Consider the following 72089-nt stretch of genomic DNA (forward strand, 5'->3'; position numbering starts at 1 on the left):
CTTCGGGAAACACACGATGTGGGAGAGCGATTTCTTTATGGACACTTCTCCTGTGACATAAGCCCACGGCTCATTTATAATGCTGTACGTTTCTGACCAACCTCCGCTGCAATGATTTGTACTCGCATAATGCCGTCAGTACAAATCATTATAATGCCGTCAAAGTGGCTGAGTCCACTATAGGAACACACAAAGTGAACACACTCGTGTGAAACTGGCCATAAAGGGGTTGGTCAGTTTATATTACTAGCTGCATATGTCCTGGTAACAGTACATGCGTGCAGCTAGTAATAAGCATTACTAAACTATCTGCACTGATGTCCGATAGTTTAACCTGTAGGATCTCAGCACCGTACATATACAGTGCTCTGATCAGGCGCCCGCTCGATTAGCAGTAGGATTCTGTTTTTACTGACAGCTGAGCCCCTGCTGTATACGTCGGCATTGGTGCATACACCAATGCTTGGTATTAACCCTCTGTATGCTGTAGTCAGCGCTGATCGTGGCATGCACAGGGTTTGCAGAGGGTACGGGCACCCTCCCCGCCTCATCCGGTCCCCATGCTGCGCTGACGGGTACCCGATGGCAGGAACAGAAGCCCAATGCCCTAAGACAGGCATCGGGGCTTGCCTCCTATGGAAGCTTATGAGATCCAGCCCACCCACAAGATGTATTGTAGTGCATTGCATAGGGAATCAGGTCCCCAAAAGTAAAAAAAATGGTTTTTTCATAATTAAAAAAATAAAAGTATCAAGTAAAAAAAAAGCCCCTTTCCAGTAATAAAGACATACAAAAGTGCAAACAAAAGGAAAGAAAAACAGACAGATTAGCCATCACTGCGCCCGTATTGACCAGCTCTATAAAAAGAGAGCTGGTTGTTACGGACGCAGTGATAACTAATATGTCTGTTTTTCTTTCTTTAAAAATATAACATGATCTACCCCTTCAGGTGAACGCTGTAAAAAAAAAAAATACAACCTGTGCCAAAACAGCCATTTTTTGGTCACCTTGCCTCACAAAAAGTGTAATACCAAGCGATCAAAAAGTTGTATGTAACCAAAATGGTACCAATCAAACCGACACCTCATCCTGCAAAAAAACAAGCTCTTAAATAAAACAATCGCCACAAAAATGAAAAAAATACGGCTTTCAGAAAATGGCAACACAAAAACAATTTTTTTTCTTTTTAAAAATGCTTTTTCTGTGTAAAACTTAACAAAAATAAAAAAGTAGACACATTAGGTATTCCTGAATCCATAACGACCAGCTCTATCACATGATGTACCTCCTCAGATGATTGCCGTAAAAAAAAAAATCTGTGCCAAAACCTTGCCCCAAAAATTGTAATATTGAACGATCAATAAACCATATGTAATCAAAAATTGTACCAATAAAAAAAAATGGCTTTTAGAAAATGGAGACAAAAAAACATCATTTATTATGTAAAACTGGAACAAAAAAATAAATAAAAAATACACATTTGGTATTGTCATGTCCGTAACGACCTGTTCTATGAAAATAACACATGATCTAACCCGTCAGGTGAACACTATAAAAAAAAAAAAACTGTGCCATAACAGCCATTTTTTGGTTACCTTGTCTCACAAAAAGCATAATATTGAGCGATCAAAAATCATATGTACTCCAAAATAGTACCAATAAAACTGTCACCTTATCCTGTAGTTTCCAACACGGGGTTACTTTTTGAGAGTTTCTACTGTAGGGGTGCCTCAGCGGGTCTTCAAATGTGACGTGGCAACTCAAAATTATTTTAATATTGATGACCTATCTTCAGGATAGGTCATCAATATCAGATCGGCGGGGGTCCGACACCCGGCACCCCTGCCGATCAGCTGGTTGAAGAGAAGGCCGGGCTCCGTGCGAGCGCATCCTTCCCTTCATTGTTTACCTGCTCACCGTCGACATTGCAGCTGTGAGCATGTGTAATTACATCTAAGCCATCCTATTCACTTCTATGGGACGGCTCCTTCCTATTCAAGTGTATAAGAACGAGCTGCGATGTTCACGGTGATGAGGTAAACAATGAAGGGAAGGCTGCGCTCACATGGAGTGTGGTCTTCTCTTCAACCAGCTGATGGGCAGGGGTGTCGGTCGTCGGACCCCGGTTGATCTGATGTTGGTGACCTATCCTGAGTATAGTAGTAGTAAAAGCAGTGTGAAAGCAGCACCAGTATACCTTCCAGACCTCCTCAGGAATGCCCAGCCAGTCCATAACCCCTGATCCTCTACGGTTGCTTCTTAGATAAGCCAAACATAGTCGACGGCTGCTTGTCCTACAAAGATTTCTTTAATATTCAAATCGAGTCCATAGAAATGTACAAAAAGTGCCTGCTTGAAAAAGACTATGTTATAGTCGAAACGTTGCTTTTTTTTTAGTACATTTCTATGGACTCGGTTTGAATATTAAAGAAATCCCTGTAGGACATGCTGCCGTCAACTATGTTTCGACTATCCTGAGGGTAGGTCATCAGTATTAAAATCCCGGAGAACCCCTTTAACTACTGAATGTCTAAAGTTCTGCCAGATTTATCCTCCTACATCAGCAACTGTGATAAATTTGCTTTGTCTTTATACTCTCCAGTCTATGTATACACTGTTTATTGGACTGGTATAGTAAATCTTAGAAACATAGAATGTGTCGGCAGATAAGAACCATTTGGCCCATCTAGTCTGCCCAATCTTACCCAAGGAGTTCCAAGAAATGATAACCCAGAACTTTTATTTCATGGGGAATACAAGTATTTACTAAGGCTCCATTCACACGTCCGCAAATGGGTCCGCATTCGTGCGGACCCATTCATTTTCTATGGGGACGGAATGGATGCGGACAGCACACAGTGTGCTGTCAGCATCCGCATTTGCGGAGCGCGGCCCCGATCTTCAGGTCCGCAGCTCCGCAAAAGATAGAACATGTCCTATTCTTGTCCGCAGCTTGCAGACAAGAATAGGCATTTCTATAGGGGAGCCGGGCGGGTGTGTTGCGGATCCGCAATTTGCGGGTCCGCAACACACCACGGACGTGTGAATGGAGCCTAAAACAGATATGTCAGGAGGGGTGAAGGGTTTAAAGGCCTCATGCACACGACCGTATTTTTTCTTCTGCATCCGATCCGATTTTTTGCAAGTTGCTGCATTAATTTCAATTCCCTTGTCCATCCTGCAAAAAAATAGAACATGTCCTACTTCTGTCCGTTTTGCAGTAAGCATTTTGAAAATGGGCTCACGGAAATTGTGGGATGCACATGGTCGATATCCATATTTTGCGGATCCGCAGTTTGTGGACCACAAACTACATAGTCGTGTGCATGAGGCCTTAACCTGAAGACATGGATTGCTTTGTGTTGCCAGACTTTACAGAAGTATTTATTCTTTTCCTCTTTCAACCCTAATTTTTATAATAGCTGCCTGTTCAGGTGCTTGTTCTGTATTCTTAGGCCACGTTCACATCACCACTAGTTATTTCCACTGTTCTGCTCCATCATAGGAGCAAAACAACAAAAATAACGGAAGTGCCAGATCCAGCACATAACCGAAAGCAACAGAGCTGAACAGACCCCACTGACTATAATGGGGTCCGTTCTGTTGTCCACTTTTTTACCATAAAAAATAGTCCTGCACGCAAACTTTCTGTGCTGCTGTTTTGGCAGAATCTGCTATCTGCAGATATTATTAAGCCTTTACAATTTAATAAAACGCATAAAATGTACTGCACAAAAATAAAATCTAAACATGCATATCCAAGGTAGTAATGTGAAGAATCCCAAATTTGTGTTCTCCTTGCAAACAGTCTAACACAGCGGCCTTTGAATGTGATCATGTATTTGGCTTTAAAAAGAAAATTTAGTAAGTACTAAAGATGATCGCTCGGCCTGACTCCTCCGGAGAATGGCTCCACCACTATGACTCCTACCATCTAATTCCATCTGTTAAATTGTTTTCATTATGCAAAAAGAGCCATGGGATCGTCCTAATACATCTAGTGCATCAGTTGTGATGGCGGATGTCAAATAATGGCGGACAGAAAACCGCTGCATGCTCAGTCTTTCTGTCTGGCGCTATCAGTGTGCAGACGCCAGATCTGTGCAGTGAAGTGCGGTGCACATTTATCAGTTGTGTGCGGCTCCCGACCTAAAATAGCTGGCCGGACACAACTGATATATATTAAGTGGGCCTAAAAATCCCAGACCTAAGTGTCAATTCACACTGAGTATAATTGCGTAAGGCTGTAAACCTCAACAGTATTTCTGAGACGAAAATTTTTTTGATGCAAATGATTTGCCACAGCATTCCACCCATTACCTTTCACCAATTTACTAAGCTGCACAAAACATAGGCCTAAAAATGATTCAAGTATCTAAATCTATTTCAATACCGAAATAAATTATTTTGGACGTTTCTGTGGTATGTTATCTTCTTGTCCCACATTATAACTGAACGTCTGCAACCAGCATGAAAAAGTAAGGAAATGAGTATCATTCTTCACATTCCCCACACATTCTATAAAATTAACCCACAGACAAGGCTATTTTGACATCATTCAGCAAAATAATAAGGAGAAAGCCAACGGCGACCATGTTCTCGTAGTGCAGGATCCCTGCAATATGGGCGGGCAGACCAAGGCAATATGGCTCCCACAGGAGACAAAGACGTAAAATACAACTCCGCCTCTACAGTCCGACCCTGCTCAGCGGCCAGCCAGGACCGAGACGTGACGTCATGAGATTGGACACGCCCTTCTTGGTATAGCTTGGGTTGGCGCTCCGTATGATGGGCGGGGCTTGTTAGTGTCGTCATTTTGTGGGCGGAGACTGCGGTCAGTCTTCCCTCAGACCACTCTGGAAGGGGCCCCAGGTATGCGGCTCGGTGCAGGGCCACCGGGGTTCATAGTATGTGATGGGTATTAGGCACAGCCCGGTGCAGAATGAGGGGCTGCAGGCGCACACTAGCCCTCCCTGCAGGGTGACCCGGGGGACATGTGCACATCTGGCAGGCTGTTAATATGTAAGAGGCTGGAGTGCAGCAGCCATATATTAATCTGACCCCATTACATATTAACATGCTTGGAGGTGGAATTACTCATTAATGCAGTGACTTGAGTCTGTCTTAATATTGTCCTTTCTGTCCTCTTGCAGGGACTTGAGAATGGACCCTCGACAATGCTAGGGTTACCATGGGCAGCGCCGCGCTCCGCTGTTTCTGCTATGGGTGCCTCTTCACCTCTGTGACCTGGACACTTCTGCTCTTTATTTATTTCAACTTCAGCGAGGAGAGCCAAGGCGTCAGACATGTGTCCGTCAAGGGGCTGGAGCCGTACAAGCCCTTCCCCAAGAAAATGTACCCCCGCTTGTCCCGGGAGTCGGTCGGGATGGATTGGGATGGATCCAACAAGGGGCGTGCGGGAGATCAGCTAGGAAATCGCATAGGAAACATTATGGAAACCAATGGGAATTTCTCCCCGGAAATGGGTAAGAACTGGCAACAATGTATCGGGGGGTTTACAGAGTCTTCTTTGTTGCAAGTGATTATCAAGCATTTCAATAGAGGGTTAATAGTTCCTGCATCAGTAGTAATGTAGTCTTTGTCAAAATGTGGTCCCCAAGGGCTTATCCTGGGGACAGGTTGAGGGACCAGAGGTAGGTACTTATGCACGTGGCTCACATGGCCACTTATATGCTTGTGGACATGTCCCAGTGCCCCCTGTCTAGGGATGAGCCAACTTGTGGTATCATAAGTTATGGTCCATGGTAGCGGAGTCCAGAACGGAGTTCTTAGATAACCCGAACACAAGTTCGCTCATCCCTACCCCTCACCATCTCGTTATTTTTATTGACTGAATTAGAAATTTGGAGCACGACGGGGGCGTCTTTCACTCGCTTCTGCTTTTTGAATTCCTCTTTATTGGATATACAGTAAAGACGCCTTCACACAGTCAGTGTCTGATCAGCGGGTCAAAGACCCATCTTTCCAATACACCTCATCTCTATGTAGAATTCACTCCTGGTTTTGGCTCACAATCACTGAACAAACACTGACCCTGTGAAATCGGCCTTACTAGGGACGAAGCGTGGGAATCCTGTAGCCCACTATTCGTGCACCTATGCTGATGAATCCTTACCAGATCTGTATTATGTTCGGTCTCTGTAGCCACTTTACATCACAATATTAGTGAATTCCCTGTGTAGCTGAAGTTACATACAAGGGCATCCGGAAGGGAAGTTTAAAGGGGCTGTGCACCTTTTGCAGGGGGTTTTGGTACCCCCAATCCCCCCACCAATCGATGGTTGCAGTGGTGACATGCTTTCCTTGCGTCTCATGACCATTTGATGTGGGGGGAGCAGGTCACGATTGGTTGCTGTACAGCGGCGGCGGCACGAAGCGCACAGCGTCATAGCAACCAATGACACCGTGCGCTTCTGCACTCAAGCAGGATGCCAGTCCTGTATCTCACGGACCATGTTCCACGGACGTCTGCATGAGGCTTAAAGAGGACCTTTCATCGGTCCAAACATTGTGAACTAAGTGTCATGATCTGTACAGCGGCTCCGCTCCGTTCTCCTGCTATGCCCTCCGGTATGTTCGCACACTTGGTTATAGTAAGCGGAGACTTAGGGGACTTGGTTATAGTAGGAGGAGACTGCCCTTGTTCTCCTGGGCGTCTCCTTATCCCAGGCTGTGAGCTCTGCGCTGCGATTGGCCAGCGCTACAGCCTGGGAGAAGGAGACGCCCAGGAGAACAAGGGCAGACTCCGCCTACTATAACCAAGTGACCGAACATAACGGAGGGCATAGCAGGAGAACGGAGCGGCGCCCAGGGATAATAGTAAGTGCAGTGAGATCCCTGGGCGCTGCTGTACAGATCATGACACTTGGTTCACAATGTTTGGACCGATGAAAGGTCCTCTTTAAGATATCTAAGAATTTCGTTATGGATTCTGCTACCATGGACCATAAGTTACGGTCTGTAGTATTGGAATCCACAACGGAGTTCTTAGATAACCCGAACCTTGTCTGCCGAACTTGAAAACAGAAGTTCGCTCATCCCTAGTGGTGGTGTCTGCAAGGACTGGTGAGGTTGGTTTGGGGTTCCTCGGATTCAGCTGAATGGTATAAGGCAGGTTTAGATGAGATATTTGCACTCTGGCGATGAGCAGCTTGTGATAATCTGGGATATATGGAAGTAAAATCAGTTAGCGTTGCCTGTGTTGTGGGGAGATTAGAAGCCGTCAGCACAGCTGGCAGTCGTCCTAGTCACAGCTAATCTGCCACCGAGAAATTGGCAAGACATAAATTAGTTCAGTCATACCTGGGTTGTAGCTCCGGAAATACTCTGCCTGCGTCCGTGCCAGCTACTGTTACCTGAGCTTCTAGTATGAATTTCACATCTCTGCACTTGATTAAGAACTACTACATTTACTGTGTATTTGCTGTTTATGGTTTTTCACACACTTCTTCCTTCATGGGGTACATTGGTGCTTTATGGGGGCAATGTATTATAAGACCAAGAAATCCTGTTTCTCTGTTATTTTTGGTGGTGGTCTCATGTTGAGTCCACCAGGGTGGAGGCGTTCTTTGCATTGTTTCTCTGCTCTGGCTCATTTAGGGAAGTCCTGATTGAAGAGGTATTCCCTTTCTGGACTGATGGATGTCTGATAGATACCGGTCCTGTCTCTGGTATCTTTCTTTAGAATGGGGCGCTGTTTGCCGGCTGCAGTGTATGGAGAGGTGACCGCGTAGGCGCAGCTTTCTCCATTCACTTCTGTGGGAGTTCTAAGGATGGCTCAAAAACTCTGATATCAATGGAGAGAGCCGAGCGTGTGCCACCACCACGCCATACGCTGCAGATGGCAAACAGGGTCCCATTCTACCGACAGATGCTGAGACCCGCATCTGTGGGACTTTTATAGCATATCTTGTGAAGAAGGGAATGACTCTTTCAGTCTGTTGACTCAGTTTGGATGCATGGAAAGGGATATCCAGGTGGGACCACCCCTTTAAGCCGCATTAAGTCAGTATTGCACTCTAGCTATAGTTGGCTAAGGCTACTTTCACACTAGCATTTTTAATGGATCCGCCAGGGTTCATCAAAAACACTTCCGTTACTGATAATACAACCATCTGCATCAGTTAAGAACGGATCCGGTTGTATTATCTGTAACATGGCCAAGACGGATCGGTCATGAACTCCATTAAAAGTTAATGGGAGACGGATCCGTTTTCTATTGTCAGAGAAAACTGATCCATCCCTATTGACTTGCATTGTGGGTCATGACTGATCCGTCTTGCTCCGCATCCCAGGACAGAAAGCAAACCGCAACATGCTGCCGTTTGCTCTCCGGTATGAGAACGGTACAGAATGCATTTTGGAGCACTCCATTCTGTTCAGTTATGTTTTGTCCCCATTGACAATAAATGCGGACAAAACTAAAGCGTTTTTTTCCGGTATTGAGACCCTATGATGGATCTCAATAGCGGAAAATAGAAACGCTAGTGTGAAAGTAACCTAAAAAATGAAATGATTGGCTGCGCCCTATGCAGTGCTGGCAACTTTTATAGATGAAGCTATATCAGTGGCGTAACTACCGGGGAAGCGACTGCTTCGGGGCCCGGGCTGACAGGGGGCCCGGCACCCGACAGCGTGTCCTGTCTATCCCTGCAGAGCTGACAGGCTGAGGCACACGCTCTGAGCTACGAGACCCTTGTATTTAAATCTCATTTAACATGTCTTTCAGAAAAGTTTCTCCTGGGATTCGAACTCTCGATCTTTCACATCAGAGGCAAGGCATTTACCCGCACAGCTATGAAAGCTGTATTACCAGTTACTTAAAAAATAAATAAATAAAGATTTCTACTGTAGGTAACTTTGATACCTAGTGTACATACACATGACAGCTGCCCCAGCACACTGTATGGATGTAGCAGAGCTAACTAGCTGTAAAGCTGTCATAGCTGTGTGGTTAGGTGCTTTGCCTCTGATACAGAAGGTCATGGGTTCGAATCCCATCTTAAACTTTTCTGAAAGACAGGCTAAATAGGAACACGAAGCACCAAATCTTCAACACTAGAGGCTGCTGGGAACACAGGAAGAGGAAGAGGCCTGCATCGCATCGCTGACATGGAGGTAAGTAGAAGAGTGTTTTTTTTTTTTTTAAATACCAGACTGTTACTTTACTGCCACGGGGGGGGGGGGGGGGGGGGGGGGCTATTGGTGCCATGATACTGGCACATGGAGGGGGGAGGAGAGAGGCACTTGATACTGGCAAATTAGGGGGCAGGGGGAGAGGATGGCACTATGATATTGGCACATGGGGGGCAAGAAATGGACGAATCATGAGGGGCAGAAATGTTAAATTTGCCCAAATGTAGATTCGCTACCGGCCCTGGATAGGTGTATAGTGTGAATCCAGCACAGTAGTGTGTGTGGTGTATGTAGCAGAACTGTATGCAACACAGTGATATATAATGTGCCACTCAGAGCTGTGTGTGTAGCAGAGCTGTGTATGTAAAATGTGCAAAAACCCTGATGCTCTCAAAAAGAGCAAGCAATATAAAACATTGTAGTTTGATACCTTTTACCCCTTAAAGACCGGGCCCATTTTCATTTTTACATTAGCCATAACCTTTTTATTTTTCCATTCACATAGTCATATGAGGGCTTTTTTTGTGTGGGACAAGATGCATTTTTTATATGTTGCCACTTAATTTACCATGTCTTGTATCAGAAAGCAGGAAAAAAATAAATTCTTTGTGGGTTAAAAAAAATAAAACAAAAAACACACAAAATTCCGCCAAGGTTTTTGAGGTTTTGACATCACGGCGTTCACTAAAAATGACGTCTTTATTCTGCGGCTCAATACGATACAAAACTTGTATAGTTTTTATTTGGTTTAATTACTTTAAAAAATTACTTTTCTATATTTCGGTCTATGTGAGGGCTTGTTTTTGTGTAATGATCAGTAGTTTTCTTGGGGGGGGGGGGGGGGGGGGGGGGCTTATAATACAAGAAAGAAGCGCCATACAAAAATTTGCTGTGAGGCCCAGTCACTTCTAGTTACGCCCCTGAGCTATAGCCTGGCTGGCCTTTCAGGACCCGGGGCCAGGAACAGAGGACCTGCTAAGGGAAGTTGTACAGAGAGTGTAACATTTCCCACAGCCTTTTATGAGCTGTATGGGGTCACTCCTAAGGCCCCTTTCACACGAGCAAGTGAACGCATAGCACCCGCACTGAATCCGGACCCATTCATTTCAGTGGGTCTGTGTACATGAGCGTTGTTTTTCCCGTATCATTTCTGCGTTGCGTGAGAATCGCAGCATGTTCTATATTCTGTGTTTTTCACCCAGTCCTGGCCCCATAGAAGTGAATCGGGCTTCAGTGAAAAACGCATTGCATCTGGATCAGACGTTCTGTGGGTTTACAGCATATTTCGGTCTGGCTCTACCCCAGGGAGCAGTTTCCACAATATCATTATAGTGAATTGTTATCTCTGCAGTTCTCTCATACATTTTTTATAAGCTGCTTGGTCCTTGCATGTACCATTGTCTCAATCTGTTTACTACTACTAAGAGCCTTAAAGAGGACCTTTCACTAGAATAGAAAATCTAAACTAACTATACAGACATGGAGAGCGGCGCTCAGGGATCTCCCTGCACTTACTATTATCCCTGGGCGCCGCTCCGTTCTCCCGGTATAGGCTCCGGTATCTTCATAGTTAGGCTCCACCCAGGGGAACCTGCCGGCGTCTCCTTCTCCCAGGCTGTAGCGCTGGCCAATCGCAGCGCTCAGCTCATAGCCTGAGTTTTTTTTTCTCTCAGGCTATGAGCTGAGCGCTGCGATTGGCCACCGCTACAGCATGGGAGAAGGAGACGCCGGCAGGTTCCCCTGGGTGGAGCCGAACATAGGATAGGGTCATCAATCAGACCGCCAATGTTAATAAGACCCTCAATCAGACCTCAGATCAGAACCCATGCCATTTATCAACCCCCATTATGAGCCCCCATGCTATCTATGTGCTCCAGTGCCATTTATGAGCCCCAATGCCACAGATCAAATAAAATAAAAAAAACACTTACCTCTCCTGCTCCTGGTCGCCGCCACTCCTCACCGCTGGCGATCTTTTTCCTCCTGCTGTCGGCTGTGCTGTGAACTAGGGATCGGCCGATATTCAGGATTTTGACAGTTATCGGTATCGGCATCTATTTTGCCGATATACCGATAACGTATTGGGAACACAAAACGCGCTGCTGTCAGCGCTCTCTGTGTTCCCTCAGCAGCACAGGGGAGAAGGAAGCAGTGTCTCCCTCCCCCTGTGCTGCTGCTGCCGCCAATTAGAGGAGAGAGGACAAAAGAAGGGGAGGGACTGTGGCTACCGCTCCACCAATGAAGATAAGTCTTTCATTAATTCATATACAGGAGGCGGGAGCTGGCTGCAGAATCACAAAGCCGGCTCCCGACCTCTATGAGCTGTAGCTGCGATCTGCGGTAGTTAACCCCTTAAGTGTCGCGGATCACAGCTACCGCTCATAGAGGTCGGGAGCCGGCTATATGATTCTGCAGCCAGTTCCCGCCTCCTGTATATGAATTAATGAGAGATTTCTCTTCATTGGTGGCGCAGTGCGCCCCCCACCCCCATCCCAGTATTAATCATTGGTGGCAGTGGCCACAGGGTCCCCTCTCCCCTCCTCTTCCAATCGGAGCCCCAGCTGTGTAATCCTGGGGCTCCGATCGGTTACCATGGCAGCCAGGACGCTACTGAAGCCCTGGATGCCATGGTTAAGCTTCATGCTGCTGTGTGCACATAGCACAGAGCAGCAGGGACAGTGTGAGATCCTATTCACCCTGATAGAGATCTATCAGGGTGAATAGGACAAGGGTTCTAGTCCCTAAGGGGGCTAAAGGTTAGTAAAAAAAAAACCACAAAAATATTAAGTATAAATGAAAAAGATTTACAAAAAAAAAAAAATACACGTTAACAATAAACATATATTAATTTTTCAGCAGATTTGTTTAGGAAATTTTTATTATTTTTTTCAAAAATGAAAATTCCCAGAATATCGGTACAAATTATCGGTATCGGCCCTAAAAAATCAATATCGGTCGATCCCTATTAATAAGGGACGGTTCTGTTTTCTATTGTGCCTCCGCATAGTCAGGCGGACACCAAAAAGCTGCAAGCAGCGTTTTGGTGTCCGCCTCCAGAGCGGAATGGAGGCGGAACGGAGCCAAACTGATGCATGGATCCGTATCTATGCAGAATGCATTAAGGCAAAACTGATCCGTTTTGGACCGCTTGTGAGAGCCCTGAAAAGGATCTTGCAAACTGAAACCAAAACGCTAGTGTGAAAGTAGCCTCAGATGCCATGGTCAGGATTGACCACGGCATCTGAGGGGTTAAATTTCCGCGATCAGCATTACTGCTGGTTGCGGACATTAGCCGTGGGTGTATTCTAAAAGAAGCAGGTGGCCACCCGCGGCTATGGTGCCCGCAGTGGGCAAGAGCGGGAGCCATCTTTAAACACACGTCCAATTAATATTTTGGTGTTTTTTTTTTTTTTTACTAACTTTTAGCCCCCTTAGGGACTAGAACCCTTGTCCTATTCACCCTGATAGATCTCTATCAGGGTGAATAGGATCTCACATTGTCCCTGCTGCTCTGTGCTATGTGCACACAGCAGCATGAAGCTTAACCATGGCATCCAGGGCTTCAGTAGCGTCCTGGCTGCCATGGTAACCGATCGGAGCACTGGTGGAGCATTGGTGGCGCAGCGGCCACAGCCCCTCCCCTTCTCTTGTCCTACTTCCTCTCATTGGCGGCAGCAGCATCACAGGGGGGAGGGAGATACTGCTTCCTTCTCCCCTGTGCTGCTGAGGGAACACAGAGAGCGCTGACAGCAGCGCGATCTGTGTTCCCAATACGTTATCGGAATATCTGCAAAATAGATGCCGATACCGATAACTGTCAAAATCCTGAATATCGGCTGATAATATCGGTAAAACCGATAATCGGTCGATCCCTACTTATTAACTTTCAGTGGCGTTCAAGACTGATCCTTTTTGGCTATGTTAAAGATAATACAAACGGATCCGTTCTGAACGGATTCATGCGGTTGTATTATCGGTGCGGATCTGTCTGTGCAGATCCATGACTAATTCGCACCAAACGGGAGTGTGAAAGTAGCCTGAGCGCGCTGAAAACCGAAAGCTTTCGGTTGTGCTCCGGCTCCCCCGTGTGGTGGTTGGAGGAGCCGAGCGTGTATGCAGCAGCCCCTGTCTTTATGAATGACGGGAGGCTGCTGCATAGTATTTCCTATCAAGCCCTTGCCTGTAATAGGGCTCCATAAGAAAGTAGTGAAATAATCATAGATTCCAATGCAAGTGCATTGGCATCTGATAATAGCAATCACCCTCCCTTTTCCCAAAATAAAAAATGCCCATAGTACAATAATATAAAAATATATTCCCCATACGGCACACAGCAAAGCGTAAAAAAGCGTCCAAATGGCCGATTTCAGTTTTTGGTCGCTTCATTTTCTGCAAAAAAATTTATAAAAAGTGATCAAAAAGTCATACACACCCCAGAATGGTATCAATGAAAAGTTCAGATCGCCTCGCAAAAAATGAGCCCCCATACAGCTCCATATACATAATTACAAAACAGTTATAGGGGTAAAAATATGGCGACAAAAACATAAAACTGATCAAAACGCAAGAAAAACGATACATATAAGCTATTGCCAGAGTCGTACTGACCTGTAGAATAAAAGTAAGTGGTCAGTTTTATCAAACGTCGTAAATAAAAAATAAAAAACTTAAATGCGTTTTTTTTTTTTTTTTTGCAATTTAACCCCACTGTGGAGCGCTTCCATATCATTTCAGTCTGTGCCTCTTCACCGCAAAAAAAAAAACCACATGCTCTATATCTTTGCCATGCGGACGGATCATGGGACCCATTCCAGTCTGCATTTGTCAGCGTCGGCGACACGGATGGTGCCTGTGCATTGGGGACTGCGATTTTTGGTCCCCGATGCACGGCAGGGGCTGTTCACGTGTATGAGCTCTTACAATGACTGATTACTCAGGATGTTGGGAGGACTCCGGTTGTCACCCGCTGCCTGCATGGACTTCTATGCGATGACCTGTGGAAAAACTGCACAAAGCCAGAACAAGAGCTCTGCTATTAGACATGGTAAATTCTAACGTGTAAAACTCCCTATTAAATGAAGAGGAATCGGATTCTTACTGCGGGAGACGCCCAGCTTTCCAGTTGCATTCAGCATCCTACTGCAAGTAAGATATAATGATGTAGGGCGATGAATTACTCCCAGTGATTCTGAGCGGTCTCCGTTCTCGCTCACAATCTGCCTACGTGTCTCTGAAATGGAGTTTTGCAATAATTAATTCTAGTGTAAATTCTCAGCATGGGATTTTCATGTGGTTTGCTTATAGTCTTATAGGATTGCCTAATGTGAATCACTCTATATCGACAACTATATGCTGGGTCTATACAAATGTACTCTATTATTCCCTCTAAGTAGTTGCTTTAAAGAAGGAAATTACTTTTTAAACTACTGTGCAGAAAAAAGCCCATCACATGCACACAAACGTATTTTCTTTCCATGTCCGTTCTTTTTTGTGGCCCGTATGTGGAACCATTAATTTTTGTGAGCCCACAAAAAAACACGGTTACTGTGCGTTCCATTTCCGTATCTCCGTTCTGCAAAAAAATAAGACAGGACTCTTCTATTAGGGGCTAGTTGTTCCGTTCCGCAAAATACGGAATGCACACAGATGTCGTCTGTATTTTTTGCGGACTGCAAAATACATACGGTTGTGTGCATGAGCACTTAAAGGGGTTTCCAAGAATAAATAACGTTTAAATGATGCCGGACATGGTCACCTGCTCCACTGCAGCCAATGACTGGCTTCAGCTGTGACATGTCCACAAGAGACACATCACTGCTGAAGCCAGAGGTTGGCTGCAGTGGAGCAGGGGAACTGGCGTGTGCTGGTCACATGGAACTCTAGCCACGTCATTTTGGGACCACAGCACCAGCAGGCAGGTGAGAGGACCTGCTAATAAACATGAATTGGGCATACTAAACTGTCAGGCATTGTCTCTGATGGTTTATGTGTATTGCTAACTACATGTATGTGCTGTTCCCAGCACACGTGCAGCTGGTAATATACAGTAACCAGAACTTAAAGGCTTGCTCATAGCACATAAATAAGCAAGGCTGTCCTACCAGAAAGAAACAGTTAAAGAGGACCTTTCTCCTCTCCTGACATGTCTGCTTTAGTAACTGCTTGCATTCCCCATGTCGTAACAAATCCGGATCATCTTTTCCTTTAACTCTGTATTGTGTCATTGCTCCTACTAAAACAATTTGAGTCATTTGCCATTTGGGTGTTATACTGTATTTTTCGCCCTATAAGACGCAGACTCTAGGTTTTAGAGGATGACAATAGTAAAAAAAAAAAATATTATAGTGATTTGTTATCTCTGCAGTTCTCTCATACATTTTTAATAAGCTGTTAGGTCCTTGGATGTACCATTGTCTCAATCGGTTTACCACTACTAAGAGCCTTAGGGCTTATTCACATGGTCTAGTAAGTACCGCATTTTTCGCCCATAAGACGCACCTAGGTTTTAGCGGAGGACAATAGGAAAAAATATTTTTCATCAGACCTCAGATCAGGACCCCAGCCTCGTGTTATCAGCCCCATGTATGCAGCCTGTAGCCCCAGCGTCATTTATGCAGCCTGCAGCCCCCAGCCTCAGATCAGATGAAATAAAAAAATTACTTGCCTCTCCTGCTCCGGACGCTGCCGCTCCACACCGCCCGTGCTCTTTATCCTTCTTCTCATTCGACAGTGCTGTGAACCGGCGCGCACAGTGTGAGGTCACAGAGCGCCCTCGTGCTGTGCGCATCCACTGCACAGCCGAAGACCAGGAGGTGGTGAGTACAGAGCCTTCGCCGCTTCCTGGTCCTCCAGTACTAATAAACGCTTCCATAATGGAAGCGCTCATTAGTATTCACACCATAAGACGCAGGGACATTTATCCCCTACTCTGGGGGGGAACAAAAAGTGTCTTATGGGGCAAAAAATACGGTAATTCCTCTTGTCAAAGGGGTGTGTCTCTGCACAGTCTGCCGCTGGCAGCACTGGTTGAACAGTAGCAGACTGTGCAGAGACACACCCCAACTGGTAACGCCCTATTTTTAATTTACTCATAATCTACTAGTAGGAATAATAGAGGAATGGCACTACGTTGTTATCAGATACTTCAATAGTTTCATGTAGAATACAATTATTTGCTAAACAGTCCTTTTTAAAACTAAAGCTGGCTTGCCGAACATTGTGTGTGAGGACCTCATGACTCTCCCCCAACGGTGGATGTCAGGGGAGAGAAGGGACAGGCATATTAAACTTCAACGTACGTAATCCTTTTCTTCTCGTGGAAATAAGCCATCACCATAGGATTCTGGCAGCAGCTTTGTCCCCTGTCCATGTTGAAAACACATGCATGCTCAGACGAGTTTGCATGTGTATAGGATAGTCGGGAGAGAGAGCAGCTATCTAATGTGTATGGTCAGCCGAAGAAATGACTGGAACAGAAAAAAATATCACTGATACTTGGTGAAAGTGTTAAAGGGGTTGTCTTTCAGCCAATGGCATTTATTATGTAGAGAAAGTTATTACAAGGCACTTACTACTGTGTTGTGATTGTCCATATTGCTTCCTTCCCTGGCTTGATTCCTCCTTCCATCACATTATACACTGCTTGCAATCCAGGGGTTACGACCACCAGCAGCGGTGGTTGTTCTTGCACACTACAGGAAAAAGCAGCGGCCTCTCTGGTGGCTGGAGCGGCCATAGTGCTCCTGGTCACCTGGTATCTGCCCCTGGATACAAGCAGTGTATAATGTGATGGGAAAAGTGAATCCAGCCAGCAAAGGAGGCAATATGGAGAATCACAATACATTAGTAAGTGCCTTGAAGTAACTTTCTCTACATGATAAATGCCATTGGCTGAAGTGAGACAACCCCTTTTAATGCAGATGCTCCTTTTTGCCCTTGCAAGAGTCCAGGTTAGCATTGTTTGCTTTGGAGTAAACATCTAGTATCTAAGGCTAGAAATTATAAACTGACTTGTCACAAAATGGGAACCTTGCCTAAAACCACAAATCTGTGTCTCGTTTCCCTTTCGAGGAGTTTAGCTTTTTTTTCATTTCTGCTTAACCAGGACTGCTATTTCTTCACGTGTCCGTGTGTATATGGCTCGCCCTCTGTGCACACTCCGTACCACGTGCGTCTGTTCTCCCTTCATCTTTAGTCTGTCATTGATGCTACAAATTGAGTATCTTGTTATTTCTGCCGGTTGTAATTATTGGTGTTTTGACATGATTTTAATCTTCTGACCTGGATGACTGGTCCTCTCTAAGGCCCCTTTCACACGAGCGTGACGGATTGGCTCAGGGTGCGTTCAGTATAACTCGCACCATTTTGCAAGTTCAGTTTAGTCTGCGATTGCGTTCAGTTTTTTTCCGCGAGACTGCAAAACGTTTTGATGCGTTTTTCACGCGTGTTATAAAAAAACTGAAGGTTTTAAAAACAACATCTCCTAGCAACCATCAGTGAAAAACCCATTGCATCTGCACTTGCATCTGGATGCAATGCGTTTTTCATGCAGCCCCATTCACTTCTATGGGGCCAGGGCTGCGTGAAAAACACAGAATATAGTTTTTCACGCAACGCAGAGAACTGATGCGTGAAAAAAAAATGCTCATGCACACAGACATATTGAAATGAATGGCTCAGGATTCAGTGCGGCTGCTATGTGTTCACTTCACGCATTGCAGAAAACTCGCTCGTGTGAAAGGGGCCTAATGGATCACAGGGGCGTTAAAGGATGGATTTTGCAAACTGGGCCATTGCTTTTGCAGGTGACAGATTCTCTCTTTCAGTAGTGAATGGACTGATATTTTATATGCTTTCTTATAGGTATGATCTTCAATGAACAAGACCAAAACGTGCGGGATGTCGGCTATCAGAAACATGCCTTCAACATGCTGATCAGCAATAGACTGGGATATCACAGAGACGTTCCTGATACCAGAGATCCAAAGTATGTCCCTAGAGCTAGCTTCTGTTATTAGTGGGATAAAAGAATTCACAAAGTAATGTTCCCATACGTGTAACATAAAGCCCTGGACCCCTCTCATTACTGGTATAATTGTTGAGCAATTGGGAAGATTTTTTTAATTTTTTTTGGTAGGTCAATAGGTGAAATAAAATGTAAATTTCATGATTCTGATTTTAAAAATGTGTCATTCCAGATTTACTAGGCCGGTTTAACACAAATAGGGTGCCATGGAGGGGCCATGTTTAGAGCCAAGGATGGGATTGGATCTTGTTCTGGGAGATCAGAAAAGCCATTACCAATGAGGATTTTCAGAAAGACTTTCCTGATCTCATAGTTTCGGACCTGATACTGCATGAAGCCATAATATTCTCAGTTACTGCTACTAGAAGTTTAAAGGGAATCTGTCACCTAGTTTTACCCTATAGAGCTGCGGACATGCACGGATAGATCTCCGCTAGCATGTCCGCAATATACCTGCCCCATATCTCTGTGTGGTTTTACTTGGTTTAAAAAATTATTTTACAGATATGTAAATTAGCAGAGTAAGGTACCCAAGACGTGGTTACTTACGGTTAAGGAGCCCAGCCACGCCCCTGTGAAGGAGCCCAGCACCGCCTGCATCCAGGAATCTCCTCCTTGCTCACAAAGTTACAGTGTTGAGTGCTGTAATCCCGCGATAAATGAGCTAGCGCATGCGCAGTTCGTTCACTGAGGCTGATGCCAGCAAAGGGAACGAACACTTTGCCGACACTGTGCATGCGCTAGCTCGCGCATCGCAAGATTACGGCACTGTAACTTTGTGAGCAAGGAGGAGATTCCTGGATGCAGGAGGTGCTGGGCTCCTTCACAGGGGCGTGGCTGGGCTCCTTAACCGTAAGTAACCACGTCTTGGGTACCTTACTCGGCTAATTTACATATCTATAAAATCATTTTTTAAGCAAAATAAAACCACACAGAGCTATGGGACAGGTATATTGCGGAGATCTATCCGTGCATGTCCGCAGCTCTATAGGGTAAAACTAGGTGACAGATTCCCTTTAATTTTCAACTGGACATTTTCAGTTGGGAGGGTGTCCCTGCACAGTCTGATACTGGCAGGACTGATTGGATACTGTCAGACTGTGTAGGGACACTCACCCCCCCTCAACTGGTAACACCCATCTGAACCTTCACTGCAAACTATTCATTCATAAACTTCTAGTAGGAATAACTAAGGAATGGACAACATAGATTTATATAAAAATATGATCCAGGATTGTTACATGGGGGTTGCAAGTAGTTACCAAAACAGACCTGTCCGGAGAGTGAGAGGTCCTCTTTAAAGGAATGGTACTATAAATTTATGAAAAAATTGACAACCAGGTGATACGGGGTTTCCATACAAACTGCCAGTGTCCAGTTGTTGCTGACGGTGCCAGGCTGTGCAGGGACGCCCCTTTTGGCAAGGGGAATGGTAGCAACAAGGTGTCAATATATTCCTAAGTATTCAGTAGGGAAAATGGAAAAAGCATAACAGTTATGAGATGGGATGCTCCACTATGGGGATGCAAGCATTTACTAAAACTGACATGTCGGAAAGGGTGACTGGACCTCTGAAGCCATTTTTTCCACTTTACCTGACGGCAATATATCATGGACGGCTTGAAGTTGAGCTTTGTGATATGTAGTTTTTTTTTCTCTGATCAAGGCACTGTGTAATAGGGTCATTTAAAAAGCAGTGTCACAAAAAAATGTTGCCAAGGTTATTTTGGTAGTCCCAAAAAAAAAAACATTGGCGCGGTTAGAACAACATGTGCAAAATTGCTAAAAAGTGTCTGGATATTTATGACCAAAATACTCTGGCCGATACGGGGCTAACGCGATCCAGATGGTAGTTCACCGACTGATAGGAAGAGCCAGCGCTGTCAGCTTTAAAACATGCTGTATAATGACTGATCTTTTCTTCTGGAATTATCATGAGGCGGGCAGATGAGCTTCTACTGATGTCACCCGCAGAGACTATCTCTTACCTCTAAATGGTTTTGTCTCACGTACAATAGTTATGCAGCTGCACTGCTTATACAGTTATACTGATGTTAATAGGCTTTGAGGCTTAAAGTTGGCAGCAGCATTTCACCTCTTTTAAAGGGGAACTATCTGCTGGCTTGATTTTGGGGCCACTAAACAATCAACAGCTGGGGAGTAAGGGGGTTGTTCAAGATTACCTCCTTTTCTGCACCTTTTAAAGGGAAGCTTACCTGCCTGCTCCCCATCACTCTTTTCTGGCTCCCTGGGTCCGCCACTGTCTTCCCTGTGCTTCAATCCCCACATGTAAATTTCTGCTTGGGGACACATTACCACTGTGGCCCATTCTTGGCTGCAGTGGTGCCGTGACTCTCTCCATGCCGGAAGTTTACATTCAGGGATCAAAGCACAGTCGAGGCAGCAGTGGAGCCAGAACTGAGCAGTGGGGGGCAGGTAAGTATGTATCTCTTCACAGGTAGGGAATATAAAAAAAAAGACAACCCCTCTAAATGGGTTCTCTGTGAATTATTTCAAATGGCCTAGAATGTGAGCAGGACTGATTGCTGCCACTTGCAGAGCTGTCTAGGGTTGGGGGCCTCACTACACACTACGCTGCTCTACAATACAATGTCATGATGTGGTCCTGCCTATGAAATGCCATCATGGCTGAGCAGCCTGACAAACACTTACCAACTTGTAGTATATGCAAATGCCAGAGTGTATTGTGTAGCGAGGCCTGGCTCCTCATCCCCTAGACGGCCTGCGCACATTCTAGGACATATTAAATCCTGGAGAACCCTGTTAAGGTCTCAAACCTGCCCGTAGCAAGCCCCTTAGAGTTCCGGACTCTTCCCCAGTGATATCGGTGGTCCATGCGTTGCACTGATGAGTATGATGAGTACACCTCACTTCACTGTGCATGTGCCCAATTGCCTATCAAAAAAATATGCGATAAATAAATGATTGCTGGGAGCCCCACTATTGGGATGCCCAATGATCACTCTCATGGGGATTGTTCCCCCCCCCCCGTTGAGGTTTGAATGGAGCAGTGGTCATTCATATGCACTACTGCTCCATTCAGTGTCTATGGGACTGATGGAAGAAGTCTAGTGCTGTAGTTGGCTATCTCCACCAGTCCTAGAGCCCTCTTCAATTATACAGTTATCAGCCATCCCCTGGATCGGTGGGAGCACGGTGGCTCGGTGGTTACCTGGCAGCAGGGGAGGGTCAATGATGCAATTCCGACCAAGGGCAACATCTGCATGGAGTTTATATGTTCTCCTTGTGTTTGCGTGGGTTTTCTCCCACAGTCCTCAAATATATACCAAGTGGTATTAAGAAACTTACCCCAAAGGGTGTTGGGAATGAGCACCTATAAGGCAGCCGCTGACTTCCCAACTCCACAACCATCCTGCCCTTTGAGTCCCTTGTGTGAGAAGAGCGCACTTCAAATATGTTATGGGATTACACCATGTACGGTATTTACCCGAAACAATACTGCACTTGTGTTATGTAGTGTATCATGTGCTACAAATCGGCTCTTAGTATAATAACATATTTGGAGTGAAAAAGGATATTTGTGTATTGGGTTCCTTCACCATTCCTCCATAGAGCAACAGCTGAGGGTCACACGGCAGCCGGCACATTCCTTCCATATATTCTGACCGCTCTTCAGTATATAATCTATACATCCAGTACAGCAGCTGCGTCTCAAACAGCTAACAAGTACTGGGATTTGTCTATTGCATTTTATGCAGCTGTATGAGGTTTTAATAAACCCCCATGTACATAAAGTGTAAATAAAATCTGGAGACTTTCAGATCCCTGGCTGGCTGTGTCTCAGATATGTTTGCTGGTTCAAATTACAGACTTTATATGTCTATTCACACGTCCGCAGAATGGGTCCGCAATTTGCGGAATGGGTGTGGACCCATTCATTCTCTATGGTGCAGGAATGGATGCGGAGAGCACACAGTGTGCTGTCTGCATCCGCATTTCCAAGAGCGCGCCCCCCATCTTCACGGTCCCACGGCTTCGGGGAAAATAGAACATGTCTACTTTCTTGTCCGCAATTGTGGACCAGAATAGGCAAGTTCTATAGGGGGTGCCGGTCCTGGGTGTATTGCGGATCCCCAATACACTATGGACGTGTGAATGGACCCTTAGAAGCCCCAAGTGTTTTGTTTTTTTTGTGATTTTTGACATGTCTGATTTAGCATTATCATGTTACATTGGCAGGTGTGCTAAAAAGATTTACCCCACGGATTTGCCCCTTGCCAGCATTGTAATTTTGTTTCTACAATGAAGCCTTTTCTGCTCTTCTGAGAACCGTTTATAGCGTGTTGGACCGCACACCGCCTAATCTTCTACAGGAAATCGTACTGGTAGATGATAGCAGTGATCTAGGTGAGAACTACCAAAGTCAGGTGAAATTTAGTTGGAAACACTCACTTTCAATGATATATTTACTTATTGATAATGTGTGTATGTATATATCGACCCGAAATACACCTCCAAGATGACCACTGCCTTGCTAAAGAAACTGAGGGTAAAGGTGATGGACTGGCCAAGCATGTCTCCAGACCTAAACCCTATTGAGCATCTGTGGGGCCTCCTCAGACGGAAGGTGGAGGAGTTCAATGTCTCTAACATCCACCAGCTCCGTTATGTCGTCCTGGAGGAGTGGAAGAGGATTCCAGTGGCAACCTGTGACGCTCCAGTGAGCTCCATGCCCAAGAGAGTTAAGGCAGTGCTGGAAAATAATGGTGGCCACACAATATATTGACACTTCGGGCACAATTTGACCATTTTCACTTAGGGGTGTACTCACTTTTGTTGCCAGCAGTTTAGACATTAATGGCCGTGTGTTATTTTGAGGCACACCAAATTTACACTGTTATATAAGCTGTACACTGTCAGTCTCAGATCTTCAGTGCTGTCCCATGAAAAGATATAATAAAATAGTTACTAAAATGTGAGGGGTGTACTCACTTTTGTGAGATACTGTATATGTGTGTGTGTATGTATGTGTATGTGTGTGTGTATATATATATATATATATATATATATATATATATATATATATATATATATATATATAAGATTTACACAGTTGCAAGAAAAAGTATGTGAACCCTTTGGAATGATATGGATTTCTGCACAAATTGGTCATAAAATGTGATCTGATCTTCATCTAAGTCACAACAATAGACAATCACAGTCTGCTTAAACTAATAACACACAAAGAATTAAATGTTACCATGTTTTTATTGAACACATCATGTAAACATACACAGTGCAGGTGGAAAAAGTATGTGAACCCTTGGATTTAATAACTGGTTGAACCTCCTTTGGCAGCAATAACTTCAACCAAACGTTTCCTGTAGTTGCAGATTAGACGTGCACAACGGTCAGGAGTAATTCTTGACCATTCCTCTTTACAGAACTGTTTCAGTTCTGTAAAGAGCAATATTCAGCAATATTCTTGGGATATCTGGTGTGAATCGCTTTCTTGAGGTCATGCCACAGCATCTCAATCGGGTTGAGGTCAGGACTCTGACTGGGCCACTCCAGAAGGCGTATTTTCTTCTGTTTAAGCCATTCTGTTGTTGATTTACTTCTATGCTTTTAGTCGTTGTCCTGATGCAACACTCATCTTCTGTTGAGCTTCAGCTGGTGGACAGATGGCCTTAAAGGGCTTCTGTCACCCCACTAAACCATTTTTTTTTTTTTTTGTTTACTAATAATCCCTATACTGCGATCTCTGCATACATAAGTTAAATAATAATTTTGGTTCAGTAGAATTTGATAAAAAGCTATTTTTATAATATGTAAATTACCTTGCTACCAGCAAGTAGGGCGGCTACTTGCTGGTAGCAGCCGCATCCTCCGATCCTAATGACGCCCCCTCCGCATTGTGATTGACAGGGCCAGGGAACGGAATCGTTCTCTGCTGGCCCTGCCTGTTTTCATTCAATATCTGGCGTCTGCGCCACGGCCGTACCTATCTTCAATCTGCGCAGACGCACTGAGAGGCGGCCACTCGCTCGGCCGCTCCATCCTCAATGCGCCTGCGCCGATGACGTCACATCTACACCCGGCGCAGGCGCATTGAGGAGCGAGCGGCCGCCTCTCAGTGCGCCTGCGCAGATTGAAGATGGGTACGGCCGCGGCGCAGGCGCCAGATATTGAATGAAAACAGGCAGGGCCAGCAGAGAACGATTCCGTTTCCTGGCCCTGTCAATCACAATGCGGAGGGGGCGTCATTAGAATCGGAGGATGCGGCTGCTACCAGCAAGTAGCCGCCCTACTTGCTGGTAGCAAGGTAATTTACATATTATAAAAATAGCTTTTTATCAAATTCTACTGAACCAAAATTATTATTTAACTTATGTATGCAGAGCTCGCAGTATAGGGATTATTAGTAAACAAAAAAAATAAAAAATGGTTTAGTGGGGTGACAGAAGCCCTTTAAGTTCTCCTGCAAAATGTCTTGATAAACTTGGGAATTCCTTTTTCCTTCGATGATAGCAATCCGTCCAGGCCCTGACGCAGCAAAGCAGCCCCAAACCATGATGCCCCCACCACCATACTTCACAGTTGGGAAGAGGTTTTGATGTTGGTGTGGTGTGCCTCTTTTTCTCCACACATAGTGTTGTGTGTTTCTTCCAAACAACTCAACTTTGGTTTCATCTGTCCACAGAATATTTTGCCAGTACTGCTGTGGAACATCCAGGTGCTCTTGTGCAAACTGTAAACGTGCAGCAATGTTTTTTTTGGACAGCAGTGGCTTCCTCTGTGGTATCCTCCCATGAAATCCATTCTTGTTTAGTGTTTTACGTATCGTAGATTCGCTAACAGAGATGTTAGCATATGCCAGAGACTTTTGTAAGTCTTTAGCTGACACTCTAGGATTCTTCTTCACCTCATTGAGCAGTCTGCACTGTGCTCTTGCAGTCATCTTTACAGGATGGCCACTCCTAGGGAGAGTAGCAGCAGTGCTGAACTTTCTCCATTTATAGACAATTTGTCTTACTATGGACTGATGAACAGCAAGGCTTTTGGAGATACTTTTATAACCCTTTCCAGCTTTATGCAAGTCAACAATTCTTAATCGTAGGTCTTCTGAGAGCTCTTTTGTGTGAGGCATCATTCACATCAGGCAATGCTTCTTGTGAAAAGCAAACCCAGAACTGGTGTGTGTTTTTTATAGGGCAGGGCAGCAGTAACCAACACCTCTAATCTCATCTCATTGATTGGACTCCAGTTGGCTGACACCTCACTCCAATTAGCTCTTGGAGATGTCATTAGTCTAGGGCAGTGGTGGCGAACCTATGGCACGGGTGCCAGAGGCGGCACTCAGAGCCCTCTCTGTGAGCACCCGCGCCCTGGGAAAAGTCTATGGTGTACCAATATGCTTTAGACTTTTCCTGCCATTCATCAGCGCAGGGCGTACTATGAATGGCACAGGCAGCCCATTGAATGTAGGCAGGTTATTATAGATAAATTACATTGAAGACATACTATATTGGTATTCATTGCCATTGCAGTGTTGGCTCTTTGCGATAAATAAGTGGGTGGTAGGGTTGCAGTTTGGGCACTCGGTCCGGGTCTCTAAAAGGTTCACCATCACTGGTCTAGGGGTTCACATACTTTTTCCACCTGCACTGTGAATGTTTACATGGTGTGTTTAATAAAAACATGGTAACATTTAATTATTTGTGTGTTATTAGTTTAAGAAAACTGTGATTGTCTATTGTTGTGATTTAGATGAAGATCAGATCATATTTTATGACCAATTTGTGCAGAAATCCATATCATTCCAAAGGGTTCACATAATTTTTATTGCAACTGTGTATCTATCCAAAAGATGGCAGGGCAGCACTCCTTTCACTTCAGGTGATGCAAATGTTTCAGGTGCCAGCGTTTCCCCTGGGCCCTGGGGTCCAAACACAATCCAAATAAATGTAACGCAGCACTCCTTAGATAAAAAGTGAAAAAATACAAAATGTATTCAACACATGTTGATGCAGGCAACGTTTCAGCTCTCACAGAGCCATTATGGCTTGATAATGGCTCTGTGAGAGAGCTGAAACGTTGCCTGCATCAACATGTGTTGAATAAATTTTGTTTTTTTCACTTTTTATCTAAGGAGTGCTGCGTTACATTTATTTGGAATATATATATATATATATATTTTTATATATATATATTTTTTTTATACACTTTAATGTGACCTCCTTTTATATTAAACATTATTGTATATTAAATCTTTTTAGGTCGGTATAGATGGTGTAATAGTGGCCCTACATTGCGGTGTCATCTGACAATCCTTCAGTGTAATCTTGTTGTCTGGCTTGAAGTCCAGTCCTTGCTGATGATCTTGTTGGAATCTTCTGTATAATTATTAAAAGAAGTGACGTAATCCTGCCTTTTTTTTTTTGGGCCGCTGTGTGTGCTTGTTTTCCAGCTGCACAGGCCCCAGAGACACTCGAAGAGAAGCAGCTGCTCAATAGGTGGAGGTCAGTTTTGATGACCACCAATGCGTATGGGAAAGTGATTTTGTAGGATCTGGAATGCATTTACATTTAGAGGTCAAGAAAATGGAGCTGTAATAGGGCTGCCATAGAGGCATAGTTCTCTGCATCTGTATGATTCAGGCATACACATACACAGTACCAAAACTCGATTAGTAGAATCAAAATTGTGGCGTGCCTCATTGGACTCCCGATGTGCAGTGCATTCAGAAAGTCTTCAGACCGTTTCACTTTTTTCACATTTTGTTATGTTGTGGCCTTGTGTTAAAATAATAAAAAAATAAAATTACGTTTTTCCCCATCAGTCTGCACTCAGTGCCCTCTAATGACAAAGTGAAAAGAGAATGTTCAAAATCTTTGCTAATTTATTACATTGACATAAGTATTCAGACAATTTACTCCAGACTTGCCGTAGTTGAAGCACCTTTGGTAACGATTACAGTCTCCAGTCTTCTTGAGTATGAAGCCACAAAGTTTGCACACTTAGGCCTCTTTCATGTTTTTGGCCCGGATAAGGCTACTTTCACACTTGCGGCAGAGAGATCCGGCAAGCAGTTCCGTCGCCGGAACTGCCTGCCGGATCAGGCAAAATGTATGCTAACTGATGGCATTAGTAAGACTGATCAGGATCCTGATCAGTCTTAAAAATGCCTGATCAGTCGAAAAAATGCATTGAAATGCCGGATCCGTCTTTCCGGTGTCATCCGGCAAAAACGGATCCGGCATTTATTTTTTCACCTTTTTTTCAGTCTGCGCATGCGCATACCGGAAGGACGGATCCGGCATTCCGGTATTCTGAATGCCGGATCCGGCACTAATACATTCCTATGGGAAAAAATGCCTGATCCGGCATTCAGGCAAGTCTTCAGTTTTTTTAGCCGGAGATAAAACCGTAGCATGCTACGGTTTTCTCTTTTGCCTGATCAGTCAAAACGACTGAACTGAAGACATCCTGATGCAAACTGAACGGATTACTCTCCATTCAGAATGCATGGGGACATACCTGATCAGTTCTTTTCCGGTATAGAGCCCCTGTGACGGAACTCTATGCCGGAAAAGAACAACGCAAGTGTGAAAGTAGCCTAAGATGCGCGTGCGTCACTGGAAAATGCACGATTTTTCCACGCGAGTGCATAACATTGTAATGCGTTTTGCACGCACGTGAGAAAAATCGGCATGTTTGGTACCCGAACTTTACAGAAGTTCGGGTTTGGGTTAGGTGTTCTGTAGATTGTATTATTTTCCCTTTATAACCTGTATAAGGGAAAATAATAGCATTCTTGATACAGAATGCATAGTACAATAGGGCTGGAGGGGTTAAAAAAAAATTAATAATAATAATTTAACTCCCCTTAATCCGGCTTCTCTTCTGTCTTCTTCTTTGAGGAATAGGACCTTTGATGATGTCACTGCGCTCATCACATGGTCCATCACATGATCTTTTACCATGGTGATGGATCATGTGATGAGCGCAGTGACTTCATGAAAGGTCCTGTTCCTCGAAGAAGACAGAAGAGAAACCAGGCTGCGCGAACAAGTGGATTAAGGTGAGTTAAATTATTATTATAAATTTTTTTTTTTAACCCCTCCAGCCCTATTGTACTATGCATTCTGTATTCAGAATGCTATCATTTTCCCTTTATAACCATGTTATAAGGGAAAATAATAATGATCGGGTCTCCATCCCGATCGTCTCCTAGCAACCGTGCATGAAAATCGCACTGCATCCGCACTTGCTTGTGGATGCTTGCGATTTTCACGCAGCCCCACTCACTTCTATGGGGCCTGCGTTGCGTGGAAAACGCACAAAGCGGAGCATGCTGAAATTTTCACGCAACACACAAGTGATGCGGGAAAATCACCGCTCATCTGCACAGCCCCATAGAAATGAATGGGTCCGGATTCAGTGCGGGTGCAATGCGTTCACCTCGCGCATTGCACCCGCCTGTGTGAAAGGGGCCTTAGAGTTGGAAGTTTTTTGCCATTTTACTCTGCAGATCCTTTCAAGCGCTGTTGGTAGGATGGGGACTGTTGGTGGTCAGCAATTTTTTTTGGTCTTTCCGGAAATATTCGATTGAGTTCAAGTCGGGGATCTGGTTAGTCCACCCAAGGATATTCAGAGTTGTCCCTAAGCCACTCCTTTGTCTTGGCTGTGCATGTAGGATCATTGTCTTGTTGGAAAGTAAATCGTTGGCCCAGTCTGAGGTCCAGAGCACACTGGATCAGGTTTCCAAAGAATATCTCTACACTTTGCTTTACTCAGCTTTCCCTCAACTCTGACCTGACTCCCTGTCCCAGCCACTGAAAAACACCCCCCAGCGTGATGCTGCCACCACCATGCTTCACTGTAGGGCTGGTATTGCACAGTGCCTGGTTTCCTCCAAAACATGACACTTATTATTGAGGCCAAAAAGTTAAATCTTTCATCAGACCAGAGAATCTCGTTTCTCACAGTCTGAGCGTCCTTTAGGTCCTTATTTTATTTTATAAAGTTTCATGTGTCTTTTACTGAGGATCTTTTTTCTGGCCACTCTGCCATAAAGCCCTTATTGGTGGAGTGCTACAGTGATGGTAGACCTTGAAGTTTCTCCCACAGAGGAGAGGGACCTTTCGGTTTTTGGTCACCTCTCTTACCAAAGCAGTTTTTCTCTGACCGCCTAGTCTAGTGGGGTGGCGAGCACTAGGAAGATTCGTGGTTGTTTCAAACGTCTTCCATTTAAGAATTATACAGGCTACTGTGCTCTCAGAAACTTTGTGTGGAATGGAAATTTTTTGTGTACCCTTCCTCCTTATGGTTCAAATTATTATAATTTTTTTTGCTGTGATATGCATTATCTGCTGTGGAACCGTTTATAGACAGGGGTTTGTTTTTCCAAATAATTTACAGTCAAATGAATTTGCCACAGGTGCGCTCCAGTCAAGAAGTAGAAACATCTCAAAGACGATAAAGATAAATGGGAGGCATCAGAGCCAAATTTATAGTAATGGGTCTGAATACGTATGCCCAGGCAAAATTTCACTTTTTTTTCTTTTTTTAATAAATTTGCTAAAAAATTTAAGATTCTGTTTTCACTTTCTCATTCTGGGTTATTGAATGCAGATTGATGGGGGAAAAACTTGATTTTATTTTTTATTTTAGCACAAGACTGCAACCTATCAAAATGTGAGAAAAGTGAAAGGGTCTGAACGCACTGTACTCACTCCTTAGGGGGTCCGATGGAGCCTGTACAACTCTATGTACTGCCGTATAAGCTGTTTTCCAGTGTGCATGAGGCCTTGGAGTGAACTATCTGAAGTCCTGTTGGCTCTTGAATTTTTAATATGCTTTTCAGCCATAAAGAGCACCTTTCAGCAGGAACAACTCTATTAAACCAGGCATACTGGAGACAAACTCTGTAATAGCTGTAAAAGAAGCCAGGGGATTGTTTCCTGGGATTGCTGTCGGATGCTGGGAAATGTATCGCATTCAGGCAAAATCCTGCCGTCTACATTTGTACCTCTTTTTGCCAGGTGATTTGAAGGAGTCGTTAGATGATTACATTAAGGAAAACCTACCCGACAAGGTGAAACTGGTGAGAAACAAAGAGAGGGAAGGACTTATCCGTGGAAGAATGGTTGGAGCTTCTCATGCTACTGGTAAGGATCTTGGACCAACCCCTTTTCATTGCCACCGGGAAACCTGTTGCTGGCCATTTATTTCCTCTTGGTGAACAGGCTTCCATATTAATGGTTATCCATGTAATACATGGATGTGATGGGTCTGCCAGAATGAAAGCTGCTTTTTGCTCTGGTTAATATGGGGAAGTAGAATTGAAACTAGAATTGAGCTAGAGCAGAAATCTAGGTCTTGTTTTAGACTAATTTGGCTTTAGATACATATTCCATATTTGCAACTGTCCCTTAAAGGGGTTATCCGACCCATGAAATCCCCCCCCGTCCCCTTCATATGCCCAGGCCCCTCGCACACACTGTACTTGCCTCACTCCCCAGCACACGCGTCACTTGTGAAGTCGATGAAAAGGTTGTTTGGACGGCACTCCTATAGCGATGGTCCGGTGCTCAGCGGTATGACAGTCAATATGTAAAATATATAGAACCGCGGCACTCGAATTAAGTAGTTAATTATTTATTTATTTATCCATCCACAAGATTAGGACTTAAGGCCAACGTTTCGGTCTCATCCCGAGACCTTGTTCACGGCCTGTAGGAAAGAAACGTCTGGTGTGGAGGATGGCCATCCTCCACACCAGACGTTTCTTTCCTACAGGCCGTGAACAAGGTCTCGGGATGAGACCGAAACGTTGGCCTTAAGTCCTAATCTTGTGGATGGATAAATAAATAAATAATTAACTACTTAATTCGAGTGCCGCGGTTCTATATATTTTTCACTTGTGAAGTCCACCCGGCTGCTGCTGCATCTCCCTGTCGTGCGGATGAAAACGTTGTGGAGGGCGCAAGCCAATGGCAGGTGGTGACGGGGACAAGCCTTCTTAGGGTCACCCGTGCGATGATGGGGAGGCTAGTCCCTGTCACCGCCTGCAGCAGAAAGGACACACCACCTGATCTGGCGGTCTAAAGAGAATCTAGCAGATCCATGTATGTGGAGATCTCTGGATCCACGTGAGGTACAGGGCTGGTTGTAGCTTTGTTAGAAAGAAATTGTTATGTATTATATGATGTATGATTTTAATTTCTTACATGAGCCATGACTTAACTCTTTTAAGTCACCCAGACTCAAAAATCTACATTAAAAAGTGACATTTTGGGGAGGATAATGTGACTATTAGGGGGTTAATTGAGCTACTGCGCTGTGTGACTATGTACTGTCTGTGGTTCTGGATAGGTGGTAAATGTTTATGACTTTAGTTGCTTCTAATGTTCTCCTCCCTTTGTTGATACTTAATATTCCATCTTCTGTCCTTTCAGGGGACGTCCTGGTGTTCCTGGACAGTCACTGTGAGGTTAATGAGATGTGGTTACAGCCTCTGCTCACCCCCATCAAGGAAAATCCCAAGACGGTGGTGTGTCCAGTCATCGACATCATCAGCGCGGACACCTTAATGTACAGCTCGTCCCCTGTTGTGCGTGGCGGATTTAATTGGGGTCTCCACTTTAAGTGGGACACGGTGCCTCTGTCTGAACTCGGAGGTCCTAACGGATTTACTGCTCCGTTTCGGTAAGTTTTTACATTTGTATGGTCACATTTCGCACACTACATATTGCATAGAAATTAGGATATGTTGATGCCATTCAACCCTGACTACCGTTGGCGGCATCTGATCTGACACCCAGCCTACAGATTGGAGAATGTTACTTTGTAGAGGAGCTGGACGAGTAAGTAAGAATGCAGCGAGGCGTGCCCCTAGTAGTCATTGTTCCGTTTTGAGAAGCCGCACAACATAAGAAGCATTATTGTCGGTTTCTTGTTGTTGCTGTCTTTTGTCCTCGGTGTCCCAGATCGGAGCAGCCTGGAAGCGCACAGGCCCCGCTCCCACAGGCTGCCAGTTCTGGCAGAGACGCTTAGTAATGGGAGTGCTTGACCTGGCTCTCTCTGTATCTGGAATCTGTAGGAATAATTTTACCAAGAAATGGATAGGACTTGATTCCATTAGCTGGATTGTTTATTGGAAAATGTTATGTGGTTTTGTTGGCGGCATATCTGAAGCGCTATAAATTTACTGCTGCAGTATGGAAGTGATTTATATTTTTTTTAACTTTTCAGAAATGAGCTGCACAAAAAATACTTCCCAGAAGTCATCAAACACTGGGGACCGTTCTGTATCCACCTCACAAATATCAATTACGCTAATAATGATCAGTAAAAGCTACAGGCAGGATAAACAGTTGGCACACAGATATTTTCCATCACCCGGGTTTTACAGCTGTGCATGCCATGGAATCATACCTATACTTTACACACAGGGATTGAGGCAAACCCACACTGTCCCTTTTAAAGGACATCTGTCAGCAGATTTGTACCTATGACCCTGGCTGACCTGTTACATGTGCGCTTGGCAGCTGAAGGCATCTGTGTTGGTCCCATGTACATATGTGCCCGCATTGCTGAGAAAAATGAAGTTTTAATATATGCAAATGAGCCTCTAGGAGCAACGAGGGTGTTGCCGTTACACCTAGAGGCTCCTCTTTTTCAGTAATTGCCGCGCCCTCTCCACTTTGATTGACAGGGCCAGACAGGTGTGGTGATGTTTGATTGACAGGTCCAGGCAGTCTAAAGTGAAGAGGGCTCAGCAGCTGCAGGGAGAGCAGAGCCTCTAGGAGTAACGACAACGCCCCCGTTGCTCCTAGAGGCTCATTTACATATCTTAAACATCACTTTTCTCAGCAATGCGGGCACATATGAACATGGGACCAACACAGATTACTTCAGCTGCCAAGGGCACTTGTAAGGCTACTTTCAATAAATAAATAAACGTAAGCTAGTTTTTCTATGGTGGTCAAGGAGTTAATTTGGAAGTGGCTAGTATTCCTCTTATGCCAATCACACCCATTGGGTGTGTCCTCTCCCTCCTTTTCACCACAAAACCTGACTGGTGTAGTCATCTAGTGACTCTGACTAAGGGTGCTACAAGTGTGTACCCGAAACGCGTTAGAGAGATGTGAGGCCTGTTTTGTATTTATCTTTTGTAACTGCTTTTAATGGAGAAAAAATAAAATTGAATGGATTTTACCAATACCGGTGGCTGGAAATCGCTTACATTTATCGCTGTGGGAGTGCAGTCCTGCACCATCCGTGCCCCGGAGGTCCGAGCAGAAGCTGGCGTTCGTTATTATACTAAGGCTACTTTAACACTCGCGTTTGGTGCGGATCCGTCATGGATCTGCACAGACGGATCCGTTCAGATAATACAACCGCATGCATCCGTTCAGAACAGATCCGTTTGTATTATCTGTAACATAGCCAATTCGGATCCGTCTTGAACACCATTAAAAGTCAATGGAGGACGGATCCGTTTTCTATTGTGCCAGTGAAAAACTGATCCGTCCCCATTGACTTACATTGATTCGTTTTTCATTGTGCCAGATTGTGTCCCCATTGACTTACATTGTGTGTCAGAACGGATCCATTTGGCTCAGTTTTGTCAGACGGACACCAAAACGCTGCAAGCAGTGTTTTGGTGTCCGCCTCCAAAGCGGAAATGGAGACGGAACTGAGGCAAACTGATGCATTCTGAGCGGATCCTTTTCCATTCAGAATGCATTAGGGCAAAACTGATCCGGATCTCAGAGACAGAAAGCCAAAACGCCAGTGTAAAAGTAGCCTGACAGGTCAGACCGTGTCATTGGTACAAATCTGCTAACAGATGTTCTTTTGGGCCTCATGCACATGACCATATGTATTTTGCGGTCCGCAAAAAAAGGATCTGCAAAAAATACGGATGACATCCGTGTGCATTCCGTATTTTAGGGAACAGCTGGCCCCTAATAAAACAGTACTATCCTTGTCCGTACTGCGGACAATAATAGGACCTGTTCTATTTTTTTGCAGAACGGACATACGGAAACGGAATGCACACGGAGTAACTTCCGTTTTTTTTGCGGACCCATTGAAATGAATTGCTCCGTATACAGTCCGCAAAAAAACCCGAACGGACACGGAAAGAATATACGTTCATGTGCATGAGGCCGAAAAAAGACATCTGTCCATCCAGTTCGGCCTGTTATCCTGCAAGTTGATCCAGAGGAAGGAAAAAAAACCCTGTGAGGTAGAAGCCAAGTTTCCCCACTTTAGGGGAATAAAAAAATCCTTCCCGACTCCAATCAGGCAATCAGAATAACTCCCTGGATCAACGACCCCTCTCTAGTAGCAATAGCCTGTAATATTATTACACTCCAGAAATACATCCAGGCCCCTCTTGAATTCCTTTATCGTACTCACCATCACCACCTCCTCAGGCAGAGAGCTCCATAGTCTCACTGCTCTTACCGTAAAGAATCCTCTTCTATGTTTGTGTACAAACCTTCTTTCCTCCAGACGCAGAGGATGTCCCCTCGTCACAGTCACAGTCCTGGGGATAAATAGATGATGGGAGAGATCTCTGTACTGACCCCTGATATATTTATACATATTAAAGGGGCTGTCTGAGTTCTGAAAAAATAATATATAGCACTGAAAATCTGATGGGCAGCAATATATAACTAAGCTAAGAAAATTTTATGCAAAAAAAAAATATATATTTCCTCATTTCCCTGGTTCTTTTCTGGCCCTTTGTTTACATGCAATAAAAACATTCTCTGCCCCTCCCCCTGCTCTGCTAAGAGAGTGGATACAAGAGCCGCCCTGAGTGACATGTCTGCCTGCTGGGAGACTCAGCAGCATGTTGTATGTGTAGAACTACAAGTCCCACCTGTATAATGACACTGCTAATACACACAGGATCTTCCCCCTACCTTCTTGTGCTATGCTCTCTAGTCCTTCAGCTTCTGTGCACAGAATTGTCACTGCTGCATATACCCAGTGTGTGCAGCTGAAGGGGTTAAGAATCCTAAGAGAGAGAGCAGACGGTAGTGAAGGGGGCGTGGCCAGCACAGTGACTTCTCGTTTACAGGCTTTGTAAACAATGTTTATCAGAGCAGGGAGAGAAGTGGACATCACAGGTCATGTGACCCTCAGTGAACTCTGAGAAACCAGCCACTGGAGATAAAGTGAGTTAATTGGAAAGCTGTTATATTTGCCCAGTTAGGAACATAGAAAGAACAAAAAAATAACTCTGACAACCCCTTTAATTAAATCTCCCCTCAGTCGTGTTTTTTTCTAAAGTGAATAACCCTAATTTTGATAATCTTTCAGGGTACTGTAGTTGCCCCATTCCAGTTATTACTTTAGTTGCCCTCCTCTGGACCCTCTCCAGCTCTGCTATGTCTACAGGAGCCCAGAACTGTACACAGTACTCCATGTGTGGTCTGACTAGCGATTTTGTAAAGTGGTAGGACTATGTTCTTATCACGGGCATCTATGTCCCTTCTGATGAAACCCATTATCTTATTGGCCTTGGCAGCAGCTGCCTGACACTGGTTTTTGCAGCTTAGTTTGCTGTTTATTATAATTCCTAGATCCTTTTCCATGTCAGTGTTACTGAGTGTTTTACCATTTAGTATGTACGGGTGACTTGCATTATTCCTACCCATGTGCATAACCTTACATTTGTCAGTGTTAAACCTCATCTGCCACTTATCTGCCCAAGCCTCCAATCTATCCAGATCCCTCTGTAGTAGTATACTGTCCTCTTCAGTGTTAATTACTTTACACAGTTTAGTGTCATCTGCGAAAATTGATACTTTTCTATGCAAGTCTTCTACAAGATCATTAATAAATATATTGAAGAGAATAGGGCCCAATACTGACCCCTGAGGTACCCCACTAGTGACAGTGACCCAATCTGAGTGTGTACCGTTAATAACCACCCTCTGTTTTCTATCACTCAGCCAGTTACTTACCCACATACAGACGTTTTCTCCGAGTCCGAGCATTCTCATTTTATATACTAACCTTTTATGTGGTACAGTGTCAGATGCTTTGGAGAAGTCCAGATACACGACATCCATTGATTCGCTGCTGTCAAGTCTAGAACTTACCTTCTCATAGAAACTGATTAAATTAGTTTGGCATGACCGATCCCTCACAAAGCCATGCTGATATGGCGTTATTTGCTTATTTCCGTTGAGATGCTCCAAGATAGCATCTCTCAGAAAACCTTCAAACCGTTTACCCACAACAGATGTTAAACTTACCGGCCTATAGTTTCCAGGCTCTGTTTTTGGACCCTTTTTGAATATTGGCACCACATTTGCCATGCGCCAATCCTGCGGGACATTCCCTGTCAGTATAGAGTCCGCAAAAGGGTCTGGCTATGACATTACTTAATACCCTTAGGATACGGGGGTGTATGCCATCCGGTCCTGGCGATTTTGTCTATTTTAATTTTTTTAAGTCGCTGTTGTACTTCTTCCTGGGTCAGACAGGACACTTTTAATGGGGAATTTATTTTTACATTCTGCATGTCATCTGACAGTTTATTTTCCTCAGTGAATACATTGGAGAAAAAAATATTTAACAGCTTTGCTTTCTCCTCGTCGCTCTCTGCGACTCCTCCCTCATTACTCTTTAACTGCTTACCGACCGCCTAACGCACGGATGCGTCCTGGCGGCGATCGATTCATTCCTCCTGGACGCATCCGTGCGTCATCCCGCGAGACGCAAGATTTCCTGTGAACGCGCGCACACAGGAACTGCAGGTAAGCAAGTGGATCTACAGCCTGCCAGCGGCGATCGTTCGCTGGCATTCTGTAGATGCGATTTTTTTAACCCCTAACAGGTATATTAGACGCTGTTTTGATAACGGCGTCTAATATACCTGCTACCTGGTCCTCTGGTGGTCCCTTTTGCTTGGATCGACCACCAGAGGACACAGGCAGCTCTGTAATAAGTAGCACCAAGCACCACACTACACTTACCCCTCCCTGTCACTTATTAACCCCTGATCACCCCATATAGACTCCCTGATCACCCCCCTGTCATTGATCACCCCCCTGTAAGGCTCCATTCAGATGTCCGTATGTGTTTTACGGATCCACGGATACATGGATCGGATCCGCAAAACACATACGGACGTCTGAATGGAGCCTTACAGGGGGGTGATCAATGACAGGGTGGTGATCACCCCATATAGACTCCCTGATCACCCCCCTGTAAGGCTCCATTCAGAATTTTTTTGGGCACAAGTTAGCGGAAATTGATATTTTTTTATTTTTTAGTTTTTTCTTACAAAGTCTCATATTCCACTTACTTGTGACAAAAAAAAAAATCTCATATGAACTCGCCATACCCCTCACAGAATCCAAATGCGTAAAAAATTTTAGACATTTATATTCCAGACTTCTTCTCACGCTTTAGGGCCCCTAAAATGCCAGGGCAGTATAAATATCCCACATGTGACCCCATTTTTGAAAGAAGACGCCTCAAGGTATTTTGTGAAGGGCATGGCGAGTTCATGTAAAATTTTATTTTTTGTCACAAGTTAGCGGAAAGGTAGACTTTGTGAGAAAAAAACAAAAAAAAATCAATTTCCGCTAACTTGTGCCAAAAAAAAATAATTCTATGAACTCGCCATGCCCCTCATTGAATACCTTGGGGTGTCTTCTTTCCAAAATGGGGTCACATGTGGGATATTTATACTGCCCTGGCATTTTAGGGGCCCTAAAGCGTGAGAAGAAGTCTGGGATCCCAATGTCAAAAAATGCCCTCCTAAAAGGAATTTGGTCCCCTTTGCGCATCTAGGCTGCAAAAAAGTGTCACACATCTGGTATCGCCGTACTCAGGAGAAGTTGGGCAATGTGTTTTGGGGTGTCATTTTACATATACCCATGCTGGGTGAGATAAATATCTTGGTCAAATGCCAACTTTGTATAAAAAAATGGGAAAAGTTGTCTTTTGCCGAGATATTTCTCTCACCCAGCATGGGTATATGTAAAATGACAACCTAAAACACATTGCCCAACTTCTCCTGAGTACGGCGAAACCACATGTGTGACACTTTTTTGCAGCCTAGGTGGGCAAAGGGGCCCAAATTCCAAAGAGCACCTTTAGGATTTCACAGGGAATTTTTTACACATTTTGATTTCAAACTACTTCTCATGCATTAGGGCCCCTAAAATGCCAGGGCAGTATAACTACCCCACAAGTGACCCCATTTTGGAAAGAAGACACCCCAAGGTATTTCGTGATGGGCATAGTGAGTTCATGGAAGTTTTTATTTTTTGTCACAAGTTAGTGGAATATAAGACTTTGTAAGAAAAAAAAAATCATCATTTTCCGCTAACTTGTGACAAAAAATAAAAAGTTCTATGAACTCACTATGCCCATCAGCGAATACCTTAGGTACCATTGTAGAACCTGATGAAACATGACAGGTGCTCAGAAAGTCAGAGCTGCTTCAAAAAGCGGAAATTCACATTTTTGTACCATAGTTTGTAAACGCTATAACTTTTACCCAAACCATTTTTTTTTATCAAAGACCTGTAGAACAATAAATTTAGAGAAAAATTTATATATGGATGTCGTTTTTTTTTTTAAACATTTTACAACAGAAAGTAAAAAATGTCATTTTTTTGCAAAAATTTCGTTAAATTTCGATTAATAACAAAAAAAGTAAAAATGTCAGCAGCAATGAAATACCACCAAATAAAAGCTCTATTAGTGAGAAGAAAAGGAGGTAAAATTCATTTGGGTGGTAAGTTGCATGACCGAGCAATAAACTGTGAAAGTAGTGTAGTGCAGAATTGTAAAAAGTGGCCTGGTCATTAAAGGGCTTCTGTCACCCCATTAAACAGTTTTTTTTTTTTTTTTTTTCCTTTACTAATAATCCCTACACTGCGATCTCAGCATACATAAGCTAATTAATGATTTTCGTTCAGTAGAATTTGCTAAAAATCGATTTTTGAAATATGCAAATTACCTTGCTACCAGCAAGTAGGGAGGCTACTTGCTGGTAGCAGCTGCATCCTCCGATCCTAATGACGCCCCCTCCGCTTGTTGATTGACAGGGCCAGGGAACGGAATCGTTCTCTGCTAGCCCTGCCTGTTTTCATTCAATATCTGGTGCCTGCGCCGCGGCCGTACCTATCTTCAATCTGCGCAGGCGCACTGAGAGGCGGCCACTCACTCGGCCGCTCGCTCCTCAATGCTCCTGCGCCGGGTGTAGATGTGACGTCATCGGCGCAGGCGCATTGAGGATGGTGCGGCCGAGTGAGTGGCCGCCTCTCAGTGCGCCTGCGCAGATTGAAGATGGGTACGGCCGCGGCACAGGCGCCAGATATTGAATGAAAACAGTGATTAAATGGCCAAAGAAAAAAGGGGAGAAGGCGCTCATAGGTGGTGGTTGACAAGATATGTTGTTATTTGTTCCTAGCCAGGGTGAGTGGTTGCTACTCACCTTGGTTAGGTTGTACTTTTGGTAGTGCAGTTCTGGTGGAGGTAAAATCGTGGGGTGATGTGGGTTGGTGCAGCTGATTAACGTCCAAGTTGGATGTTTGGCCACACGTGCAGAAGCGCTACCACTGGAGGACACTCACCGGCCGCATCACCAAGCAGTGCGGAACGCAGTACACCCCCCAAATAAGGGATCTCCAACAAGAGTGACCTCCAATTAGCCTACGGTGACAAGGATACAGACTTGATAAAGGGGTCTGCATACCCCGAATCGCGTCGTCTTTGCTAATCAAAAAATAAAAAATACTTTGTTTCCTCAACTGGGTTGTGAATTGCGCCTTGTGTCCACCCGCTCACTGCATGAACCCAGTGCAGACGAGCCCCCTCCCCATACACCACAATTCGCACCAAAGTGGCGGCTTGGCTCCTGCCCATGGTCAACTTGGACGTTATTCGGCTGCACCAACCCACATCACCCCACGATTTTACCTCCACCAGAACTGCACTACCAAAAGTACAACCTAACCAAGGTGAGTAGCAACCACTCACCCTGGCTAGGAACAAATAACAACATATCTTGTCAACCACCACCTATGAGCGCCTTCTCCCCTTTTTTCTTTGGCCATTTAATCACTGTTTTCATTCAATATCTGGCGCCTGTGCCGCGGCCGTACTTATCTTCAATCTGCGCAGGCGCACTGAGAGGCGGCCACTCACTCGGCCGCACCATCCTCAATGCGCCTGCGCCGATGACGTCACATCTACACCCGGCGCAGGCGCATTAAGGAGCGAGCGGCCGAGTGAGTGGCCGCCTCTCAGTGCGCCTGCGCAGATTGAAGATAGGTACGGCCGCGGCGCAGGCGCCAGATATTGAATGAAAACAGGCAGGGCTAGCAGAGAACGATTCCGTTCCCTGGCCCTGTCAATCAACAAGCGGAGGGGGCGTCATTAGGATCGGAGGATGCGGCTGCTACCAGCAAGTAGCCGCCCTACTTGCTGGTAGCAAGGTAATTTGCATATTTCAAAAATCGATTTTTAGCAAATTCTACTCAACGAAAATCATTAATTAGCTTATGTATGCTGAGATCGCAGTGTAGGGATTATTAGTAAAGAAAAAAAAAAACGGTTTAATGGGGTGACAGAAGCCCTTTAAGGGTGTATAAGCTAGGGGAGCTGAGGTGGTTAAAGGGCCGACACCTTCAGATTTATACTTTTTAACATTTATATAATTAAAGAACATTTTAGGGTTAGTTTTACTCTCTTTGGCAATTAATCTCTCTGTCTCTAGTTTGACCGCTTTTATTTGTTTTTTTACATGTTCTATTTTTTTCTTTGTAGTTTATCAGTGCTTCCGTGCCACCCTCCTGTTTTAGTGATTTATATGCTTTCTTTTTGTCATTTATTGCTTTCTTTACAGTTCTATTTATCCCCATTGGTTTCTTTTTGTTCCTTAACCTTTTATTCCCATACGGTATGTACCTCTCACAATGAGATTTTAGGATGCTTTTAAAGGTATCCCATTTTGTGGCTGTATTTTTATTTTTGAGGACTTTGTCCTAGTTAGTTAGGCCCATGGCCTCTCTTAGTTGGCTAAATTTAGCTTTTTTGAAGTTTGGTATTTTTGTTCCTCCCTGTAGAAACGCTCTTTTGAATAATAATTAGAAGGTTATTACTTTATGGTCACTATTTCCCAGGTGTCCCCCAACCTGCACGTCTGTTGTTCTGTCAGGCCTATTGGTTAATACTAAGTCCAGTATGGCCGTCCCTCTAGTCGGCTCCTGAACCAGTTGGGAGAGGTAATTGTCTTTGGTTATTGACAAGAACCTTTTTCCTTTTATGAGATATACAAGTTTCAGTTTCCCAGTCTATATCTGGGTAGTTGAAGTCCCCCATAATAACCCCCTCATTATGATTTGCCGCCTCGTCTATCTCATTTAGTAGTAGATTTTCTGTGGACTCTGGTATATTAGGTGGTTTATAGTAAACTCCTATTAGTAATTTATTATTGTTTTTACCTCCATGTATTTCTACCCACAGTGACTCCACATGTTCATGTCCCTCACTTATATCTTCCCGGAGTGTGGGCTTTAGACAGGACTTAACATAAAGCCATACTCCCCCCCCCCCCCCCCCCCTCTCTCCTCTCTTTTGACGATCCTTTCTAAACAGACTGTAACCTTGTACATTAACCTCCCAGTCATAGCTATCATCCAGCCATGTCTCAGTTATTCCCACTGTCATAGTTCTCCTCACACATCACTAATTCCAGTTCCCCAGTTTTATTAGTCAGGCTTCTGGCATTAGTATACATACATTTGAGGTTTATGTATATTTTTTACCCTACACCTTTTCCTTCTGAACTGTTCTAGTCCCACCTTCCATTCCTCCCCCAGTCCCACTACCTTGCCCCCAGTCTCTATCTGCACTATCTTCCCCTCCTATAACGTAATTACCCTCCCCCAGTCCCTAGTTTAAACACTCCTCCAACCTTCTAGCCATCTTTCTCCCCAGCACAGCTGCCCCTTCCCCATTGAGGTGCAGCCCGTTCTCCAGGAACCCAAACCCCTCCATCCTACACCAGTTCTTTAGCCACTTGTTAATCTCCCTAAGCTCCCGCTGCCTTTCTTGTGTAGCCCGTGGTACAGGTAGTATTTCGGAAAATACTACCTTTTGAGGTCCTTGCCCTTAAGCTTTTGACCTAAATCCCTGAAATCATTTTTAAGGACTCTCCACCTACCTCTAACTTTGTCATTGGTTCCGATATGGACCATGACCGCTGGATCTTCTCCAGCCCCTCCCAGTAATCTGTCAACCCGATCCGCGATGTGTCTAACTCTAGCGCCAGGAAGACAGCACACTGTTCGGCGATCACGGTCTTTGTGACAGGTTGCCCTATCTGTTCCGTTAATAATGGAGTCTCCCACTACCAGCACCTGTCTGGCCTGCCCTGCTCTCCTGGTTCCCTGCTTACCGGAGCTGACATTCCCCTGACTGGCAGAGGAAGTGTCCGGCTGCAGCAGTGCCGTCCCTGGACTGACATCCCCCTCCTCTGCCAAACGTGCAAACTTGTTGGGGTGTGTCAGATCAGGGCTAGCCTCCCTGGCACTCTTCCCTCTACCCTGCTTTCTAACTGTTACCCAGCTAGCTACCTCACTTTCCTCAGCCTCCTCTCTGTCACCCTCCTCCTCATCTACCCCAAAGAGTGCTTGCTCGGTGATAAGCAAACTCTTTTGCAAATTGTCAATGCCTCTCAGTGTTGAAACTTGCCCGTTTAGAGACTCGATTTGCGATTCCAAACGGGTAATTTGCTCACATCTTGAACAAAGATATACACCCTCGAACGGCAGTTCCAGGACTGCATACATCATGCAAGATGTGCACTGGACTGCGTTGTCAATTGTGCAACACATACTAAATGGGGATTACAACAGTAAAAAGGTAAAACAGTAAATATGATTTTAGAATCAGACCCTGTCTGTTGTAGTTGAAGGACTACCTAGAATTAGGCCAACAACACACAAGGAAATTATATCCAACCTTAGTTTCCAACTCCTTTTTCTTTAACTCCACTTAATAAGATGCCACTTAGTAGAGCATGCCTCAGGAAGATGCGGAGTAGTAGAATGTGTATATACTTTTGGGGCATGTCACCATTATTTATTTTTCCTCACATTTGCTATAATACTTCACATTTTCATACAGAAACCTGGGTTATTATCATTGATATTGAGGAGCATTGCTGGAGGGCTTTAACCTTGTCCCCATCTTTTGATCCAAATACAATCCTTATGTCTTCAATAAAGAGGTTGTATGAGATTAATCCTCCTGAATGGCTGCAGTGCTGGAGACAGCTCGTGGCGAAGAGCAGATCAGGTTCCTGAAGCAAGTTTTTCAGTCCCTTTTAACATTTGGATTCATCTTGCTCAACATCGCATACAGCAGGGGTATGCAACATCTGTCACTCCAGCTGTTGTGAAACTACAACTCCCAGCATGCATACTAAATATAATAAAAAATATAAATATATATAACAAAATTTACTTAGTAAATGAGCTATAATCCAGGTCTAATCTCACTTTTAGCTCTTAAACATACCGCAGATCACTTTAAAAAGTGGCGAGGAAAACCAAATGTCGCAGAAAACGTCGCAATTGCCATGACTTGCAACTTTTTTAAGCCACAAATCTGACATATCTGATTTGATAAATGCCCCCCACCCTTTGTGTATTTGATCTAGTGACTTTATGTGCATTGCTTCATTTGCAGATCTCCTACGATGGCTGGAGGACTTTTCGCAATGGACAGAGAGTATTTTAATACCCTGGGGCAATATGACAGTGGCATGGACATCTGGGGTGGAGAAAATCTGGAGATATCATTTCGGGTATCTATTGGAAACAGCCTCATTGTATAGATAATCCTTTGAGAAGCATAACTGAGAACACTCTCCTGCAGACTTCTGTCACCCACTAATCCGCAGATCATTTCCTGTCCTTTTATTGACATTCACTTCATTCACTCTGCCGTTTTTGTGCGATTGGCGGAATAATTGGCCAATGTAAATGAATGTGATCAATAGTAAAACTATTAGTGATTGTATGGGGAGTTTCCTCCTCGAGAACAGTGAGGTTCCTGGCCAACAGATCCTCATTGCCAGTCTTTTCTCATCTTTATGCATTTCTTAGTGGCTTGAAAAGTTGTCAAGTAAAGACAGAAAGGTCTAGTTGGTTTTAATAATAATTCATGTCCTGTTTCAGATCTGGATGTGTGGTGGGAGCCTTCTCATTGTACCTTGCTCCAGGGTTGGGCACATATTCCGGAAAAGACGTCCATATGGATCACCTGGTGGCCATGACACCATGGCTCATAATTCCTTACGACTGGCACATGTATGGATGGATGATTATAAGGTATTTAAGTCAATCTTACGGCTGTCCATTTTCCTCACATCATAAAATTGATCCTCTGCTTTCATTAAGTGCGTCTTGAGATGAGTCACCTTCTCCTCCATCCCCTCTAAGGCTGCTGAGAACCTTCTAGTCTACTGACTAGTAAACCCAATCTTGTGGGTCACATAGTAAAACATAGCAAAGAATTAAGAATGATCCACAGTGCTACTCACTAAGGCCTCCTTCTTACATAGTGCTTTGTTGTGCTTTTTATTTAGCACTTTTTACTGTTAGAAATCCATGATAATTTAAAAGACTTGTCCACTTTTTACTATTGATGACTGTGACACAGTAAAGGGAGTTGTATGGGGAGGCAGGTATTTTCCTCCCAGTGTGCGCTGCTGGACTGATTAGCGGCCAGGTGGGGTACAAACACCGGACTGGACTCATGTGCCGGTCTGGGTTTTGACAACACCTAGCTGCCTTTATAAGACAGCTGGGTTCAGCCGAAAGGATCTCTGTATTGGGATCTGGGGCTTGTGCTGGGCTTGGAGGTCTGAGAGCAGTGTGAATAAAAGTGTAAATAAACACTGAACCGTTTGATTTAACCCTTAGGCTACCAGCGCTGTACATGTACGGCGCTGGTGCAAAAATGCCGATCGCGGTAATTAAATGCTTTAGATGCCGTGATCAAGTGAGATCACTGCATCTAAATGCGCAAAAACCTGGAAGCTGGCGCTTCCGGGCTTCCTACCTATGCCCCGTGTGTCCAATGCGGGCATAGGTAGTTGCGCTGAATACTGGTAGACTTACTGAGTAGGCTAACAGTATTCAAACTGCAATTCATATTTTGGCCACCAGATGGCAGGCCAGGATAGGAAATGAGCATAAGTGAGCAAAATAAGCTAATAAATTCCTGAGAAACCAAAATGTTAAATTTAAAAAAAAAATGTAATAAGCTCATATATGAGGCACATAATGATCACAAAAAAATAAAAAAAAATTGTTAAATATATAAAAAATATATAAAAGTTTAAATCACCCCTAAATATAAACATCATGGGTATCACCGCGACCGAAAATGACCATACTATCAAAATAGAAATAAAAATTACAATACTGCGGAACGGAAAAAAGGGTCAAAATGGCCGATTTGCCATTTTTTCATTGCTTCTCTTACCCCAATTTTTTTTTTATAAAATGTGATCAAAAAGTCATGCCTACTCCAAAATGGTATCAATTGAAAGTACAGATTGTTTTGCAAAAAATAAGCCCCTACACAGCTCTGTAGACATAAGTCTAAAAAAGTTATGGGGGTCGGAATATGGTGATATATAAAAAAAAAATATAAAATTCTCAAAGGTAAAATTTTATTGGTACACTGTTTAGACATAGAGAACCTATACATATGTCATTGTAATCGTACTGACCCAGAGAATGAAGGGCATGGGTCAGTTTTGGCATAAAAAAATGCAGTGGGAACAAAACACGTAAAACAGTTGAGGGATTGCATTTTTTTTTTATTTCTAATTCCACCCCATTTGGAATTTTTTTACCGCTTCCCACAACATTTTATGCCATAATTAATGGTGGCATTAGAAAGTACAACTTGTCCCGCAAAAAAAACAAGCCCTCATACAGCTATGTGACCGGAAAAATAAAAAAGTTATGGCTCATGGAAAATAGGGAAGAAAAATAAAAACTAAAAAAACCTCCGGTAGCCAAAGGGTTAAGAACTGGTTGGTGGCTCTATACTGCGTCCGCTTATCCTGTCTGCCAGAGCGAATCCCCACATGACCTATACTCAGGATAGGTCATTAACATCAGATCAGCGGTTATTCGACTTCTGGCACCTCCGCTGATCATCTGTTTGAATTGAAAGCAGAGCTTATACGAGCGCTGCCTTCTCTGCTTGGTTTATCTGCTCGCCGCAGCAATTGCAGAGGTGAGCAGGTGTAATTACAACTATGGCGTCCCCATTCACTTCTATAGAACACTTGAAACAGACAGAACCGTCCAATAGAAGTGAATGGGAACGCCATACTTGTAATTACACCTGCTCACCACTGCAATTGCTGCGGCGAGCAGGTAAACGGAAAACACAGCGCTCGTATGAGCTCTGCCTTCTCTTCAAACATCTGAGCGGCGTGGTTGCCAGGAGTCGGACCCTAGCCGATCTGATACTGATTACTTATCCTGAGGATAAGTCATCAATATTAAAAAGTGGACAACCCCTTTTAATGAGAGAAAAAATGTAAGCCAGGGATCTGCTGCATCATGACACAACTGCCTTAAAACTGCATGCTCTATTTACAGCACAGTCACAATAAACCATTTCTTTTACCCAGCACTTCACCTGTTTCTAAAAGGGGTTGTCCGGGTTCAGAGCTGAACCCAGACATGCCCTTATTTTCACCCAGGCAGCCCCCCTGAGGCTAGCATTGGAGCATGCTCCGATGCGCCCCCTTGCCCTGCGCTAGAGCAGAGCAAGGACTCTTTTGTTTATCATAACACACTGCCGGGCGGAAACTTCCGCCTGACAGTGTGTTCGGTGACGTCACCGGCTCTGATGGGCGGGCTTTAGCGCTGTCCTAGCCGTTTTACTGGCTAGGGCAGCGCTAAATCCAGCCCATCAGTGCTGGTTATGTCACTGGGCTTCCTGGCAGCCCCGTGGAGAACCCTGGTACGTCGCCGGATCTCCAAAAAATGCCTTTGCCCTGCGCGATTTAGCTCCCACAGCAGTGCTTCCCCAGTCGTAAAAGTTGTATTTAATCCCACCCCATCTACCTCCTCCTAGTGATAGCATGCCCCCTACTTCTATAGTAGTTAGTAGTAGTACATCCCCCTCATTCTGAGCAGATCCATCTCCTGCTCCTCAACAGCACATCTACCTTCACCCCGTACGTGTATAAGGGTCTCAGCAATGCATACTTATGACTGCCTGTATCTTCCATATGAGGAGTCTGCAGCTCATGCATTAATGCTTTTTCTATTTGCTGCATGAGAAGTCCGGTAAGTCAGGAACCACATTAAACACAAGTGTGACATGCATTAAAGGGGTTGTGCCACCATCAGATGTTGTTACTATGTAATTCAGCTTGAAAAACTAGTTTCATTTCTAATTAACTTTCTGTTACACAAATGCTCCATTTTATAGAGATTCTCCCTAGTTCATAGAAACATAGAAAGATAGAATGTGTCGGCAGATAAGAACCATTTGGCCCATCTAGTCTGCCCAATATATCTAAATACTATGGATAGCCCCTGGCCCTATCTTATATAAAGGATAGCCATATGCCTATCCCATGCACGCTTAAACCCCTTCACTGTATTTGCAGCTACCACTTCTGCAGGAAGGCTATTCCATGCATCCACTACTCTCTCAGTAAAGTAATACTTCCTTATATTACTTTTAAACCTTTGCCCCTCTAATTTAAAACTGTGTCCTCTTGTGGTAGTTTTTCTTCTTTTAAATATGCTCTCCTCCTTTACCGAGTTGATTCCCTTTATGTATTTAAAAGTTTCTATCATATCCCCTCTGTCTCTTCTTTCTTCCAAGCTATACATGTTAAGGTCCTTTAACCTTTCCTGGTAAGTTTTATCCTGCAATCCATGTACTAGTTTAGTAGCTCTTCTCTGAACTCTCTCTAGAGTATCTATATCCTTCTGGAGATATGGCCTCCAGTACTGCGCACAATACTCCAAGTGAGGTCTCACCAGTGTTCTGTACAGCGGCATAAGCACTTCACTCTTTCTACTGCTTATACCTCTCCCTATACATCCAAGCATTCTGCTGGCATTTCGTGCTGCCCTATTACATTGTCTTCCCACCTTTAAGTCTTCTAATTCTCTTTTTTCCCTTCAGTGACATAAAAACGGATGGTATCTTTAATTTTGGCGTAATCCGGGATCTGGTGTTCGTCCTCTCCTTCTTTCCTCGGTAAATTTTCTTTAAGCTCTTCTGTTCCGCCTCGAGATTCATCCTTCCTTCGGGCTTCGTCTTCTTTTGAATTCCTCCTTGCAGCTCCGCCTCTCTTTTTCCTTTCTTGAGTGGTAAATCCTTCATCATCTCCATATCCAAATTCTCCGGCTCCTCCGGTTCCTCCACCTCCTCCGATTCCTCCGACACCTCCTCCTCCGATTCCTCCGACTCCTCCATCGACCCCTCCTCCTCCTGGGTCGTCGTCTGCCATAGTTGGGAATATGGCGCTTGTTGTCTTTCTGTAAAGTAAAGACAAAATGCTCCCCTGACAGTCCTGAGACTCCCAGAGGTAAGGGGGATCGCAACCCGACGCCCCCGGGACTAAGCCTCTCTCCCAATAGCAGCAGGGGGGTAAAGCCCAGGCAATGAACCTGGACGATCCCCCCAGGCCGAGAGAGAGGGTACCCGAGAGCTACCTTTCAGCGTCTGACCAAGTGCAGCACACAAGATACTACACTTGATCTTAGCCAAAAGGCCGAGAAGCGATCATTTAAATGGTGCCCTAGGTGTTAAGTCTACATAGGAATGTGCACGTCCCCCCTAATAAGGTGGTCACACATGCTCCGTTCTGTCCTTCCTCTGCCACAAGCTGTATCTGCTGTTAGAAGTTGGGACAGAAAGGACATGCCGCCTGAGAAGAGGATCCACCCCTTGAGCTTGTAATAGGGAGAGAGCTTCAGCAGAAAGTGCACGTCCCCAGAGGTGTTATGGGGAGAGAGCTGTTACAAAGGACACGTCCCCAGAACTGTGATGGGTAGAGAGCTGTAACAGAAATGAGACACCCGTTAGCTGACAGTCTGAAGAGAATCTGACAGAGCAATGCATGGGGAGCTCTGGATACATGTGAGGTACACCGCTGGTTCTAGCTTTGTTAGAAAGGGATTGTCATGTGCGATAATACGTCTGATTGATTGTAATATTTTTATTTTTTTTACGTCAGTCATGGCATAACCCCTTTAAGTGTGCTCACCCCTTAACCTAATTCCAATTTCTTTCTTTTATGACCAGGAGCAGTATTTTGCCCTCAGACCTGAGCTCAGGAACAGAGACTACGGAGACATCAGTGAACGAGTGGCTTTGAGGAACAGACTGAACTGCAAGTCCTTTAAGTGGTACCTGGACAATATTTACCCTGAAATGCAAATTTCTGGTCCCAATGCCAAAGCCCAACCACCAGTATTTGTTAATAGAGGCCCAAAACGGCCCAAAATCCTACAACGGGGGAGGGTAAGCTGATTGCTCCTGTCAAGCTTTCCATATGTAGTGTTAAAACTGTGCTAAATAGTTATGTAAATAAAGTTAAACAAGATGGAACTAGGAACCTGTCATCAGTGTCATGCTGACCTCACTGGGTAGTCCGTAAAACATGGCGATTTTCAGAGGTCGGTCACTTATGAGCTAAAGTGAAGAGCGCTGGACTGTGTTATCTCTGGAACTCCCATAGAAAGGAATGGTGCCGCCAGGCGCATGTGCGACTAGCCGCTCCGTACATTTCAGAGGGGATACAGGGCCCCATTCTCGTGATTAGTGGGGGTCCCAGCGGTGAACTTACTGATTCTAGCATACTTATCACCATTTAAAAAGTCAAAATTGGAACATTTAAGCCCCACCCAGGAATACCCCAGAACACTGACTTTGCCGCTAAGCGCCATACTGAAGACGGCCTTATAGACTTTCTGTTGAGACCTTCTTCAGTTTTGTGCTCAGCAACGAAGAGAAGCAGTGCTTGGCTGAACGCTTCCGACCCCTCGTTCTAGTGATCAGTGGGGGTCTTAGTCGGGGGTCCCAGCACCATCAACACTTTTGATATGTGCCTATGACATATCAAATGGGGATCTGGAGTGAATGCACAGCAGGCTACTATAGCCAGGTGGTAACGTACAGGGAAGATGCACTATTCTGGACGGTACTTTATCACTTGGCTATAATAGCCTGCTGTGCATTCACTCCAGTCCCCTGCCAGGGGCTATTAACCTTGTCCTGGAGGGAGGGGAGAAAAGTTATTTACATGGGAATGTATGTTGGAGGGGCTGATGGGAGATAAGTTATTTAGACTAGTAATGGTTCCCCTGCATAAATACCCACCTCTTAGGGCATGTTCACACCACCGGTATTTTCTTCTGTTTTTCCGTACCCTTAGATGAGGAGAACAACAAAAATAAGAGAAGGGCTGGAGCGGGCACATAACTGACAGGAACGGAGCTGAATAGACCCTATTGACTATGATGGAGTCAGTTCAGTTTCCATTTGGGATCAAAAAACTCCTGCATGCGAGGCTTTTTGGTCTGGTCTTTTTGACAGAATCTGCCCCAAATGGAGCCTTGAACGTAGATGTGAACAAGCCCTTAACATTATGTAGGCCTACGTATTATGTATTTGAATTACTTCAACTTTCATACTCCTTGGAAATCACTCTTCCAGAACAAAATGTAGTGTGACCTCTGCAAGTATAACAGCACTATGCAGTGATCTGTGTGTGCTAACATGAGAACCAGGCACAGGTCCACTTTAAATGGATATTAGGGGAAACCTACTTAAGGGGATTGTTCAGTATGATATTACATTTTTACTCTTTTCACACTTTCTTTCATTAGAATCATTTTCTCTATTATCTCTTACTCAATGTTTGTATGCAAATAGGATGACAATGATCAATATTTTGTAACGCTCTTTTCTCATGGGAACTCAAAGCGGAGGCATAGTTGTGTGGCTGGGGTGACTCCGTGGCTGCCATATCGACCCCAACACACAATTTTGGAGAAAGCCAATTTGCCTGTTTGGAAAGAAACCCGTGCAGACACGGGGAGAACATACAAACTCCATGCAGATGTTGCCCTTGGTCAGATTTGAACCTAGGACCCCAGCGCTGCAAGACACCAGTGCGAGCCACTGAGCTTGCTGCGTGGATGTGTGGTGTAACTGCTGCCATTGTCTATTTTTCTGGTGTTGTGGGCCAAAGATTCTGTCAGTGGTCTACACTTGTTAGAGGTCATCTGGATTGTGGCCAGGTGATGTTGGGCAGCATGGTGGCTCAGTGGTTAACACTATTATCTTGCAGTAGTTGGGTACTGGGTCCGAATCTGACTATGGGCAACATCTGCATGAAGTTTGTACGTTCTCTCCATGTTTACAGGGGTTCCCTGCCACACTCCAAGTAACCTACACATTGGTTTATTCTGAAATTACCGTAGATTAGCCCCAGTGGGGACAGGGAGCGATGACTTTCTCTGTGTAGCACTTTCGTAGCCCCGGTCATGAGTTCATTATATCGAGGCAGTGGTTTTCACTGACTGCAGGGGGCAGTATTTTAACAGAGCAACTCTCGACAATGGACGAGAACGCGCCATTACTCTTGTTTCCAATCGTGTACTATTAGGATAGCATTCCCTTAGGATAGCATTCTCCTTGATCCTGATGCCAAGATTAATAGCGCAACAGGGCACAGCCCTGTTCTACAGATAAATGGCACATGCCACCTGCTGCATGTCTGTGCTGACGACCTATGCCTTACTAACAGGCAGCACCATTATAATGAGCGGTGTTTAATTCTAAAGCGCTGTCATTTCTTTTTCAGCTCATCAACATGCAGACAAACCGGTGTCTTGTTGCCCAGGGTCATCCTAGTCAGAAGGGAGGGCTAGTCGTTGCCAAAGATTGTGACTTTAATGACTCTGACCAGGTAATGGTGTCATTGGTTCAATATTCTATGCAAGAGTGTGTTCTACAGCTTGTAGTCTATACTAGTTATATACTGTATAATGTGGTGATCAGTAACCATAATGAACAATATGGCAACGTCCGTACAGTGCACCACTGCAAAGCTCTTCGTTATAAATGGTGATTACCGTACTTCCAGATAGACCATGACATGGACTCTAGAAACCCAGTCTGCCACTGTTAGATGCATGTGAAAAATACAAGTCAATGCAAATTGGTTAAGTCAATTCGGACTGATGTGTAGAATAATAACATCTGTGTGACCTTTCCAGGTCTGGACATATAATGAAGAACATGAACTTATCTTGAGTAATCTGTTGTGCTTGGATATGTCAGAGACTCGATCGTCAGATCCTCCACGACTGATGAAATGTCATGGATCTGGTGGATCGCAACAGTGGGTGTTTGGTGTAAGTATATTCTGGATATTAATCAGTACTGTAGAACGTATGCCTACTGATTGGCATACTCACTGGGGTCCAGGTGAGGATCACAAATATAGTCACTGGTAATAAAATTTCCTTCAGTACAGTTTACATCATGGACCTTTCTAACAGGCCAGAGAATAAACATTTTTGTAGGAGTGCTTTTTTTTATGAAGCCCATACCTCCTAATACATGGGTTGCATCTTTCGCCAGCAGGCTGCTTACCTGTGCCAGTCATTAGTTAAATGCCCCCAGTGTCTTCTGTTAAGTTGGGTCACTTCTTGACTTGGATTGTCATGGTTGTCTTCTTTTATTGAGTAAAATGACATAGCAGACCACATTATAAAAAAAAAGGGTAATTTATAAAAACTAAAGAAAAATAGCTTAGTTATCCATAGCAGCCAATGTTTCCTGACAGAAAAGCAGCTGTTTGCCATCAGAAAAGTTCCCAACATGTCGTCAGTGTGTTTTGTGCCAATGCAGTGTGTATCTGTGTCCGCAGTGATGATACCCTTAGCTAGTTGCCCTGGGAACCTTTCATTAAGCTCACGGTGGACATGCGTTGGCTCCGGTATATGGCTGACATTCCAGGAATACTACAATTTGTGACTAGTTTTATGAGCTATGAGATCGTTTTACTGCCCCTTGTATGAATCAGAAAAATGCCAGATTTAGTAAGAAGTGCATTCTTCCCTCAGAAAAACAACCGCCTCTATCAAGTTTCATTTGGGCAATGCTTGAAGCTCCTCGACTCCCTCAGTCATAAGGGATACGTGGCCATGGCAATCTGTGACGGGTCACCAGCTCAGCACTGGCATCTGGACAACTGATAATGCGTCAAGATGGGCACCTAGATGGACCTGTCCACAGAGACTACAGGAATCTATAAGGCGTGACAAGCCGTATGCTGCTATTTTAATATGGGACAGTTTTAAAGAATATATTGTCAATCTCTTAACATGTTGCACATCTAGGCAGTGAATTAGGTGTAAGCATAGCCAAAACGCTTCCCGCTACTAATTTGAAATTTACTGCAAAATTTTTTGGGGGGATGGAGCAGACTTTAAAACTTGTTTTAAATATAGCCTTTAATTATGTTTGATATATAGGAAATTGAGACAATTTTATGCTGTTTTTTTTTTTTTTTTTTTTTTGGTTCTCTTTTACTATACAGCATATCGTCAGTATTTTTAGTTCAATTGCGACGAGTTTAGGAACTCTGGAACACCCTGTTACTTTCACAGTGACTTTGCATATGCTTTGCAAGGAAGGCTTTTTTAATATATTGCTGTCTGTATAATTTTATGCTCATTTATGCAACTGGATTTAGAAGAATTTTATCTGGGAATTTTTTTTTTTTTTTAAAGAACACTATTAAAATGTAAAAAGCAGGTTGTCCGCTGTTACTTTTGGTGAATAGAAACTTTTAGCTCGTTATTTTATTGCGGCATTTAGCAGAAATGATTGTTGTAAATGATTATGCCGATATCGCCGTGCCGATGAGCCACGGTAATCTACACTCGCTACAGATGAATATGCAGCAACCAAGACTTGCTTTGTGTTCAAGTATCATGTGGTTGGTTACAGATCACCCATATGGCATTAAGTTTTATATTATGTATGCAGATGTAGCAGAGCCAGAGGTCTAACTTGAATGTCCTAGGCAACAATGCAAAATCTGTAAAAGAACCCCCACCTCCCATGTGTTATTTATAAAACTAGTGTCTTATGTGACAGAGAGACACAAAGGCATGGATGCTCCTGCATCTCTGCGTTCTCTATATCAGAGTCCCTGTACATAGCTGAATTTGTCAGTTAAAAAGTATGTCCACAATTGACCGCCATCTTATTTTAAATATAGCTATAAACTACATATATATAACTTTCTAAATTGATTGCATTCCCAGAATGGAATCACGAGCAAGGTCTCTGCCATGTCCTGTTCACACCAAGTACGATAATCTAATTAATAGAAAATTGTCATACTGCATACTTATTAGGAACTCTGTTAAAAGCTGTGGACACCGTTGGGGACAATTTTTTTATCATTGTATTTTATTCATTTTGGGCTTAAAAAATTAAAATTTTGTTTTTTATTAAAATGTTTAACAGTTTTTCCTCTACAGTATATCTACATCTAAATTAGTAGCCCTTATAGCTAAACTCCTCATAAATACTCATTATAGCTGAATTCTTATCAAACTGATAAGAATATGACACACCAAACATTAGCACCAAACACGTGTATATATATAAACATGAAAAAAGTCTTTATTTAACATGTATAAAAACAGCAGCAAGGAAGCCGCCTCCTCTCGACGTAGTTTTGCGGCGCCAGTAACACCTGGCTTCATCCCTGGAAGAAGCCAGGTATTACTGGCGAAACGACGGCGGGAGGAGGCGGCTGAGGGTTCCACACACTCATTCTTGGGTAGTTATTTGCTCATCCTTTCCACACACAGGTCTGTTTTATGCCTTACTTTTGAATTTTTATGTCTGATGGCTTCTATTGTCTTACTGGCTTGCTTGTGTGTGGCTTCTCCCTGCAATCTATATACCCTTGTGTGTTGACCCCTCAGCCTCCTCTAGGGTTGTTTTTTCCTCACTGAAGGTTTCCCCCTTCCTTGCTGCTGTTTTTATAAAGTATATTTTTATACATGTTAAATTAATGTATGTTTAAATAAAGACGTGTGTATATATATATATATATATATATATATATATATATATATATACACACATGTACATGTACATGTTTGGTGCTAATTTTTTGTGTGTTTAGTACTTTGAATTGTTTGGGTTGCTCTCAGCACTATATATTCATTATAACCCAGTGATCAAATCTAGTGGGTATGATAAGAATATGACCTTAAAGGGAATGTGTCATCAGAAAATGACCTATTGTTTAAATCACATTTTTATGTTTAACATATTTTTAGAATTATTTTGATGTTATTTTTAAATTTCCATGTGACTATATTTAAACAAAATCCTGCAGTTTTCACACTGGCCATTAAGTATAATAGGTGCCACTTTTTGGTCTGTATAGATCACTTTACCGCAGTTACCTGCTTATCTGTCACTCTAATCCTGCCGGTTATGATATCACCTCTGTATATAGATAAGACAGGATCCTCCATTCACAATAGGTGATTGTCAAAGCTCATCTATTCTTTCCTTGTACAATGACCTCTGCACAGGTCACAGAGCATGCCTAGAAAACTCTCCCATACAAGTTAATGGGGTCCCCTCCTGACCATTGTGTCTATGGCCCATGTGGCTGCCATAAAGCAATGTTCTTAATGCTCTCTAAATGCTGTGAAGAACAATTCAGACAAGATGGCCACCCGCATAATCATGTTCCGGAAATAGAATACAAAAATATGCAATAGAAAATAAAACCAGATAGCCTTATCATATCCTTTTTTATAATCTGTTTTTAACTTGCAGATAACCTTTTTGGTGACACATTTCCTTTAAAGCTTTAAGGAGTTCAGAGATGAATGCTACAGATCAAGCTGTCAGAAGTTCTGATGGATTTAGTTTGAGGACAGTTGAAAGAGAAAAAAAAGGAAGTTAATCCAATCCTTCAGGGATCAAAGAATCCCAAGGGAATGAAGTAAAAAGGGCGCAGACAGTGGTGGGATAGTGTGTGAAGAAGGGAGGGAAGGCTGCTCAAAGGAGTGTTTGATAAATATCAGAACACCTAAAAAACAGTGGTTACAGAAATGGGGAGAGAGGTGATGTAATGAGTGACACTAAGTAATGAGTGACACTAGAATTTTAGAAAAAAGTACTATAAATATTTGCGTTATGAGGTAGGTATAGGCTAATGGAGTAGGTGAGGAGAATAATAATCCAAAGGTAGACACATATAGAAGTGATAATATTAAGGTGACAGGTTCGGATCACTATATAAAAATATTGATCATACGAACCAGTATATAGGCTATTAGATAGTCAATGGAAAAAAAGATAACCAAAACCACTCATTTAGTTTGAGGCAGGAAGTAAGATTCTGTAGATGTAGTGAAAGTTGTAGAAGAAAAACTATTGACAATTTTTTAATAAAGACCAATTGAAAAAAAGATTTTTAGCCAAAAGTGAGTAAAATGCAATGATACACAATTGTCCCTAAAAGTGTCCATAGACTTTAAAGTTCTCCATACAACTTCAGTAGAGGTTTGTCTACCAGCTGGTCTTTCTGACCACTCCATACACATGCACCCTGGACTTGGCTGGGCGTAATTGTGCTGTCAATTGGAAGAGAACAGTAGACCTCTGTCGGACACCTCTGGTGACATCTTGCATTAATTTTCAAGCTTCTATTTCTTCCATTCTTCTTAATGAAAAGTGATTATTATTATTTTTTTTTTCCCCTGGCGCCTCCGCAACAGCACTCACAGGAGGGTGTCCCCGCCTCCTCAGGACAGGAAACAACGTAGAAGCTCAAGTTTAAAAGGCCCCCTCCCTTTACCTGCTTCAGTTGTTTCCTGTCCTCGGGATCGCGTGAAAGCCGCTCCTGCTGGGGTCAGGAGTTTTCTTACAGACCGCACGGCCTATTTTCTGCCCCTATTGGGAGGGCCTGTGCAGAGGATGGGACCTTAGGAGGTCTCTTGCCTCTTCTCCGTTCCTTTGGCGTAAGTCCTTCAGTGAAGGCAGCCCCGGGCACCCGCTCCCTTGCTTAGATGTGTGGTGGGGAGTGGGATTCTCTGGGCACGAGAGTCCTGTTGCCTGGCCTCTGTACGTCACTTCCGCCAGTAGATGAGGTCGGGCGGATATGAAGGGGGAGTGTCGGGAAACATGGAGCGCTGCAGTTCGACGTGTCCTCTCTGCAAGGCACGTGCATTGCGTGGCTCCTTCAGATTGCTCTGACATGCCCATCAAGCCTGTGGATCCTATTGCAGCCCAGAGCCCGGTAAGCCTCCTTCCATACTTCTGCCTGCAGCTACATACCTCTTACTATATGTGGCTCACAGTTGTTTGCTGGTAACAAAACACTGCCGTCAAAATCCCAAAAAGCGCTATGTCCCAAGTGTACGGATAAAGTTATGCCTGAGGAATCCCCTTCCTTACTAGAGTCTATTAAAGTCTGATTTAAGGAAGAAGTAAAGGCGGTGATAGATTCAAGATTGCTGTCATCCTCTCCCCAACCATCTACATCCCATAAATCTCAGGTGTCAGATTTTTTGGGGAGAACCAGATTCGGATGATGGTACAATTTTTTTCAGATGGTAATTCTGAATCCTCAGAAGACTGTTCTGGGAAACCACTGTGTCTTCCAGAGGATACGGAAAAATTATTAAAAACCATAAGAGCCACTATGAAGATAGAGGACGTTAAAGAGTCTCAATCCATTCAAGATCAAATGTTTCAGGGATTGAGTGAAGGGAAAAGGAGTGTCTTTCCGGTTCATAATAATATCAAAATGTTAATCGCTAAAGAATGGAAAGATCCTGAAAAGAGAAATACGATTCCAAATTCCTGCAAAAGGATATATCCTTTTTCAGAATCCGATTCAGCCCTTTAGGATAAAACTCCCAAGAGTGTCGCCCGTATATATAAAAAAAACAAAAAACTTCTCTTCCCTTTTGTAGACATGGGTCTCTTAAAGGACCCAAATGGATAAAAAAAATATGTGAGGGTCTTCTTATTTTGGGCATGGGAGACAAACAAGGCTATGTTAAGACTTAGTATTACTTGTACTTCTAGATCTTTATCTGTCTGGCTATCTCAGCTAGAAGAACACTTGGTGGCAGGTACCCCAGAGAAGAAAGCCTAGCCTCTGTACCTATACTGAAGCAGGCCTCAAATTTTCTTTGACACCTCAGCAGATATAGTAAATTCTCCGCCAGATCCTCGGCCATCTCTAATGCTACCCGTAGAGAAATATGGCTTAGGTCATGGTCTGGGGATGCTAGTTCCAAAAATCGCTTATGCACCATGCCTTATGAGGGAGATAAGTTGTTCGGTCCAGTTTTAGATGATATTTTGGAGAAGACGTCGGACAAGAAAAAAAGGTTTTCCTTCAGACTCTAGATTTTATTAGCAAAGGCGCTCCTTTCGGAACAAAAGGAGAGCCAGGCCAGACAAAAAGAGAAAAGAGGGTTTGGGAAGATGGCAGCCCTCTAGAGGGAAAGGTTGAGGTTTTCCGCCCCAGCAGTGAGCCTGGTGACATCACCGGCACTGATGGGTGGGCTTAAGCGCTGTCCTAGCCTATAAAACGGCTAGGAGTGCGCTAAAGCCCACCCATCAGATCCGGTGACGACATCGAACACACTGCTGGGCGGAAGCCTCTGCCCAGCAGTGTGTTATTGTAAATAAAAGATCGCCTGCCCTGCGCAGGGCAAGAGAGAGCATGCTCCGATGCTAACATCAGGGGGGCTGCCTGGGTTGTCGGGAAGTAATAATTCAATTAAGAATTATTAATTATGGTCATAAAAATAATTAACCATAAAAAAAAAAAAAAAAATATAAAATTTGGCATCAATTCTTAAAAGCATGACCTGGTGAATTGTAGACAACCTAATTGATACAATTCACATCTGAGTCCGACTAGTTCCTCAGATAAATAAGTGAGATGACGTTAATGATAAAATGTAGTTCTGCATTATACAATAATACACAGGTATTATAAAAAATATGCAGATTTATTGGTTACTAGATTATAAACCTATATAAGTAAATAAACACAATGATACATGCAAATGAATATATATAGCGTTAATATAAAGCATTACAAGCTTAACAATACATATGAGTGGAAATAACTTGTCACATTATAACCAAGCTATTATTAGGTTAGGATATCAAAGTAGTAACATAAGTTATATATATTACTTCTGTTCAGAGAAAACCTCATGATATCAGGATGGGCATGTCTAATCCTAGACATCAATATAGAATGCTAAATACATTCCACCCCCCCCCAACCAACTACACATCACATGACTTCAAGATGGGCAAATCCATTCAAGGATATAACTTAGAAGAGACAACTGTATCCTTGTGGAATTATATACATAACAAACAAGTGTGAAACAACTGAAAAAATGTAATATTCTAGGTTCTTCAAAGTAGCCACCTTTTGCTTTGATTACTGCTTTGCACACTCTTGGCATTCTCTTGATGAGCTTCAAGAGGTAGTCCCCTGAAATGGTCTTCCAACAGTCTTGAAGGAGTTCCCAGAGATGCTTAGCACTTGTTGGCCCTTTTGCCTTCACTCTGCGGTCCAGCTCACCTCAAACTATCTCGATTGGGTTCAGGTCCGGTGACTGTGGAGGCCAGGTCATCTGGCGCAGCACCCCATCACTCTCCTTCATGGTCAAATAGCCCTTACTTTCAAAGTTTCCCAATTTTTCGGCTGACTGACTGACCTTCATTTCTTAAAGTAATGATGGCCACTCGTTTTTCTTTACTTAGCTGCTTTTTTCTTGCCATAATACAAATTCTAACAGTCTATTCAGTAGGACTATCAGCTGTGTATCCACCTGACTTTCGCTCAACGCAACTGATGGTCCCAACCCCATTTATAAGGCAAGAAATCCCACTTATTAAACCTGACAGGGCACACCTGTGAAGTGAAAACCATTTCAGGGGACTACCTCTTGAAGCTCATCAAGAGAATGCCAAGAGTGTGCAAAGCAGTAATCAAAGCAAAAGGTGGCTACTTTGAAGAACCTAGAATATGACATATTTTCAGTTGTTTCACACTTGTTTGTTATGTATATAATTCCACATGTGTTAATTCATAGTTTTGATGCCTCCAGTGTGAATCTACAATTTTCATAGTCATGAAAATAAAGAAAACTCTTTGAATGAGAAGGTGTGTCCAAACTTTTGGTCTGTTCTGTGTGTGTGTGTGTAATTATATATATATATATATATATATATATATATATATATATATATATATAATTATTTAATGCTTTGCTAGATTATGAGTCTAGATTCTTCTGCAGGTAGAATGAAGCCTCACAATATCCTAAGACTACATCTCAATATGGAGATGATCAATTAATTTAATTATTTATTTATTCGCCAATCTAGATGGTATAATTTCACCCACACTATCAAATTAGTCTTAATAAAATGAAATATTATTTTCTGTGTCTCTTACCAAGTCCTAGTAGGAATCTCACTTCTGCTCCTAGGAAAGCTGCGTGGTCCATTATAGCGCATCTCACCATGGCTTTCATCTTGATAGACCCCTCTAGAGAGCTCAACTTCTCTTCATCTCTCTTTCTTTTTTTTCTCCTTGTGTATGGTGTATGATCACAAACTTATCAGTTAGACACACCTTCCTAGTTTGGAACTTTCCAATTATTGTCGGATGGGTGTGACCATTGATAAGTGTGACATCATAACCTTACCCAGAATGCACTTTTGCTACTGTTGTAATGTCACCTATTCATACCTAGGTGGCACTGCTGTGTAAGCTATTTGCATCATAGTATAAAGGGTTAACTTATGTAAGTCTGAATAAAACGTATTCTATACATTTGACCTTAGAAGCTTTAATTCAAAGCTATAGGGATTAATTCTGACACTTGTAGCAATTAGACAGACCTCTAGGCGTCTCTCTGAATGTTTCTCACACTTGATTTATGGATCATAAATAGTATGAATGGCCTTGTTTTCTCACAGAGATATCAGTACCTCCTGTCATACCAAAGATGTGAATAATTGTTACAAAACACACATCTTCACAGACACTCTTTTAGAGACTAATATTCTCCTAATGAGAAATATATATAATATACTGGATACATGTCTTCATAACATATAACAATATAATATAAAGTAATATATATATATATATCCTACTGATTGTCTTATGCTAAGGACTAACTAAGGCTCATTAAATGAATACATGAATATTATATTTCTCGCCCATATTCCTTGGGGGACACAGGAAACCATGGGTATAGCTCTGCTCCCTAGGAGGCGTGACACTAAGTGAAAGCTGTAAGCCCCTCCTCCATCAGCTATACCCTTCAGCCTGGAGAAGAGACTGCCAGTTTTTGCTTAGTGTCCAAGGAGGCAAGACACCCCCTGCTTATGCAGGGTTGTTTTCCTATGATTTTTTATTTTTGCGTTATTTGTTGTTTTTAATTCGATTTTTTTCTACCTACAGGGACAACAGAGGCGCATTAGACCCCTCTGTTTTCTCCCGGGGTTGAGTTGCGCCAGTGCCGGTAATTCCGCACTGCCGCCTCCCCCACAGAAGACAAGGTGGACCAGGGCAGCCTCGCTCCCCTGCGTCCCGCCAGCTCAGGGTCGCCCGCACGCCAAGTCCCTCCCCCGGCTTCCTGCCACTGCGGTGCCAGGAGCTGAAGGGGCGACCCCCGCTGGATGGACTGAGGGCGAAGACAGCGTATGGTGAGAGTGGCTGCTCCAGCCTCCCCTTCCTCCCTCCCACCGCTGCTGCATCCCCCATGGCCGCTGCTGCATCCCCCATGGCCACTGCTACATCCCCCATGGCCACTGCTACATCCCCCATGGCCACTGCTACATGGCCACTGCTACATCGACCGCCCCCCCCCCCCCCCCCCCCCCCCCCCACCCCCGGGCATATCGGGACCGTTACCAGGCAGGGGAGTTTATCTGGGCAAGTCCTTGGCAGGGACGCTGCCTTCAGGGGACGGCTGCAGGCAAAAGCAAGCCGTCTGCCACATCCAGGCGCGGCGGGGGCCGCTTACTTGGCGTGAACGGCGCCATTTCATCTTGGCCGGCACTTCATCATCCTTGGGGGTTAAAATCATTTTGCCGCGCGCGCGGCTCTGCTTCTTCTTAAGCGCGGCAGAGGGGGGGCGGAGCTTCATACATGCGCTCCGCTACTTCCGGTTTCATCGGGCTCCACTTCTCAGTGCTGCGTGGAATCCTCTCTGCCGTGCGATCCTGAAGCCATTCATCTCCGTGCTGCTGCCTCTCCTCCACAGCCTCCTCAGTCTGTTCCCCTTACCGCTGCCGCTTGCATCATCCGGGTCTGGTAGGACTGTTAACCCCCTCCGTGCCACCACTTTTCTTTGGGGTCTCCCACTTTAAGTGCAACATCTTTTTTCCACCATGTCAGACCCTTCTGCAGCCGCCAAGCCTTGGTACCATGCCTGTACTGCTTGTAGGGAACCTTTTCCCCGGGGGCAGTCTGATCCGCACTGTACTGCATGCCGAGCTCCACCGCAGCCTCAGTCGCCCGCTGTGTCGCTCCCTGCTTCCTCTGACCCGCCTGACTGGGCTAGATCCCTGTCCCAGGCCGTGGAAAGCCTCACTCATGTCATGGGCCGCCTAATAGACAGGCCACCTACCCCGCAGGACGCCTCTCTGACTGTCGCGCCCTCCGGGTCCACTGCTTCTGCCGCTGCAGCGGGTTCACTCTCTCTTAGTGACCCCTCCCGAGCTAGGCACTCTCAGAAGCGTATTAGAGTAGAGCGAGCCTCCTCCTCTGAGGCCTCACTCTCCCCGCCACGCGTGCGCACCCAGACGAGCCTCTCCTCTCCAAAGGATTCGCTCTCTGAAGGTGAATTGGCGGTTTCAGATTTGGAAATGGACTCGGCCCTGCCGTCCAAGCTAGCCTCAGCGATGGGTCAACTCATCTCTGATATTCGTGACACCTTTAAGGTGCAGGATGATCCCCCTAGCTCGGACGCAGCTAGCGTCTCCTTTATCAGACCCAGGCAGGCCTCAAAAGTCTTTCCAATCCACTCTGATTTCTCCTCTGTGGTGTCTAAGGCTTGGGCTCGCCCGGACGCCCGTTTTGTCAAACCCAAGAAGCTGGACATTTGCTATCCTTTTCCAGCCGATGTCGTGGCCACATGGTCTTCCCCACCCAAGGTGGACCCCCCTGTGGCCCGGTAGTCAAAGAACACGGCCATCCCTGTTCCCGACGGGTCCTCTCTTCAGTCAGCGGAGGACCGTCGCATGGAGACCCTTTCCAAGGGCATTTTTGCTGCCTCCGGTTCTGCTCTCAGACCGGTTTTTGCCTCTGCTTGGGCAGGGAAAGCAATCTCTGCTTGGGGTGCGCAGCTGGAACAGGAGTTGGACTCGGACGTCCCCATCCAGGACCTACGTTCCTTGGCCCAGCTTATTATTCGGGCCGGGAATTTTGTTTGTGAGGCCTCCCTTGATGCGGGAGCCCTTATTGCACGCTCCTCCGCCCTGGCAGTTTCCGTCAGGAGGGAGCTCTGGCTGAAGGTTTGGAAAGCGGACGCTGCCTCCAAACGTTCCTTGGCGGGGCTACCGTTTGCGGGTTCCCGCATTTTCGGGGTCCGCCTAGACGAACTTATTTCGGAGGCCACGGGTGGTAAAAGCACCCATCTTCCTCAACCCCAAGCCAGGGGCGCCCCCCGCGGACGCCCTGGTGCGTCTCGTTTTCGGTCCTCCCGCAGGGCCTCTGGGGCTCCCACCACAGCTGCCGCTTCGGCTCATCCCCAGGACAAGCGTAGGAAGCCGTTTTTTCGGGCGCAGCCCTCCTGGCGCAAGCCGCAGGCTGCCCGCACACCCGCAGCAAAGCAGTCCTCTGCCTGAAGGCGCGCCCCCACCCACCCGGGTGGGGGGCCGGCTCCTCCTTTTCAGGGACGTCTGGATGGCTCACGTCTTCGACGCCTGGGCCCTCGAAATTGTGTCCTCCGGATACAAAATCTAATTTGCATCCTTCCCTCCAGATCGGTTCTTTCGCTCCCGCCCGCCGCGGGACCCGAAAAGCGCGGCTGCGTTCTCCGCGGCCGTTCAAGCCTTACTGGACAGGGGGGTGATTACCCCCGTTCCTCTAGAGGAAAGGTTCCAAGGGTTCTACTCGAACCTCTTTGTAGTTCCCAAGAAGGGAGGTTCGGTGCGGCCCATTTTGGACCTCAAAAAGCTCAACCGTTTTCTCCTCCTTCGACGGTTTCGGATGGAGTGCCTCCGTTCCGCGGTGGCTTCCCTGGAGCAGGGAGATTTCATGTCTTCCATCGATATACAGGATGCCTACCTCCATGTTCCGGTAGCCCGGTGTCACCATCGCTTCCTCCGATTCGCCGTGGGGGACCTCCACTTCCAGTTTGTCGCCCTTCCCTTTGGGCTGGCAACAGCCCCCCGGGTGTTCACCAAGGTCCTGGCCCCGGTCTTGGCCTTACTCCGTTCCAGGGGTGTTTTTCTGCTACCGTACTTGGACGATATCCTCATCAAGGCTCCGTCCCTTTCTCAAGCGGTTGCCAGCGTGGATCTCACTCTAGAGACTCTAGCGAGGTTCGGTTGGGTCATCAACTTCCCCAAGTCCTCCCTTCCCCCCTCCAGACAACTAGTCTTCCTGGGAATGCTTTTAGACACAGGAGCGGCGGAGGTACGTCTTCCCTCGGAAAAACGTCTGATCCTCCGTGGGGCGGTTCGGGGTCTCCTTCTCCACCGTCGACCGTCTTTCCGCTTCTGCATGCGGGTCTTGGGGCAGATGGTTGCCTGCTTCGAGGCGATCCCATTTGCGCAGTTTCACTCCCGCCCTCTCCAACGGGCGATCATCTCCTCCTGGGACAAATCGCCGGAGTCTCTGGATCATCCCTTCCGTCTATCGCCTCCGGTGCGGTCATCTCTCCGCTGGTGGTTACAGTCCCCTCTTCTGGGCAGGTCCTTTCTGCCACTCAACTGGTTGGTGGTTACAACCGATGCCAGTCTCTTGGGCTGGGGAGGCGTGTTTCCTCCCCGATCCGTCCAGGGCATTTGGTCTCCATCGGAGTCCAAACTCTCGATCAATGTCCTGGAGCTGAGAGCGGCCCTTCTGTCTCTACGACACTGGACTCATCTGCTGAAGGGTCATCCTGTTCGTGTACAATCGGACAACGCCACGGCTGTGGCGTACATAAACCACCAGGGGGGCACTCGCAGCGCTGCAGCAATGCGAGAGGTCACCAGCATTCTCCGTTGGGCGGAAGCCCACGTCCCGGCCCTATCTGCAATTTTTATTCCAGGGGTGGACAATTGGGCGGCGGACTTCCTCAGTCGCACCACCGTCGACCCCGGCGAGTGGTCTCTTCACCCGGAGGTATTCGAGGCCATTTGCCTTCATTGGGGCATACCGGACGTGGACCTCATGGCCTCAAAATTCAATCACAAGGTCCCCGCCTATCTGTCCAGGGCCAGGGATCCGGGAGCTTGCGGAGCCGACGCCCTCGTTCTTCCTTGGCGAGGCTTCGAGCGCCCATACATATTCCCTCCCATCCCTCTCCTGCCCAAGGTCCTTCGGAAGATCGCGGCGGAAGGCGTCTCGGTGATTCTGGTCGCTCCGGACTGGCCCCGCCGGTCTTGGTATGCCGACCTCATGCTGCTCCTGGCAGACGCGCCCTGGCCGCTGCCCGCCAGGGAAGATCTTCTCTCTCAGGGACCGATCTTCCACCCGCGTTTAGGGTCCCTACGTTTGACGGCGTGGTTGTTGAGACCACCGTCCTGACACGTAGGGGTTTTTCTGCGGACGTCGTCCGCACCATGATCCGCGCCCGTAAGCCGTCCTCTTCTAGGATCTATTATAGGACCTGGAGGACCTTTTTGGGGTTCTGTGCCGATCTGGGGATTCCTCCGCTCCGCTTTTCTCTCCCCACCGTTTTGTCCTTCCTGCAGAGCGGACTGGCCCAAGGGCTGGGCCTTAGTTCTTTGAAGGGTCAGGTGTCTGCGCTGTCCATTTTGTTTCAGCGCCCACTGGCCCCCCTTGGTCCTGTCAAGACCTTCCTTCAGGGCGTGGCTCACGCGGTTCCCCCGTACCGTCCTCCGGTACCGCCCTGGGACCTGAACCTGGTTCTCTCAGCGCTCCAGGCTTCCCCTTTCGAGCCTCTGCGGACGGTTTCCTTGCGACTTCTGTCCTGCAAGGTTATTTTCCTTGTAGCCGTCACCTCTCTTCAGAGGGTGTCCGAATTGGCTGCACTCTCCTGTCTGGAACCGTTCCTAGTGTTCCACCAGGACAAGGTGGTTCTTCGTCCGGTCCCTTCCTTCCTTCCTAAGGTGGTCTCCGCCTTTCATCTGAACGAGGACATCGTTCTCCCCTCTTTGTGTCCTTCCCCTTCCCACCCGCGGGAGAGGAAGCTTCATCGCCTGGACGTTGTCAGGGCGCTCAAGATTTACCTGGAAGTAACCAGCTCTTTCAGGCATACTGACTCGCTCTTTGTGGTCCCGGAGGGGTCGCGCAGAGGGATGGCGGCATCCAAAGTGCTATCGCCCGTTTTGTCAAGATGGCTGTTACTGAGGCTTATCTCGCCAAGGGCAAGGTTCCGCCCCTTGGTGTTACCGCTCACTCCGCTAGAGCGGTCTGGGCTTCCTGGGCTCAGAGGAATCGGGCTTCTACGGAGCAGATTTGCAAGGCGGCCACTTGGTCCTCCTTGCACACCTTCACCAAGTTCTACAGGGTGCATACTCATGCGTCGGCTGACGCTGCTTTAGGCCGTCTGGTGTTGCAGGCGGCAGTTGATTGATGCCTCTGGTGTTGGTTGAGTTTGTTCTGGTCCCTCCCTTCTGGGACTGCTCTGGAACGTCCCATGGTTTCCTGTGTCCCCCAAGGAATATGGGCGAGAAAAGGAGACTTTTGTATTACTTACCAGTAAAGTCTCTTTCTCGCTCTTCCTTGGGGGACACAGCACCCGCCCTTCATTTGGGTTACAGTTGTGGTTCCGGCTCGGTTGCCCCCGTTGGGGCTCAACAGTTCTTTTTCCGGTTGGTGGTTATCTTTCACTACTTGGACACGCAACTGGCAGTCTCTTCTCCAGGCTGAAGGGTATAGCTGATGGAGGAGGGGCTTACAGCTTTCACTTAGTGTCACGCCTCCTAGGGAGCAGAGCTATACCCATGGTTTCCTGTGTCCCCCAAGGAAGAGCGAGAAAGAGACTTTACTGGTAAGTAATACAAAAGTCTCCTTATTTCTCGCCCATTGGGGGACACAGACCATGGGTATAGCTTAAGCCACCACTAGGAGGAGACACTATGCAAATAAGAAAAAACAGCTCCTCCTCCACTGGCTATACCCCCATGCTCCAACAGGAGGACCTCAGTTTTAGCTTAGTGTCGGATAAGGAGGTGACACTCCTGCTCATGCAGGGTTGTCCCTGTAGTTTTTCTCTACTCCCGTTTTTTGTTTTTTTCTAAACAGAGGACGCAGGGTCACATGGTGCGTCCCTGGTCTCTCAGCGGAGCGAGCGCCGGGGTCGACTGGCCGTCCCCGGCTACCTCCCTTTCCCCCCAGAAGATAAGTGGAACCGGGCTCGACCTGCAGCTCCGGTGGCCTACCAGATCCGGGGTCACCTAGTCCTGCCCTCTATCCAGTGCACTGCCACTCCTTGTGCCAGATGACTGAAGAGGTGCCCCATGCTGGTCCGGAACAGAGGGTGAAGACTGCAGGACTCAGATAAGTAACATCAGCTCTCCTGCAGCTCCCCCTCCCCCCGTGCTCACACTGTGACACGGTTCTTCAGGGCTTACCTGTGGATCTGAGAGGGCCTGCTGGCTGAGAGGGAGGAGGGATTCTTTCTTGGGGCAGTGGCTATTCACAGCGCCATGCTGCTGCGCCTTTTCCCGTTTTGTTCGGAGGACTCGTTATACAAGGCAAGCTGGTAGCGCTGTTGTAATGCTGTTGCCCCATGTCCAGGCTTTCAGTGTTCAAAGCCCCTTTCAGCATCTAAAATATTTCCCCCCTGCATCCTGACGGCGGAGGCCATTTTCGGAGCCGGGGTCTGCCTTTCTTAATGTTTCCTGCGCGTGCGCATTTTTTTTGCGCGATTTTTTACCACAAGTTTTTCGCGCAAATTTTTTGTGCGATCTGTGACGCGACTGAGGCTCGTCCACTTTGCCTCAGCGCTTCTCCACGCTTGGCTGCTACTCCAGCTCCTCACAGGTCACAGTAGGACAGATAGTGTTCCGCGAAACTGTAGGAGACCCTGACTCCGGGATTGCCGCCGTCATGCCAGGCCGGGGGCCCCCCAAAAATCTAAAGCGACACCTCAGGTCCCACTGGGATCCTGTAAGGTATGCTGCTTGCCACTATTGTTTACAGGCTCTTGTGACTCTTGCCCTGCCTCGGGACAGGATCATCCACCTCCTCCTCCCCCTCCATTAGACCAGCCCAGTCCCTCCTCCGCCCCTTCGGAGCCCTCCTGGGCCTCTGCCATAGCTAGGGCGGCCGCGGACTTGTTCTAAGTCTCGCGCGCGGCCATGACCTTTATGGAACGCATGGCGGCCTCGGATCCACCGCCTGCGATGCATGTGGTTAGCACCGCTCCACCTCTCGGTGCCCCCCCACAGAGGACGCTTGACCGTTAAGAGGCAGCGTGCGCAGCAGCATCCCTCCTCGGATGACTCTGCTTCTCTATCTTCTAGTAGCCAGGAATTCCCCCTTTTCCACTCCAGAAGGGGTGACGCACCAGAGGCAGTGACATTCCCCATTCATGGGAGTCGCCAAGGTCCTTTCTAAGGCTTGGGAGTGCCCTAATCACTGTACTTTCTGCCACAAGGCGCATGGATACTCTGTATCCTTTCCCGGCAGATAATGTGCAGCAGTGGTCTTCTCCTCCTATGGTCGACCCGCCGGTGGCCAGATTGGCTAAGAATTCGGCAATACCAGTCCTGGACGGTTTCTCCCTACAGGACTCCGTTGATAGGCGTTTGGACTCTTTCCAAAGCCATCTTCACTCTGGCAGGCACTGATCTGCGGCCCGCGTTCGCCTCGGCCTGGGTAGCCAGGGCGCTTTCGGTGTGGTTGCAGCGCCATCATCAGGACCTCGCAAAGCAGGATACCTCTGCGGACACCCTGAGCTTTGCCCTCCAGATGTCCCAAGCAACAATATTTCTCTGTGAGGCCTCATTGGACTTCAGCACTCTCTTTGCCCGGATTTCGGCCCTCTCGGTCACGCAGCGCAGGGAGGTCTGGTTGAAGGTCTGGGACGCCGACGCTTCCTCCAAGCGCTCCCTCACTAACCTCCCCTTTGCAGGCTCCAGGCCCTTCGGTGCTACGCTGGAAGAGGTTATCTCTGACGCTACGGGGGCAAGAGCACACACCTGCCCCAATCTAGATCCAAGCGCGCCTTCAGAGCTCGCCCCTTTGGCTCTAGAAACCAGTCCTTTCGAGACAGCCCCCTCCTCCGGTGGCTCTCAGGACTCCCCCAAGAAGCCTTCCTTTACACCTCAGCCTCCCTGGCGTCCGCGGGCACAATTCCAGGGGAGTTCTGCCCGCCCCGCGGCTCCCTAGCAGTTCTCCGCCTGAAGGGGCCGTCTGCTCTCCTTTTAGCAGGTCTGGTGAGCTCACATTCGAGACGCCTGGACCCTGAAAATTGTAACTTCTGGTTACAAGATAGAATTCGCTTCCAGACCTCCGGGACGCCTATCTGCATGTCTCTATCGCAGAATCTCACCACAGATTCCTGCGCTTCGCCATTGGCGGCCGTCATTATATCTGGTGCCCTACCTGGACGACATACTGATAAAGGCCTGCAGCAGTTCGGCTGGCTGATCAGCTTCCTGAAGTCCTCTCTCCAACCTGCCCAGAGGGTGACCTTCCTGGGGATGATTCTGGACACCACTGCAGCCTGGGTATTCCTTCCGGATTACAAGTTCTCTCGGATGCGGGAGTCGGTGTCTCGCCTTCTGCATTCTCCGTGTATCTCCATCAGGGAGTGCATGCAGGTTCTGGGGCTTATGATGGCCTCCTTCGAGGCTGTTCCCTTTGCCCAGTTTCACACTCGGCCTCTGCGACAGGCGATCCTGTCCTTCTGGGACAGGACATCGAAAGGTCTGGACTCTCAGATCCGCCTACCGCCTCGGGTTCGCATGGGACTCCCGTGGTGGCTGTCCCCTCAGTATCTGGCTTCAAGGAGATCCTTTCTCCCAATCTCTGATGCTAGTCTCCGGGGTTGGGGTGGCTTTTTCCGGGCTCAGACGGTTTAGAGGGTGGGTCAGAAGTGGAAGCCCGCCTTCCGATCAACATACTGGAGCTCAGAGTAATTTTTCTCAATCTGTCTCATTGGACCCCCCTCCTAACGGGTCTCCTGGTAAGGGTCCAGTCGGACAATGCCACAGCTGTGGCCTACATCAATCTTCAGGACGGAACCCGCAGCCGGACATGTGATGCAAGAGGTGAAAAGGATCCTCCAGTGAGCGGAAGCTCATGTTCCAATATGGTCTGCAGTGTACATCCCAGGGGTCGAAAACTGGACGGCAGACTTTCTCAGCCGCAACAGGGTGGATTCGGGAGAGTGGTTTCTGCATCAGGACGTATTCGAGGCAAGAAAGGCCTTCCAGGTACGATAGTATATCCGGGAGGAAGCTGGTCTCCTGGCTCTTATCATGGACTTCAAGACAGAGTCTGAGAAGCCCCTCTACTTCAAGATGGAGGTCACAACAGCCACGCCATTAAACGAAGCGGCTGTAAAATCCGGTGGAAGAGCGGACCTCCATCTTGAAGTAGAGGGGCTTCTCAGACTCTGTCTTGAAGTCCATGATAAGAGCCAGGAGACCAGCTTCCTCCCGGATATACTATCGTACCTGGAAGGCCTTTCTTGCCTTTTTGCGAGAAGTTAGGTGTTTTTTCACTTCGTTTCTCCGTTCAGGTGATCCTCTCCTCTCTTCTCTCCAGTCGGGTCTTGAGATGGCAATGTCCCTGAGCTCTCTGAAGGGTCAGGTCTCTGCTCTAGCCATTTTCTTTCAGCGGTCTCTGTCTCTGCTCGGTCCGGTCAGGACCTTCCTACTGGGGGTGGCGCATTCGGTCCTTCCCTTTGTCCCTCTCCTGCCCCCCTGGGATCTGAACCTGGTCCCGTCTTCTCTGCAGGCGGCTCCTTTGAGCCCCTGAGGGACATTTCCCTGAGTCTTCTCACCTGGAAAGTGGTCTTTTGGTGGTCATCACCTCTTTCTGGAGGGTATCGGAGCTGGGCGCCCTTTCCTCCAAGGGACCCTTTTTGGACTTCCATAAGGATAGGGTGGTACTGCCCCCAGTCCCTTCTTTTTTTGCCCCGCTCCGCCGAACCCCAAGGAGTGCGCTCTCCATTCTATGGATATTGTCCGTGCTTTGCGGGTGTACCTGTCGGTTACTGCTCGGACTCCCTTTTTGTGGTTCCCGAGGGGCCTCATGAGGGTCTGGCGGCCTCCATGGTCACTGTGGCTCGGTGGATTCGGTCGACTATTACCATGGCCTATCGGTCCCGGGGTAGGGTTTCCCCTAGCGGGGGTTACCGCGCACTCCACCAGGGCGCCTCCTGGGCTAGGTGCAATCGAGCCTCTACATCACAACTTTGTAAGGCGGCCACCTGGTCGTCCTTACATACCTTTACCAAGTTCTATCAGCCGCACTCTCTGGCGTCGGCTGATGCTGCCATAGGGCGCAAGGTATTGCAGGCTGTGGTTCCTGTTTAACCGTTGGACGTTTCCCTCTGGAGGTGTTGGTCTTCCCACCCCATGGACTGCTCTAGGACGTCCCATGGTCTGTGTCCCCCAA

The 72089-nt window shown here is 45.7% G+C and overlaps 1 protein-coding gene and 1 pseudogene across 1 annotated transcript; one reads left to right on the plus strand and one right to left on the minus strand.

Moving 5' to 3' along the window:
- Positions 1-4823: 4823 nt before the first annotated feature.
- Positions 4824-54051, plus strand: GALNT11 (polypeptide N-acetylgalactosaminyltransferase 11). Its single transcript, XM_040434119.1, is given in 13 exon segments — positions 4824-4914; positions 5154-5486; positions 18019-18142; positions 22403-22454; positions 22456-22570; positions 30211-30336; positions 31627-31876; positions 43913-44030; positions 44404-44556; positions 49526-49744; positions 52092-52196; positions 52507-52644; positions 53359-54051. Coding segments are annotated over 12 exon segments (1827 nt in total). The 5' UTR covers positions 4824-4914; positions 5154-5191; the 3' UTR covers positions 53491-54051.
- LOC121002934 lies at positions 48857-49004 on the minus strand (annotated as a pseudogene).
- Positions 54052-72089: the final 18038 nt, after the last annotated feature.

This window comes from Bufo bufo, chromosome 5, assembly GCF_905171765.1.
Source record: "Bufo bufo chromosome 5, aBufBuf1.1, whole genome shotgun sequence".
In the NCBI taxonomy this organism is placed as follows: Eukaryota; Metazoa; Chordata; class Amphibia; order Anura; family Bufonidae; genus Bufo; species Bufo bufo.